The sequence below is a fragment of the Camponotus floridanus genome, unplaced genomic scaffold, assembly GCF_003227725.1.
Source record: "Camponotus floridanus strain SB8 unplaced genomic scaffold, Cflo_v7.5 scaffold104, whole genome shotgun sequence".
Taxonomy (NCBI): Eukaryota; Metazoa; Arthropoda; class Insecta; order Hymenoptera; family Formicidae; genus Camponotus; species Camponotus floridanus.
In genome coordinates this window covers 601930-674018 of record NW_020229220.1, presented here as the reverse complement: position 1 = coordinate 674018, position 72089 = coordinate 601930, and the positions used below count along the sequence as shown (strand labels likewise).

Here is a 72089-nt window from a genome sequence, read left to right as displayed (position 1 = left end):
AGAGATCTTCCCTCCCCCCCGTCGCTCCTCCCGCACTGTCGGCGCCTAATGTTGATAAATCCAGGTATTTCTATATCATACTGGGATTGTATAAAAATATAAAAAAATATAATTAATATAAATACACATTTTTTTATAAAATATTCGCAAATGTAATACTTACCTCCCAGTGGAAAGCCAGCTTAACCAGCAGGACGCACAGCAGATTTGAGAAGCTTTGCTTCCATCCGGCACAATTCTCAGCAATGTATTCTATTTTTTATGTACTCTTTTAAAATATACTTTACTCCCGACTATACTCTTGACTCTCTGAAACTTTCTGATGCGGCAACGAGGTCTCAGCACGGGACTTTATAGTAGAGATGCCACATTATCACCATGTCAAAAACGCGTAGTAAGACAAAAATATGCGCGGTCCCACACAACTCGGCGCGGTATAATATAATATAATATTATCATATCGCTACTTTGTGAGCAGACAAACGGTACGAAACTTTAGAATAGGAACGTATCATTATCGTTTTACCAAAAACGCGTCGTAAGATAAAAATAGGCATGTTCCCATGTAAATTAGCAGGATATAATATAATGTGTCAACCCCGATCAAATGGTAATTGAACGGAAACGAACGCTCATAGAACGGTCATCGAACGGTCGTCGAACGGAAACGAACGCCCGTTGAATGGAAATGAACGGTAATTGAACGGAAATGAACGGAAATAAACGACCGTCGAACGGTCATCGAACGCCCGTTGAACGATTATCGAACGAACATCGAACAGTCATCGAACGGAAACGAACGCCTGATGAACGGAAATGAACGGTCGTCGAACGGAAACGAACGGAAATGAACGGCTATCGAACAATCATCCAACGTAAATCAACATCCGTTAAACGCAAATTATATTCAATTATTTAAATGTATTACAATGTATCACAATGTAGTATCGAAATACAATATATGTGACAGTTGTGTCACATATGGAAACACGATACTGCGCACATACATAAATAGGGATGAGGAAAGAAAGGAGTGAATAAGAAAGACGATAAAAGTATATTGCATCATCAATTTATTATAAATACGGCCTCGAAGAATTATCATCATGATGTTTCAACCATCAATTATAAATCTTAAATACATTTTGTAGAGCGCAATTTTTTACATAATTTTCACAACGCATAGTATTCTTAAAACATCTAACTTATTTAAAGAAGCTACATCCTCATAGTCTGCATCCAAAGTTTCGATAATGACATCGTTTCTCGTATCATTGTCTAGTATATCGGCTAGCCATTGCCGTTTTTTCTTTAACGTACACGAGAGGTGACGCATCATCCTCCTCCGTTGCCTCCTCCCTATCGTGATTAATCGCCGTCGTGATTAAGCGTTTCGACTTCCAATATGAAACGTGTCCATCATTCCACGATAATCTATGGTGATTTTTAATCAGCCATAAAACCTGGCATCTTTCAGATTTTGTGAGCGTGTGCCATGGACATGTAAAAATGTAATGAGAAAGTACGGATTTTCTCAAAACTGCAGCTTCCTTCACGAGAAAATTTTTCCCAACGATAAATCCTTGCAGATCCACAAACGTTGGCGCAGCCAACACAACACATGATGACAAGATTCGATCGCAGACTGATGTCGATCGTCAAACATTTCAATCTTTTATATTTTTCTTCATGTGCAATTGAGGGGATATTTGCTGATCTATGTTTTGCGGACTACATTAGTCAATGGATTATATTCGACAACCCGATCGTGCAGGATAAGACAATAGGCGATAGTATTCGCCGGTATATTTTCCCTCCACTCAAATTCTATTCTCACGTCCACGGTAGCAGTTTTGACAGACTCGTTTTGTCGCGAGCAATCAATAACCGCTAGAGGACCGCAATGTAGAAACTTTGGAATAGTTAATAGCGCGGTGCTATTATCGCATTCGTAATAAGATTTGCGAAAACGAGAGTACATGTCGAATAAGACGGCGAATCTATTTTTTTCAAAATCTAAATTTAAATCATCGTAGGGATAAAATTCCGAGTTTAAACAGAGTTTAACGTGGTTCAATTTGCAGTCATCGAACAATGTAACATCTTGTGACACTGAATTCTTTTTACCAGTTTGCAATGCAAAGATCACGTATCGCGGTTTCTCTAGCTGGGAGGCCGCTTTCACGGTCCACGAATGTTTGGTCGTGTTATGTAGCAAAGGAAATTCGTACAGATCCCAAGATCGGAAACTCATGCTCATTGTATCGTCCGCTTTCCAACATTGGCAACATTGATAATTTATTAATCTCGTTCAATATTACATGAGGCATACGCCACTTGAGTAATTCAATCTCAGCTTCCGACGACAGATGTCCGAATAGACAATTATTATCGTTGCGCGAATGTATCAAAATCAATTCGTGACGAGCGTTAATTACAACGCGCTTATAATCTTCGCAAAATCCCAAAAATATGTTGAGCGGCACGCAAAAGTTGAAATAATTTTTGTCACCGTTGTACGTCAAATCCCACGCAGCATTCTTCAAGTTTAAACTTTTCTGATGTGTTAGAGACATAATTTTTGAGCGTCGATGTTATTCCAATATTTCTGTTGCGATCAATTTCTACTCCGTCGAGTTCGTATCGAAGCTCATCAAACATGAATGGGACGCAATTGTTTCCCAATACAACCTTCATTTCATCATTCGCTTTACGCACATTAAACCTTCCCTCAATGTAAAGAAAGCTTTTGCACGGTAACGTATACAAATCCTAATGTTGTATTCGTATCTCGCCGCTGTATCCAAACTTCGTATTGGCGTACGGATTGTACGTATGAGTCTCAATCTTGACGATGCGATCGTTAAAGACTGGCTCACCTTCAATATTCAAAATATCAATCATTCTTTTCGTACGATGAATCCCAATGATTTCAAAAATTCACGATTCAACGCGCTCAGCTTCTTTTTAACGGCAATCTTATTATTGTCACCCAATACTCGCCTTACCGCAATAGTATTGTCTCTCGCGTGCTCCGTTTCATTCAGCACGAGCATTCTATCTTTGTCGCCGCCGTATATGCAATCTTATGTAATTTCCTCTCCTCGAAAATCGAACAATCGACCGCTTTGATCCACAATATCGTTAAATCCGTAATGCTCTGTACGACGATCGGCAGATAAATGATCTGTGCCGGTGTTTCCGATATCTTATATCCTGGCGGTACGCTCGGTGAAAATTCATGTATCGTGTGTACACGCATGCCGTTACTGTACGCACCAGTAGTCACGTTGCATTCTATATACAAATCATATTTACGTTTATAATATTAACAGGTTCATCCGATTCATACCACTTCCGAGGTTGCAATATACGATTCGACGAGAATCCAAGTAAGGATCCTACATTGTCGGGTTTGGTAAAGTTTATTCTGTAGACACATTTGATTTCGCTCTAGCGTACCGTGATTGGCGCGGAGCACTATTGGATATTCCTTATCATCATCGTTTTCAACATCTACGGAAAGGTGTTCATCTCGCAAAATTGCGCGTTTGAGATAGTCATTTATGCAATTCGTACGATCCTTCGGGAATCGTAATTTCCTTGTCGTCGTTGTCAAAATAACATTTATTATTCGAAAAATTTACGTTCGGAATCGTATGATAAGTTTCAAAATCCGTTAATCCGAGCTCGTAATCAGCATCAGTCAAATCTATAGCAGGGAAATAGCTTACAGCGAGAACGCTGCTTCTGCCAGTCAACGTAAGTGTCAGTGACATGTCGAACGAATACTGAGTCGTGACGATGGATTGTCAGACTTTATATTAATCGTTTAAAGAAATTTTAAACACAACTGTCCATAGATACTCTGATTATAACTTTGATAATATAATTGTATTCAATTTTCACTCGTCCGAAATATCGCACAAGTTCCTTGGGCGGTCGAAGATTTCCAAAACTGTCGAAATATACGACACGGTCACACCTCTTTGCGTACGCTACCCAAGGAGTACAGGGATCATCAAAGTCATCCAAATGGGGATTGCCCGATTAGACACAGTACGATTAGACACAGCCAATCATATCGACCGATGCCTAGGGTAACCAGCACGATCAAGCACGATTAACCAATCAAAGCCAGTTGTGTCCAATTGTACTGTATCTAATCGGAGGTGTCTCATGCACATACGTTTCCCAAATTGTTCCAATTGCACGTTAGTTGTCGCACCCGTAGGCACTTTTAACGTTTTTTCGACGTTTTTTTTTCTCTTAGACGTTGTTGAGAATCCCTGTCCACGCTTGTACGGAACGAGATAAAGTCCGCGACCTTCCATAACGCGATTGTGCCGCTGCATCTCTTCCAGCTGACGTTGCGCCGCTTTGCTATCGTTTACCGCCTTTGCGATTCCCGCTGCATCGCCGGCCAAAGAACTGATAACTTCCAACAATGGTAAAAGTGGAAAATACCACCGCGTTTCGCTACTGGAAGTATTCGTTTTTTCCTCCCCTTTGTCGTCGATGGCTTTTTCATTCCCATGCCGAGTTTGTCTTTGCCTTCATTGCCGCCCAAACAGTCGTAGCGGTTGCTCTTTCACCGAGAGTCGAATCCCTCGCGGTAATGCGTTCTCGCGCTCTTGCAACTAGTATGCGATCCGCGATATGACGTTGGTCGAGGTCGTTGCTTCGCGCGTAAGCAATGTCGTGTTCGCGAAACGCTGCGTCCAATGGATTGATACCTCGATCGCCTCTAGCGAATCGTTTCTTTAATCGAGTTCCTGGCCCGCAAATCTGATAACCGGGAATATGTATTCGATGGGAAGCACGTTTATCGCACGATTTAAGAGACCGCTGCTTCTTACGATTCTCGCTGACATACATCGCAATCTTTTATCAACGGTGGCGGACCGTCGATGTGTGTTCGTTGCCACGATTGGTTGTAATGTCGCATGAACGATATTGTCGAACCTCCTAATCAGCCTTTATATATTCTGGAAGCTTGTCCCACAATCGTTCCACGTAATCACCGAAATTTTGCAGTAAAAGAATCTTTGAGATATACTGCAGTTGTTCGGCGGTAAGCCGAAGAATGTCTCTCTCATTCGACAGAAGGAGAAAACGTGTACGTATACCAGTGTTGTGAGACGGGCCGGGTTTTTTCGCGCATGCGCGGCTATGTTGACTGTTAGGTTAGTAGTTACAGGTACGTATCTAGTATCTGCAGAAGGTTAGTGCGACGTGAATGCTGAAAGTTTTGGCGGGCTTAACGTGCAATAGAGGAAAAGAGAAATTGGATAGTTGTTGGTGAATAAATATTAAAATGGATTATAATAATAATAGTAGTAATAGTAGTAGTAGTAGTATTGGAAAAGGAGTTGTTAAAAAACGTAGAATTAGAAATTTTCAACATTCTTGGCTAGATGAAGATATTTTTAAAGGATGGTTAACTCCTCATCCTGTAGAGAATAGAGCGCTTTGTACTGCATGCAATAAGGCTATCAGATGTTGCAAAACAGATTTAGTGAAACACTTACAGACGGCCAAACATATTAAAAATGTCAACTCATCGAATTTTAAAGCTACCGTTAGTGTTAATAGTGATTTATCGCATAAAGATAAAGTTAAACGCGCCGAAATTAAATTATCTGCTTTTTTTGCGGAACACAATGTAGCTTTTTATGTAGCTGATCATTTAACTCCCTTATTAAAAAATATTTGTATAGATCCCAAAGTTGTGCAAGATCTTTCACTTGGTCGAAATAAGTGTGCAAATATTGTTCAAAATATTATTGCAAAACGTGAAGTCGAGACAATTATTCAATGTTTACAAACATGTAAATTCTCTATTTTAATCGATGAGAGTACGGATATATCGGACACTAAAGTAATGTGTTTACTTGTAAAATATGTTTCGCCTTTAAATAAAAAACTTACAACTCAATTAGAATTGTTATCTTTGGACGCTACTGATTGTTCCGCGAGTAAAATTTTTGAAATATTTAAAAACTTTTTAGAAGAAAAAGAAATTCCCATTTAAAAATATTGTTGGAATGGCGTACGATAATGCATCCGTTATGATCGGATGCAATAATTCTTTTATGTCTCGTCTTAAAATAGAAGTACTGGAATTAATAACGTTAAATTGCATTTGCCATTCATCTGCGATTATAGCCAGTAAAGCTTGTGAAAAGTTACCGAATTCTTGCGAAAATTTAATTAGAGGAGTTGCCACTTATATTTCGGGTAGTGCAAAGAGATGTGCAATTTTGAACGAGTTTCAAGATTTTTTTGAAATTGAAAAAAATAAAATATTAAAATTATCGGAAACGAGGTGGCTTTGTTTGCACAAATGCATTGTCAGACTTCTCAATAATTGGGAAGTTTTGAAAAGTTATTTTATTTTAGCAACAGTAGAGGATAAATTAAAATCTGCCGAAATTATTTTAGAGTATTTAAACGATGATTCCGTTAAAGCATATTTATTATTTTTAAAATATTCATTACATTTTTTCAATAATTTCAATGCATTATTTCAATCGCGTGATATATTAATACACAAATTATACGATAGTAGTCGGGAATTGATTTTAAAAATAGCTCCAAATTTAGTAAAAATTGATATTTTAAAAGATATTAACAATTTAGATATCGATAATAAAAATATTATACAAGAAAATATATATGTAGGACCAGAATGTGAGAGTGTTTTGGATACATTGTCTTTAGAATGTTCACAACAGATTAGATCGAAATGTTTGGATTTTTACATTACTGCAGTTCGAGAAATGCTTAAACGTTTGCCTTTTAGAGATACACTTTTCCAACAATTAACTTTTTTGGATCCCAAAATTGCTTTGTATGATGAAGGTAGATTAAAAATTAAAGATTTAACTTTAATCGCGAAATGAGTATTGAAAGATATTGACATTACTGATTTAGCTTTCGAATGGAGAATTTTGCCATCGAGTTTTAATGAAGAACGGAAAAAAGAATTAGCTTGTTTAGAAATAGATGATATGTGGCAAAATATTTTAAAATCTACAAATTTCGATGGGGAAAAGATGTTTCCAAATTTAGAATCATTAGTTAACGTAGTTCTTTCTTTTCCCCACTCAAATGCCGAGGCTGAACGAATATTTTCTATTGTAACAGATGTAAAAAATAAAAAAAGAAATCGATTAGCTAATGAGTTAGTCTCTTCAATTTGTGTAGTTCGGTCCAGTTTTCAAGCAAAAAATATTAATTGTATAAATTTTGAAGTTGATTCAAATCATCTAGAACTGCATAATGCACAAAATTTATATGGACAAAAGGGCAAATCTGATGGTGCTTAATATTTTTGCTTTTTGATTTATAATTTTGCTTTTTTATTTATATTTTTTTGCATAACTTTTAATTACATTTTCATCTCTAGCCAATATTTACTAATGCATGCTACACAAATGTGATATAAATGTGATAATATATATGTGCATTAATTTTATTTATTTTTTAGATTTTATTTGTCTTTCGGAAAATGTGCAATATTTTTATTTTTAAAATTAAGGACTTTGTGCAATATTTTTATTTTTAAAATTAAGGAGTTTTATTATTTAATAAATTTAAGCTGTTTTTTAATTATAAATAATTAAATAATATAATGAAACGTTGGTATTTATTAATTTTATTAAATTTTTAGTTTTAAAATGATTACAAATATATTTTTTTTTATTATCTGTTATCTACGTGTGTAATATTTATTTATTTAATTTTAATATTAATATAAAGATTTTAATATTTATAAAATTAAATTTAATTTTGTATTAAATGTACTTTTGTTTTATGAATACTGGTAAGGTTTTTGGCAGTTTTCCTTACCCTTGCAACAAATGTTGGTATTCCATTTTTCTGCCAAATAAAATTTTTTATTTTGTTCAATATTTTGTTGTATATTTGATTTAAAGTTATTTTAACATCCTTTCACCATGTTTATAACACATCCTTTCATCTTTTATAACACATACATACACGTACGCACGCGCGCGCACACACACACACACACACACACACACACACACACACACACACTTTTTGTAATTTCAGAAAAAATAAATTGACATTTATATAGTATAAAATATATACAGCATATATACACATAATTATATATATACAGGGCGATCCCGAAAAACCTTCCGTCTTTAAAATGACGTATTCCTGACACTATTCTAAGACAATTTTTTCTTTAGCAAAATTTGATTTGAAGCGTAGTTTTTGAGTTATAAGCAGAAATAGTTAGTAAATCACGCGTCGGGTACAGAAGGCAGACAGGGGCGGCCCGGCGCGCCGCGAGCGCGGGCGCAGCTGATCGCCCGACAGGCGATTATCACTGCATGAGTCACTAACTATTTTATCTTATAACATAAAATTATGCTTTAAATAAAATTTTGGTAAAGAAGAAAATGTCTTAGAATTACATCAGGAATACGTGTTCCTTAAAATAATGTTAATTATTAAAAGTTATTCCGGATCGCCGACCGTCGAACGCTGTAATCAGCTGATTGCTACATGCGATGTGTGTATGGCGGAGTGTGCGTAAAAGAGAGAGAGAGAGAGAGAGAGAAAGAGAGAGAGAGAGAGAGAGAGAAAGAGAAAGAGAGAGAGAGAGGGAGGAAGGGTAAAAGGGACAGACATTCATACACACGCACGCACGTACGCATACACTTTTTTCTCTCTCTCTTTTACAACACTCTGTCATTTAGTCACTCATTCTCTCACTCACTCACTCACTTACTCTGCTTACTTATTGCTCACTCACCTGGTAGCAGCGTAGCGAATCTTCATGCTACGTATTGTTGTAACTGCTGCACGATTATTAGATCGCTGCACCGCTGATTGTTAGAGATGCGCGGCACATCGAAACTTTCTCACTTCGAAACACTCTTACACTCGATTGACACAGATTACGCGATAACGAGTTTACTGTTTATTACTCACTCGATTCACATCGTTTTATCGAGACTTAAAATTACTTTAAAAGAAACGCGAATGCGAGAGAACACATGACTCGACGCGAAGCGACGGACCGCGGAGACTGCGCGACCACGAGGGTTATGTGTTGCCAGAAACGCGACACGCGACATCTAACAATAAACGCCTTGCGCGTGGCGCGTGATTGACGCGAGATAAGACGAACAATCGGCTAAAACCTTCTCACCCTTACCCTTCCTCCCTCTCTCTCTCTCTTTCTCTCTCTCTCTCTCTCTCTTTTACGCACACACTCCACCATACACACATCGCATGTAGCAATCAGCTGATTACAGCGTTCGACGGTCGGCGATTCGGAATAACTTTTAATAATTAACATTATTTTAAGGAACACGTATTCCTGATGTAATTCTAAGACATTTTCTTCTTTAAAATTTTATTTAAAGCATAATTTTATGTTATAAGATAAAATAGTTAGTGACTCATGCAGTGGTAATCGCCTGTCGGGCGATCAGCTGCGCCCGCGTTCACGGCGCGCCGGGCCGCCCCTGCCTGCCTCCTGTACTCGACGCGTGATTTACTAACTATTTTTGCTTATAACTCAAAAACTACGCTTCAAATCAAATTTTGGTAAAGAAAAAATTGTCTTAGAATAGTGTCAGGAATACGTCATTTTAAAGACGGAAGGTTTTTCGGGATCGCCCTGTATATATATATATACAAGGTGACCCATTTTAACTTAGGCAGCCAAATAACTCGAAAACCAAACCCAGGAGAGAAAAATGTTTCAGACAAAAGTTGTTTGGTTTCGAGGGGGCCATAAGATGGTATCATTGGTTTGACCTTGAAGTGTCATTTGAAGGTCACGTGAAGGTCACCTCAATTTTTTTAAATGGCACCCCCTATTTTTTATTAGATATTCTTGTAGCTGACCTCGAGAGCTTTCCAAAACACTATAATAAAATATTTTTTTGTTGAGTATTTTTCGAGTTATGAGGCTTAAATAATTTCTTAATTCTACATAAATCATAAAATATCTAGTGAAATATTCATTTTTCGATTATTTTACCTTAATACTTTTATGCACAAAATAATGTGAAAAATCGATTGGTGTAAAGAAAACACATAGTTATTTTTAAGAAAAAATATGTAATTAGCAATTAACAATTACATATTTTTTCTTTGAAACAACTATGTGTTTTTTTTACACCAATTGATTTCTCTCATTATTTTGTACGTAAAAGTATTAAGGCAAGATAATCGAGAAATGAATATTTTACTAGATATATTATGGTTTATGTAAAATTAAGAAATGATTTCCAGCCTCATAACTCGAAAAGTACTCTATGAAAAAATATTTTATTATAGTGTTTTGGAAAGCTCTCGAGGTCAGCTACAAGAATATCTAATAAAAAATAGGGGGTGCCATTTAAAAAAATTGAGGTGACCTTCACGTGACCTTCAAATGACTCTTCAAGGTCAAACCAATGGTACCATCTTATGGCCCCCTCGAAACCAAACAACTTTTGTCTGAAACATTTTTCTCTCCTGGGTTTGGTTTTCGAGTTATTTGGCTGCCTAAGTTAAAATGGGTCACCCTGTATATATATATATACATATCCTAATATATCCATAAAATAATTTAAAAAATAATATTTTCTCTTAAATTATAAAAACTTTTGCAAAACTATAAACGGATGACCAACGTGGTACTATGGTACACCTTTTTATGTATAAAGGTACTTCATTGATACTACGTTCGCCGCGCATGCGTGAAAAAACCCGGCCCGTCTCACAACACTGACGTATACTCGAAATCGCTTCAACAGCCGAAATACAAATACTTGGAAAATTTACTAACACCTATAGATGAAATTGGTTATTTTACATTTTCTAATAACAGCGACACCGAGCATTCCACCGAGCGAGGCGCTTCCGAATTACATCTTTATCTTTGATGACGTGGCGTGCGACAAGCAAGATGCGATAAGAGAGTACTTTGCAATGGGTCGACACTCGAGCGTTAACTGTTTCTATTTTTGTCAAAAGTACGCCAAGATACCTAAGCATCTTATACGCGACAACGCGAACCTGCTTATCTTGTTTAAACAAGACGGCACAAACTTGAAACACATGTACAACGATCACGTGAATACCGACATGTCTTACGATGATTTCCGTGCATTGTGTCAGAAATGTTGGCAACGCAAATATGATTTCGTAATCATTCATAAAGATAGTACGTTGATCAGTGGACAATATAGAAAAGAATTTAACGATTTCGCGATACTGTAAAGCGATCAGTCGTCACATCGATCGAGCATCATGAACGGCGATCGTGAAAAGATTGCAACAGAGATTGCAAAATATCGCGCTTTGAAAACTGGTAAAATGGAGGAAGATATCATATTGGAAAGACAATTTAAGCCGATTACCGAGCCTTTAAAACAGCTTGTCGAAAATACTGTGGAATCTGATGCGCCGAAAATCGAGCCGTTGAGTTTGACGTTCGGAGAGAAGCACGAGGAAAAAATAAAAGAGTCAAAGCAAGGAATAAAGCGAGCACGGATAAATATGCCGATAAACGATTCACCGATATATTCGGCACCGACTCGAACAAAGCGAAGGAAGCAATTTTCTAATATGGCTACCGTTTCTACTCCGATAAAAGTACAACCGCGTCAAACAATACCATCCACGTCCGTCGAAGAAATTTACGAGACCACGCACGATTCGTTTGTAACATCGGTCCGACACGAATTAGAAACGACCGAAGGTCAGGAAACGTTCCGAGAGCATTTTGATCCACTGGCGCAAAAATATATAGGAGATATTATAAGTGTTGATAAAAATAGGAGTATGGGTTACGTCTACGGTGTTAAATTTCCCGAAGGAATGATGTTCGGTGATAAATATTTCGATGTGGACAAGGAAGATAATATAATTATCGATGGAATAAAATATAAGGGAACCGAAGGAATCTACGATTTGATTTTTAAAAAATTTCCCAATCATAAAAAATATACTCGAGACGATTTGCATAAATATCAAAGTATATTAAATATAACAAAATGCGCATAAACGTGACAACAAAGTTAATAATCCTATTAAAACTAATAAAGGGTACAAATACAAATATATAATTGCACCATTATTCCCCGATATAAAGATGGGAAGAGGTATAGACGCGTCGCGCACCATGACGCTAAGCGACAACATGATCGATTACGTGCATTGGAACGATCCCAACGAATTGATGGATCGTTTGCGATTGCTGGACGCCCCGCGTCGAGCCGGCAACAATGCTCACGACAATGAAATCTTGTCAATTATCGAAGAATTTCGCGAGGCCGACATTATTATAAATTAAACTATGCGCCGGCGATACGTGTCATTCGGTCAATGTTCTCGGTACCGTCGATTAATAAATTTGGATTATCGTTGGGAACGTCGAACAATTTGTACTACGATTGGAATAGATTATTGAGAAATTACGTTCGCGATAACGCTCTCTGCCAGACTACTACCGGCTTTGACGCAAGGTCGCGCAAGATTCAACGCGTAGCGCAACCGGAAACTGATACCGACGCCGTCAACAAACGATACGTGGATAAACTTATGAGAGATCGACAGGGAGAAATTGAGCAAAAAATTATCGCGCTCAAAACAAACGTGCAGGCGCTGCGATTAATGATGTATGAGATAAAGAATGTGCTGAGATATGCAACATCTGATTCGGCACAGTGAGCGAGATATACGGATATACTAATATCGCATATTAATTATGCCTCGATCAAACGTGCGAGAGAACAAAAACACCTCCGAAAAGCAGCATCTAGTTGAGGAATTACATGCTCTGGTGAGAAGAAATTTTCCACGAAAATGCGTCATTGTACGCGGATACGACGATCTGTGGCAGGCAGACGTGGTGGACATGCGTTCGTACTCTCGACTCAACAAGGGTCATAAATACATACTCACCGTTATCGATGTGTTGAGCAAGTATGCGTGGGCCGTACCGCTCAAGAGTAAGAGCGAGAACGAAATTTCCGAAACGATCGCAAAGATTATTGGAGACGATAAAAGGTTTCCGAAAAATTTTCAAACCGACAGAGGAAAAGAATTTTACAACTCAACTGTGCAGAAACTCATGAAGAAACACAACATTAATCATTACTCGACATATTCCGTTATGAAAGCCTCGATCGTGGAACGATTCAATCGTACTTTAAAAAACAATATGTGGAAAATGTTTACGTTGAATGGAAATTACAAATGGATCGACGAGCTATGTCGACTCATTGCAGAGTACAATACGCGAAAACATCGCACCATCGCACAGTGGGCCAAAATCTCGAAAAGATGGCCAAAATATGAAAGCGTTTTTTGATTTGCATGAAATTTGATATCCTGGGGTTTTTGAGGCCGCTGATTACGAATCTGAAGTCGAAATTGCAAAAAACAAAATGGCGGATTCAATATGGCGGATACATGTACTTTAAATATGTTTAATGTAATCGAAATTTGATACCTGAGGTTTTCGAGGTCGGTAATAAAGAAAAGAAATATACATATATATACAAAACATATACATATATATACATATATACAAATTATATATTTCGCGTACAATATAAACACATTTTTATTTTATAAACAAATATCCAATTCAGTATCAGAATCGCAATGAATATCAGACTCAGTGTCGGTTCCTGAAGATCCACTATCGAAACTAGTATATCTCTCATCCATATGAGAGATATACTAGCGATCGATACCGAAACTCACAGCGAGAGTGCTCGTACAGAAAATTGTCGCAAAACCAGAAGGGCAGATATGGGCAGCTAAATTTTTTTTTATTTGAAGGAGAGAAATATAAGCTAAAAGATGGTTCTAATAACATCTCGAAATGAGGTGGAATACATAACTATTTGGCTACTTGAAAATTTAATTCTTTCAAAATATATAATTTCTTACTGACTTAAATTCAACTTAAAATCTACTATCTATAACACATATAAAAAGATTTTGTTATTATCGTCTTTTGTTATACTTACCTCCAGGAATAGAATCCATTTTGCAGAATTGAATTTGCGCACTTCGTTTTCGAAATAAACGCACAAGACTATAGATATAAAATATTCGTTATTCTTAACGGTCACGTCTGTTCCGTACGAAGGGCAACTTTGAACTGACCTGAAATTTCAGGTATAGGAGATATAATTCTAGGGTTGGCAACATTTAATAGGGAATTTAGTTCTCTTTTAGAAAATGTAATAATATTCTCGAAAATTCGAAATTCTTTTTTTGACTTTTGGCCAGCTTTTCGGGACTTTGGCCCACTGTGCATCGGTATGAGACCTGTCGACGTCACTCCGACAATCGCCGAAAAACTTTTAAATACGGTGTACAGCAACATAAAAATTGCGGCTCCGGCAAAATTTAAAGTAGGCGATTCGGTACACGTGAGCAAATACAAGACCATCTTTGAAAAAGGTTTCACACCAAATTGGATGACCGAAGGTTTTAAAATTATCGAGGTGCAGAAAACTAATCCCGCGACATTCATACTCGAAGATTCGCAGGGAAATCCCGTCGCTGGAGGATTCTATGAATACGTTACAACGTGTCGCCAATCCCGACGTATATCTCGTGGAAAAAATTTTACAAAAAAAGGGTGACGAGGTTTACGTGAAATAGTTGGGAATGGATAAATCATACAACTTTTGGATACATAAAAATAATGTATTGTAAACATTTATTGAAACAAAATATGCGTATAAAATATATAAAATTTTGTTATAGTCCGAAAGACTATAACTTATTATTTCATTATAATAGAATATATAATAGAACATTCGCGAACCGCGCAAAACCGCCATCTCAGCAAACCACGCGCGAGAATGCTCGCCGGAAACGCGAAAGACGCTAACGAAGGAATTCGACTTTGAACCTCCTTCGCTTGCATTTGGACTTTGGACGCCACGAAGAACCTCCATGACCATACATGGTCATGTCGCTAGGCGATCCCCTCCAAAACACCCCCGAAACCGAGGGAATAAAAGCCGTCCATCGCGAATCCGCGACAGTCATTAATAAAAAATCATATAACGAACGTTAGTAGTGCGAAACCAAGGGCTAGCCGCTATATTGCGTGAAACATCCGACGAAGTTACTAAACACACTAAGAATAAGAACGAAGCGATTCAGGAACGAGCCACGAAGAGAGGGCTTGAAAGAAATTGATTGATATACGACTATTCAAATAATAATATATTTAATAAACAAATTGTAACTTTAAAATAAAGATTTTGCAAAAAACGCAGCTGATGATCCCGTGATCTGTCTAATTTCCCCGGCTACCCCACACCCTGTGCCGCGCCGGGCATAACATATTAGTAGCAGCGATGGGACAGCCGAGATCGAGGACCATCCTGAATCCTTAACGCCTGCAACAAAAAGAAAATACAAAATTAATAAACTGGAGAGAGCAACTGCTATATTAAAGCAGATAGACTCAACCAGCACGCAACACATACGAACAACAGTGATAAAGAAATCACGGCGAAGCAGCTGAAAGCCGAAAGGAAACACCAGCGCTCAAGGACCAACGTCGATCCACAGCCAAGGCAACGCAACGCAAACGGACAACGCAACGCAGACGGACAACGCATCGCCGACGGACGACGCATCAACACAGGACAACGACCCACCAGCAGCATCAACAATCGAGCGATACGATAAGCGACTCGATAAGTTACGACCATGCGAATCACCGTACTACTACTGTTAGTCGAACTTTATTTAAATGTCAGCACCGTCAAAACAAGTAAAATTTAAGAGTCCGCGATTTCTGAGTGTGCAAGCACGATTGGCAAATAGATTCGGAACTGTGACTCCGATACGAGTAGCAGAAGAGGCTGCTCGCGATATTCGTAGAAGCGTGCGGAAAAATTTAGAAAAACATTATTCGAGTTCTAATTCGTCCGAGGAACACGAACCGAGTAATAACGATAATTCGGTACAAGACGGACCAAGTCGCGTTACGAAGAAATTATTCACCGATATCAGTTGATATTAGTTTATTCGAGCCACGTGCGCAAGTAAATATGGACAACGAAGCCGTCGATAGAGAAATCGAGCGCATGCGAGCGCAAGAGGCCGAACTAAACGTAGCCGCGCCTATGAGGACGCAGGTCAGCCGGCCGAAGGAACGAGTAACGTATTACTCGCCGAACTCGTACACAGTTTTCGCAAAATGCAAACCGAAATGCAGTACATGCGCGAACAAATGCGAAATATACAAACCGCACAAGCAAATTTAAACGAAACGCGAGTAAATGCAAACACTATCCCACTCGACGTAACGTACAGACGCACTCAACGCGATATACGAAACCGACGTAGCGCAGCCCCGCACTATGTATCATTAAAAGAAGCGCGAACAATGATTCCCGAATTTGATGGAATGGCGCGACAGAGATTACAGGAATTCTTAAACGCCTGTTCGTACGCGGTACAAAATATTAATCCCGCGGACGAAGAATCGTTAATACAAGCAATCTTATATACTAAATTAAGAGGTAAAGCCATGCAAGATTTCGAAACGCGAGATATCCACCTATGTGAACCTGGAACCCGACTTTACAAAAATTAAAAATCAATAATGTAATTCGTTTGTACTTCGTTTGCACCTGTTTGTACCGCACTTTATTTCGTTTGTACCTCAAAGAGCAAAAAGATACAAAATGTTCAAAAAATGGCCAGAACCCTACTTTAATATATTTTAATTTCACTAACGCCATTCGATAGAGAATCGTTTGTACCCGTTTGTACCTCTTTTCATTTCGTTTGTACCTCAAAGGAACCGGAAGTACAGCACTTTCAAAATATGCTCAAGAGGTAATTTCGTCATTTTTCGAGATATCGAAAAACGGCCAACGGGGTTCGATAGAGAATCGTTTGTACCCGTTTGTACCTCTTTTCATTTCGTTTGTACCTCAAAGGAACCGGAAGTACAGCACTTTCAAAATATGCTCAAGAGGTAATTTCGTCATTTTTCGAGATATCGAAAAACGGCCAACGGGGTTCGATAGAGAATCGTTTGTACCCGTTTGTACCTCTATTCATTTCGTTTGTACCCAAAAAAACCGAATTATTCGATAATATTAAGTATACTATATATTTTATTCTTTTGAAAAATCTCTTAATAGTATATATGTATATATATATATATATATATATATATATATATATATATATATGTATACATATTTATATTTATATATATATATTTTCATGCGGATGACAACATTAAATATTCTTTTCACAGCCTTTGTATATTATATATTTAGCAAAAACTTATAAATAAAAACTGATATATTTTTTTCATAAAATATTGAATACTTTATATAATATTTTTTGATAATATTAGCTTAAAAAAGAAATATTTATTTTATTCGCAGAACTACAAAAGGAATTGTTTAAATCGATTTTAAGATATATATATAAATATATAAGATACATATATATATCTTAATAGTGTATATTGTTTGAATCGATTTTAAGATATATATATAAATATGTAAGATACATATATATATCTTAATAGTGTACACACACACATATATATATATATATATATATATATATACACTATTAAGATATATATATGTATCTTACATATTTATATATATATATATCTTAAAATCGATTCAAACAATTCCTTTTGTAGTTCTGCGAATAAAATAAATATTTCTTTTTTAAGCTAATATTATCAAAAAATATTATATAAAGTATTCAATATTTTATGAAAAAAAATATATCAGTTTTTATTTATAAGTTTTTGCTAAATATATAATATACAAAGGCTGTGAAAAGAATATTTAATGTTGTCATCCGCATGAAAAAATGAGCAGCGTCGCCCGTCACCTTCGTTGCCGACTTGAAAAGGAGACAGAAAACAGTATATCTGTCTTCTTTTATTATCCGAAGCTAGCCGAAGCGCCGAGATCAGTTCTCGCTTGCGTCATCCCCTCCACTACGATTGCGTATTTCTAGCGTATCCATCTGACATCGCTGCTCGGGTCTTCAATCTGGCAGCTCTACGAGTAGAGCTATATGAGTATCTCGGTTATTCAAACGTGTACTTGTATAGAAACAAATGTCTCTTGCAATTTCGCTTTTTATCCGATTTTTGTTTTTCGAATTCCGTATTGTATTATTCTTTTATTCTGCTTTTCTTTCTAATAACTTGTTCACTGCGTTTAACATTGTGTTTGTTTACATTAATTCTTTAGTTAATTTCTTCTAAATTTGCTCTCGTACAGCGTAGTCTGTTAATACTTATATATCTGGTATAAGCGCATTAACGACTTTCATTGTCTCTAGACAATTTCTTAATATATCAATTTCATAATTGATTCACAAAGAGTTGTCAAAAATGCCACGTACTTCAAAATTTTCCGTCGAAATTATTTTCAATACAGTGAAGGATTTAATGTTTTTCGATGATACCGGAAAACTAAAATCATTATCAGAAAGCGTTTGGAAGGATGCAATTATAAAAATGCGAAATGAAATGTCGATAAAGCACTTGTATTTGTATATCTCTCGGAATGATCACAAAATCCAAGATATGCTCAGAAAATGGTATGGCATTGAGCGAAATCCCGAAATATCAATTTCGGAAGAGAACCGCAGTTATGATTCAAATTGGTCAATGAATATGTCCCATGAATCTTTATCATCACTGAGAGTGACAATTACTATTTCAGGCGATGATTGGAATAGTATTCGGGAGCGTGATGTATTTTACAAAGATAGAAATTACAAAGTATTACGACTAGGCTGGACTGATATACTTCAGCAGCAATTATGGCGAGAACATAAATTGCCGTGCTGCTATGCCTTTAGAAATCCAAAAATTAATGAAAATCCCGGGGAACCATATTTATGGATTAAAGGTTCATGTACTGAGTGTGGTGTTGGAATTAATTTGTACGCCTTAGACAAACCAACCGAAGATGGTCTCACACTGCAGGTATCAACAAGTGACACAAAGAATATTGATCATAAAAAGAAACGCCAACTGCGAGGAGAAAACAGGAAACGAGTTGTTAAAGAACTCACTAGCCAATCGACATATGCTTGACGTAGACAAAAAGCTAATGAGCTTATGGAGTTCGGTAATAAAATTCCTGCGCATTTGTACAGTGAAAATGTTTTACGCAAGGCGAAGCAAACAGAAAGCGACCGGGAATTAGGGCTTCGTAAAAACATCGATCTCCTTGAATCAGTGCTTGAATTAAAATATCGTCCTGAATTCGTAGGCACTATTCGAGAGATTGGAAATGATAAATTCTTTGCAATGTATTGGAGTCCAGAACAGATCTTTCTTTATAAGAAATATTGCAAAGACACGTCAAAAATTGGTAGTCTAAGTATAGATGCGACGGGTTCGATTGTTCGAAAAATTACAAAACCAGATGGATCAAGTTGTACGATATATCTTTATCAAGGTGTAATTCCGTTTAACACGAAAATCTTGCCAGTTGTCCAGATGGTTTCGGAAAAGCACGATGCGAATCTCTTAACTTATTGGTTACGCGAATGGTTGCGTTCTGGCGTACCGTGTCCTACAGAAATTGTTACCGACTATGCTCTGGCGCTTTTAAATGCTGCTAGTTTGGCGTTCGAAACAATCGACCTCAATACGTATGTTAATAGATGTTTTGCGGTTGTCGAAGGAAATAGTACAGTTACAAAACCCCATTGCTGTATAAGAATTGATATCGCTCATCTCATCAAACTTGTCACCCGTTGGAAATGTTTTCTTAATACGCATGCTCGAGTGAAAGAGTTTTTTCTTCGATGCATTGGGCTTCTCGCAAAATGTACAACGTTCGAACGATTTCAAAGTTTGTTACGCGATACTTTAATAGTAGCTTTTTCAGAAACCGAAGACGTAAATTCAAATGACGGCTGCTTCAATGCTCAAAAAAGATTAATTCAAAATATTAAATCGGTAAACGAAAAGGAATTTATAGAAGAAATTAATATGATCATAGAAAAGAAGATGAATCCTGAAAATAATTCTGAAGATGATTCCACGATAGATCTAGATCTTGAAGTTTCTGAATTCAACATAACCGGAAAATTAAGCATTTTTTTACAAAAAGTCGAAAATGACTGTAAATGGAGTGCGCAAACAGGTGACCGACCAAATCCATATTGGTGCCCAAATTTCGCGAGTAATCTTTTAAGAATAAGCAAACATTTTACTCTCTGGACATGTATATTGGCACCAAATGAGACCACTGCAACTTCATCACGAAGTGAACAATATTTTCGTGAATTAAAAGATCTAATTTTAAAAGGTGACCGAAATCTTCGAGTTGACAAATTTTTAATCAGACACATACGATCGATTTCCGGCACCGAGAAGCTCTTGAATGCCACTTCTGAGTCCACTACCGAGTCCACTAAATCTCGAGTGACCATTGATGTGATTTCGAAAATTGATAACGTTTCAAAAGAAATCTTAAAATGTAACGAAATCGAGAAACTCAATAATAACACCACACATTTCGAGGAACTCATGGAAGTTAATACAGTCTTAAAATCTCATAAAATTGAGAAATCGAATGAATTTTCGATACTTGATGAGATGACGACTGAGGAAACTGAGACGATCACAAAAAGCTTTGAAGAAACTTATTCCTTTTTACATGAGGAAGAAAACTGGGGCGGAAAAAATTTGTCAAAAGTCAAATCGGAAAATCATATTGAAAATCCGCTAAAGCGAGGAAAGTATGCAATCCTTGATTCAACAGTTGGTAATGATGAATTGAAGCCTGACGTTAATCTTCCGAAAGATAAAATAAAATCATCAAAACGTGGAAAATACTTAACTCCGTGTCCAGACATTCAAAATGTTCTTGAAAAACCTAACAAGAATATTAATTTACCGTTGTTGAAAAACGGACAACTATTGGGACGAGTTCGCGTAGCGAAGAAAGATGTGATTTTTTATAACACATGCTCGTTTGATTCACTCGCGCAATCCATATTGGCAGGTTATCGAGATTGGGCCAGTTATCACGATTACATTACAGTTTCAAAAAACGAATTTTACGATTTTATAAGAACGTTCTCAACTTATGGAGCAACGACTCAAACATATAAGAAACGATCAATGCTACTGAGTAATATATTTTCCGTGAAAAATAATCAAATTGATTGCCATTTCAACATCAGTAATTTGGTTTCCCAAAAGTTATTAACCGATGAACCATCGTATCAAATTTCACAACAATGTCGTAACTGTAGTCCTAACATAATCGATAATCGCCCGATTATTGATGTAAATACGAAGCCTTTCTATGAGAAGGGTATGCACGCTCTTGAAAGTTCTGTCAATGAAAAAATGTCTGATGCATTTTATAAAAATTGTATTCGATGTGGATGTAACGATGTAGTTTCAAAAGTTTCTGGCGGAAATCATCTCTTCATCGACATCGAATGCTTGCAATGGTTAAAGCTTGCCGCAAATATGGGTTATGAAAACTGGTCAGGAGTATTCACTATTTCGCAAATTCCCTCGAGATTAGTAATTGGTGAATTGAATTATAGATTAGTTTCTGTCATAGAATATATTGGTATTTCAGACCCAAAATACGTAGGGCATTATGTGGCGTACATCCGTCGAATATCCGGGCGATGGGAAGTCCATAACGATTTGTGTGCCAATAAGAAACCAATCTTAGTGAGAGCATTATTACAAAAAAGGAAATTGGTGATGTTAATGTATATAAAGCAAACATAAGTGGCAAAGAGAGGGGACTAAACAAGCATTTCAAAATATTAAAATATAACCGGAAAACTTTTCCATTATAAATTATAGAATATTTGCATGCTTATTAATAAAAATTTTAATATTTTTTCAAATATCTTTTTAAATATTTTATTAAGAATTTTAATGCCTCTTTTTTTAAATCCTGATAATAATTTAATGAAAATACATATATATAGTTATATTAAAATAATTATATTAAAAATATAATTATATTAAAAAATAAAATATATGATTATATTTAAAAAATATGTGAGTGTATTAAAATTAAAAAAAATCAAAAAACTTAAAACTAAAAATATTTTAAAATAACAAAAAAATTAAAAAAAGATTAAAGATAAAAATTAAAGATAAAAATTAAAGATAAAAAAAGATAAAATAAAAAAAATAAAAAAAAACAAAAAAAAAAAAATAAAAACGGAACTAGAATCCTGCCACGTCCTCGCCGTTAGTTCTGGGTTACGCTAAGCGCAGAAATGTAACATAATTGCATAATAAACTCTTGTTAATAAGACTTCGAAGAATAACAACTGCGATAATAGTGCTGTGATGTGAAAATAAACTATACAAATTATGATAATGCCGAAAAATAGCTAAGTTTTCTCTATCATCAATAATTCATTTATACTTTTTAATGTGAAGAAAAATAAAAATTGTTGCAATATAACGAGTGCAAACAAAGGTAAAACCTTTGCAAATTTCAATTATTTTGGAAAAATTGCCAACATACAACTTTTAGTAACTTTTAATAAACTGTATTTATATTCTTTAAGATATAAACAAATATTTCAGTTATATAAAAGAATATAAACGATTCTCTATCCTGTTGTACATTTGCGATGTCTTGAAAAATAATTTTACCTTTACCTAAAAATAAATTTATCGTTCTAGTATTAAATACAAAAATTAAAAATATCACATTTACGAATCCTTTGAGGTACAAACAAAATGAATAGAGGTACAAACGAGTACAACCCCGTTTCGATATCTCGAAAAATGACGAAATTACCTCTTGAGCATATTTTGAAAGTGCTGTACTTCCGGTTCCTTTGAGGTACAAACGAAATGAAAAGAGGTACAAACGGGTACAAACGATTCTCTATCGAACCCCGTTGGCCGTTTTTCGATATCTCGAAAAATGACGAAATTACCTCTTGAGCATATTTTGAAAGTGCTGTACTTCCGGTTCCTTTGAGGTACAAACGAAATGAAAAGAGGTACAAACGGGTACAAACGATTCTCTATCGAACCCCGTTGGCCGTTTTACGATATCTCGAAAAATGACGAAATTACCTCTTGAGCATATTTTGAAAGTGCTGTACTTCCGGTTCCTTTGAGGTACAAACGAAATGAAAAGAGGTACAAACGGGTACAAACGATTCTCTATCGAACCCCGTTGGCCGTTTTTCGATATCTCGAGAAATGACGAAATTACCTCTTGAGCATATTTTGAAAGTGCTGTACTTCCGGTTCCTTTGAGGTACAAACGAAATGAAAAGAGGTACAAACGGGTACAAACGATTCTCTATCGAATGGCGTTAGTGAAATTAAAATATCTTAAAGTAGGGTTCTGGCCATTTTTTGAACATTTTGTATCTTTTTGCTCTTTGAGGTACAAACGAAATAAAGTGCGATACAAACAGGTACAAACGAAGTACAAACGAATTACATTATTGATTTTTAATTTTTGTAAAGTCGGGTTCCAGGTTCACATAGGTGAGATATCCAAACATTTGAAGAATTAAAAACACAACTTGAAACTTGCTACCTGGCAAAGCAAAGCACGACACACTTACAGATAGAATTTAATTCTTTAAAACAAAAGTCAAGCGAAACCGCCCATGCATTCGGCCAACGTGTCGATACGTTAGCCATGAAACAATATGAGTCCATGATGGAAGGAGAAGAACGGTCTCCTTCATTTAAACAAGTAATACAAGAAACCATTAAAAAACAAGCGCAAATAAATTTTCAAATCGGATTACGCGATGAACTAAAAATTCTTGTGCGATCACAAAGATATAATTTGCTCCAAGAAGCGATAAATGGCGCGAGCGCGGAGGAGAAGCTTATCAGCCCGTCTGTAACACGAGCATCCGGCTTTTCTTATAAAAATAAATTCGACGCTAAAACGCGACCAACTCGAGATACCAACATACAATGTTATAAATGCGGAAAATCTGGACACTACGGACGCGATAGTCGAAGCAGTAATAAATATACATTACCAAAACCGGAAAAATCCACGCGAATAAATACTTTGATTAAATTTTGCAAATATTGTAAAAAGACAGGACACACCCGCGAGGAATGCTGGAGTCTGAACGGACGTCCTAAAATAAATAGCACTAATAATAACCGTAATTCTAAGCCGGTTAATCAAATAAAACATAAAGAAAGCGTGCGTGAGCAAAAGACTCCACATAGACAGAGGAAAAAGAGCACCGACTCTCCAAGTGATAGCGAAGAAGAAGAGCAGGATGAAGCAAGAAAGAAACCACTGCGACCTGCCTTAGAATATCGCGTAACGCATGTTAAAAATATACATGCACCACAGAAGGACGAATTACTACAAATAACACTACCAATCCGCGAAGTGAAAGGCGAAAAAATCAATATGTTGTATGATTCCGGATCAACTATTTCTCTAATCAAATTAAAAAGTCTAAAAGATAACGCATTGATTTGCGAAGAAAAAATTGCACTTACCGGAATAAGTGGACATGAAATATATACATTAGGAAAAATGAACGCTACAATTAAGATTGATAACCATAAAATTAAACATGCTTTTTACATAATAAGAGACGATGTAGCGATAGAGCACGAAGGAATCTTAGGATTAGATTTCCTCACAAAGCAAACGGCAACATGCAACTACCAGACAAAACAAATAACAATAAAAGATAGCACATTGAAATTACATTCATGTAGCAAAATCGTTTTGAAACCACGTAGTAAAACAATAGTACGAGCCGCAGTGAATCACAATCGGATAGGGATAGTCCGAGCCAAAGAAGCAACACCAGGAGTCTATATCGGAAACTGTCTGGTGGACACAAAAAATTTTTCATGTCGTGTGAGCATGATAAACACAATAGATAAAGAGATCGAAATGCCCACTCCAATAATCACACTAGAAGACATGGAGGAAAATACAAAGCAAATAAACAAAATAGAAACAAGAAGGAAGATTAAAAATACTATTTCTCGTAAACAACAAATTTGACAACTACTGCGAACTCAACACTTAAATAAAGAAGAAGAACGAACACTCTTAGAAATCTGTGAAGAATACAATGATATATTCCATCTGGAAGGAGAACCACTGACATGCACCGCGCCGGTGAATGTGAAACCATACCGATTACCCGAGAAACATAAGGCGGAAGTAAATCGGCAAGTACAAGCAATGCTGCAAGATGAAATTATCAGAACGAGCACGAGTTAGTGGAACGCACCATTATTAGTAGTGCCAAAGAAAGCAGATGCATCAGGAAAACTGAAACTCCGAATAGTCATAGACTTCCGGAAATTAAATGAATTAACTATAGGCGACTCATTTCCGTTGCCTAATATTACTGATATTCTAGACTAACTGGGAAATGCAAAATATTTCAGTACATTAGATCTAGCGTCAGGATATCATCAAATCCCAATGGCTGAAAGGGACAAAAATAAAACAGCTTTCTCAACTCCCTACGGACATTACGAATTTAATCGAATGCCGTTTGGATTAAAGAATGCACCAGCGACTTTTCAAAGGCTGATGAATTCAGTATTAATGGGAATACAAGGACTTAGATGCCTGGTCTACCTTGATGACATCGTGATATACGGATCAAGTTTAGAAGAGCATAACAAGCGACTAAAAGAAGTAATGCAAAGATTGCGAAAAACTCATTTAAAATTGCAGCCGGATAAATGCGAATTTTTACGCAAGGAGGTAATATATTTGGGCCATATTATTTCCGAAAACGGAATATCTCCAGACCCATCAAAATTAACAGCCATAAAGGAATTTCCGACGCCGAAAAAGGTGAAGGATATTCAGTCCTTCATAGGATTAACCGGATATTACAGAAAATTCATCGAGAATTTTTCAAAGATCGCAAAACCACTAACAAAATTAACCAAAAAATCAGAAAAATTTATATGGACAATGGAACAGCAAGCAGCATTTGAAACATTAAAAGAGAAACTAATGACTGCACCAGTGCTAAAATATCTCGATTTTGCGGAAGAATTTATTGTGACCACCAATGCATCCGACTACGCGATCGGAGCGGTGTTATCACAAGGAGAGGTAGGCAACGACCGACCGATTGCTTACGCCAGCAGAATATTGACAAAGGCGGAGCAAAACTATAATACAACAGAAAAAGAGTTACTAGCCATCGTTTGGGCAGTAAAACATTTCAGACCGTATGTCTACGGAACAAAATTCAAAATAATAACGTATCATAAACCACTAATATGGTTATTTAATGTTAATGATCCCGGATCAAGATTGATCCGATGGAGGTTAAAATTAGAAGAAGATGAATATGAAATAATTCATAAGGCCGGACGAGCAAACGCGAACGCCGACGCATTAAGTCGCAACGCGATACCCGGTACGTCATTAGAAAAGGATGAAAAAATTCTGAAGATAAAAAAAGAAGAAGAAGAAGCAGACACTGATAATATAAAAACATACACAGAAGAAGAGAAAAAACAAATATTATCAGAATACCATGACGCACCTATAGGAGGGCATCAGGGAATTGAACGAACAATTAAAAGAATCCGATTACAACATAATTGGAGAGGATTAACTAAAGACGTAGAACAATACATCGCGAAATGTGAATCGTGTCAAAAAAATAAATTATCAAGAAAAAATAAAGTTCCTTTAATAATTACCGACACGCCTAATAAACCATTTGAAAAATGCGCGCTAGATATAGTCGGACCGCTAACTATTACTAATAACGGAAATAAATATTTATTAATCAAGACTTCCAAGACAATTTAACTAAATTTAGTAAAGCTATTCCGATCCCGAATCAAGAAGCGAATACTATCAGTAAGGAATTCGTTACAAAGATAATTCTTGAACACGGAATACCGGAAAAAATTTTGACAGACCAAGGAACTAATTTTATGAGCGAGATCTTTAAAAATATGTGCAAACTATTGAAAATAAATAAAATACAAACAACCGCGTATCACCCAGAAAGTAACGGCGCGTTAGAACGATCGCATCGAACGCTAGCAGAATATTTAAGACATTATATAAACGAGGACCAAACAAACTGGGACGAATGGATACCGTTCGCGATGTTCACATATAATACGACGCCGCACACCGCTACAGGATATACACCCTTCGAATTGATGTACGGACATCAAGCCGAAATTCCGACAGCGTTAACAAAACCGCCTAAACCGACGTATAATTATGATGACTATGCGCAAGAGCTAAAAGAAAGACTACGCGCAACAAACCAACTCGCAAAAGAACATATAAAAGAAGAAAAATGTAAAGCCAAGAAACAATATGATAAAAACACAAAAGAAACACAATTTAAAATAGGGGTAAAGTGTTAGTATACCACGAGACACTATGACGTGGAAGATCGAAAAAGCTAGAATCGTTATGGACAGGACCGTATACGATTTTAGAAAAGAACTCCGACGTAAATTATACAATAAAAAAGGGAAGGAAAACGATACGTATGCACACCAACAAATTAAAACTATTTATAGAACACTAATAAACACAAAAATAAATACACACTAATAATAAATAAATTCACTTACCCATGTGGGCGACCATGTCCACGGCCTGTGGGGGGCAATCGCTCCGGTAAGCGCAAAACGGCGAGGGTCCTCCTTCTGGGCACTACGTTTTGGTCACCCCGGCCCAGGCCATCAACCCGGCCCAAGCGCAGAATGCGCTCTACACGCCGAAGCGCCCGCATAGCGCTCAAATCTTCAAAATTCCGAGCCTCCTCCGCACGAAAAATTTTTAAAAAATCCCACTCCCACTCAAAGAACTTCCGGGCAAGAGGAACCAACTCCTCGACCACCCGCACACCCGAGTCAAAATCTACCGTGACCCGTAAGGACAACGGGCCACGTAGATACACCCGCGCACACAAGCCTGCTCAAACCGGTCGCGTGGTAAAGGCGGGCCACCGGATAAGTCTCGCATTCGAGGCAAATCAGCCTCGCAAGCATCAATGTCGGAACACGGGAATTCCTCTGACGAGGACGGATAACTTGACATTATTAATTTTTTTTTTTTTTTAATAAAAGCAAACTGTCCAACGACTAGCGAGAGACTGAAGCTCGCGAAAGGACATAATACATAGCAGAGCTAAGTTGAGAAAGATTAAAACTAATCCCACACTGATAAAATTAGCAAGCAACGAATAAATATGACACCAGCAGAGTACATATATATAATATTTAATATATATAATTACAGAACACTAATACTAGGGATCAACCCCGTTCCCACCAAGCAAGACGAAACCCGTCTTCCGTTTGAAATTGAAGAATTTAAACACAAGGAACCTACTACCAACCCAGGAATCTACTATGAAAAAATCGGACATCTATATCAAACCAAGCAAACCTGGAAATTAATCATCAAATTCGACATAACGGAATTAAATGATCGAACCTGGCAAATCAACCAATATATTAAACAAACTAACGAAATGTGCAAAGAAATAAAACCAGAAAATAGCATAAAACAAACGTGCGATAATCTAAAAAATATTGTTAATAACGACTCAAATAATCTAGATAAAATAATAACATTAATAAATACATTATATAAAGTTAAGTCAGATAAACGTAGAGGCTTAATCAATGGCGTAGGCTCTATCACAAAAATCCTATTTGGAATAATGGATGAAAATGACAGAAAATTAATAAACGAACAAATAGGATTATTAGAAAACAAACAACAAATCTTAGAACACGTCGCAAAAAACCAGATTAAAATTTTAAACTCCACCATAATACATCTAAACAAATTGGAAAATATATTAGATTATAATGGAAAACTAATTAATCACTATATTAAAGATTATACTACGCGAGAAGAGATAGACGAAAATTTTACTGTAATAATAGCGATGATAAATAATTTAATAAGAGATGCGAAAGATATTTTGGAATATCTAACATATATACATCAGGGTAAAATGCATCCATTGCTAACACCCATAACTGACATTATAAACCAACTAAAGGAAGCCGTACTTCAATTACCACGAGGATCATATTTCCCCTTTGAAATTAATCAAAATGAATGGGTAACGATAGAAAATTTTATAAAAATAAATGCGTATTGCGAAAAGTCGAAAATATATACAATATTAAAACCCCATCATTACGCAACCTATGTACGAAATTTTTAATGTCATTACGTTACCAACAACCGACTATAATAACAAATTTGCTTATATAGAAATAGAGAATAAGCTAATGATTGTAAATAAAGAAATGCGTACCTATTGAAGTTTAACGAAACAAGATCTAACTAATTGTATAGATAAATATAAACAATACATATGCGAAAGCAATCATCCGATATATCATTTAAATATAAATACGCCGTGCGAAATAAAAATATATGTATACGAAACAGATTATCGAGAATATTGTAACATAAAACACGTAACAGTAAACCATACGATATGGATTGACTTACGTCAACCACACTCCTGGCTGTACTCGACAGTATCCGAACAGCAAATCACAATAAAATGCGATAAGCACCCTGATTATAAGAAAATAATCAGAAATACAGGTCGAATCACCCTACGTGACAATTGTAAAATGACATTAACAGACATAATATTACAGACTAAAACAATTACAAATACTTCAGAAATCGAAGAATTTCAACCCGAATATAATATAACAATCTTTAAAGATAACAACTATACAAATGACAGACAAAAACTTAAAAGCATAGTAAATAATCCAACAGAACTAAAGGAACTAAATAACAAATTAGAAAAGATAAATAAAGATTTAAATAGTAACAAAAATAACTTCTTTAAACAAAAAACATTTATATATCCAATGGCTTCCAGTGGAATAACCACTATAATTATTATAATAGTAATAATATGGATAATTGTCCAATATAAAAAGAAGAAATCTAAAAAACCGACTGTTACAATAATAGACGAAACTGACAAACCATACGGAATGCCTAGACCAATGAAATGTTCGCGAGTGAGCGCGGATTACTGCGACAGCGCAAAGTTTCAAGAAAACGGCAGACGAACGACCACGACGGATTTTTAACAACTAAATAAACTGAACACGACACGTAAATTTTTTTGGTTTTTTCAGTTTTATTTTTAAACACCACACAATTAATAAAAGTTTAACAAAAATAAGAACGAGCACAATTATTTCAGGTACAGAAATAATTCCGAAGCCGAGATTGCGAAAGTCCGAGTGAGAAAGCGGTCGTTTGATAGTGCGAGAGCGGTTAAACAAAGCGGTGAAGCGGTTTTACAAAATACTGCGATCAGCGATAAGTGCGAGACTTGCCTGGTCCACGCGCGGTGCCCATTATAAAGCGAGCTGATTTTTGGGCCCGCTGCGACGTGGACCAATTAATTTGATCTTTTAGCGGTGACCTCATTGCGGCTCGTGTTGTTGGTTGTTGAGGTCTGACGTCGGATATTATTTATTTGCCATGCGCGCTATCTTTTTAGATCAGCTGATTGGCGATCAGCTGATCGTGACGCATGGGCGCGCATGCCCATGAGCGGCGTAATTTCAACGACGGTTGACAATAATATTGTTCGCGGCGATGATGAGCGTTTTTTCCGGTGGCAAAAAAAGAGAGATAACTCGAACGTTCGAGTTTTTCTAACAAATAAATATTTCGAGAAGATTCTCGACGCCCGTTAATTTTATATTTTCGAACATTTATTAGCGAAAACATGGGAATTTCGCTATGCGATTTTTAATCTGGAATGATTATTTTAAATTTTGAACATCCCGCCCGCCTCGTCAGTACGTGACGAAATTTATGACTGTGTGCGGTTACAAACAGGTGTCGCGAACTGTTCCATTGATGAGATGTGAAATGAGTAATGAATGGAATGCGAAGTGACGTAGTACGAGACACGTTGCTTAGATTATTCGAGTCTTTCGCGAGAACACGTAGTGCAGTGAAATGAGGCGTATACTGGTGAATTGTGAATGATCTCGCGAATGTGGTGAAGATAGTGTATGTTAAACAATTGCAAGTGAAGTGCAGTGATGAGTGAACGTGAGTAAATTGTGACGCGAAGTCCGAAAGAGAGTGAAGGAAAAGTTAATAACGCGGCTTGAATGTGACATAAAATGTGATTAAAAAATGTGATGGCACGCGGTACGATTATCGGAGATAATGCACAACTCAGGCCGTGATAAATATTGTAATGACCGGACAAGTTAATTATATGCAGACGAGAAAAAAAAATTCGGTGTTCTTTTCGCTCACGACTCCGGGTGTGTTGGTGCTGCGGTGTCGGCTCCAGGCAGGAGGACGATCTTCGTGAGAGGCCGGATGAGCTCCGAAGATGCGGTGCGTATGGTGACCACGCGTGTCACGCCGTCGTCCCCAGGATGCAGCCGGGTGATCCGGGCGAGTGGCCATCGGGTCGGCGGTGTTGTGTCCGACCGCACGAGGCACAGGGCGCCGACGGTAGGACTGGCTGAGTCCTTTAGCCACTTCGGTCGGGATACCAAGGAGTTGACGTACTCTCGTGACCACCTCTCCCAAAAGTGGTCGCGCATCCGTTGGAGGAGTTTCCAGCGGGGTAGAAGATTGAAGCTGCTGTCCGCCAGTGAGGGCTCAGGCACTGCCAGCAGAGGAGCTCCGATCAGGAAGTGTCCTGGTGTGAGTGCCGTTATATCGTCGTGATCGTCCGATAGTGCTTGAAAAGGACGCGAGTTGAGGCACGTCTCCACTTGAGCGAGGAACGTTGACATCTCCTCGAAGGTGAGGGTCGTATCTCCGAGGACCCTTCGCAGATGGTGTTTAGTCGACTTCACCGCCGCCTCCCAAAGTCCGCCGAAGTGAGGTGCTGCCGGTGGGTTGAATCTCCACCGGATCCCGTCGGACGCTGCAATGTGAGCGATGCGTCGGCCGTCGGATGATGATGCCTGAAACAGGAGTCGCAGCTCTCGGTCCGCTCCGACAAAATTGGTGCCGCAGTCGGAGTAGACTTCTTTGCATAGGCCCCGACGGGAAGTGAAGCGCCGGAACACAGCGAGGAATGCATCTGTGGAGTAGTCCGATGCGGTTTCCAGGTGAACGGCCTTGGTGGCGAAGCAGATGAAGACGGCGATGAATCCTTTGTGTGATTTGTGACCTCTTCCCTTTCCGGTTCGGATGAGAATCGGCCCGGCATAATCAACACCGGTTCGCAGGAATGGATGTGCCGTCGGAAGACTGCTCATCATGGGCTGTGGTACTGCGGCCTTCCATCTCACACATGTGACACACCGATGGATGGTTCTCTTGACGATGGAGCGTCCTCGGGGAATCCAGTACCGCAAGCGAAGCAGTCCTAGGGTGAACTGAACCCCGCCGTGAAGCGGGGTCTGTGGTGTGCCCTGACGAGGAGTTGCGTCATCCATGACTCTGGAGGTAAGATAATCGGATGGCGTTCGTCTTCTGAGAGCACAGCGTGCTTCAGCCGACCCACGACTCGAAGGATTCCATGGTCGTCGGGGAAGGGGGTTAATTTCGTTATTGGACTCTTGACCAACTTGTGATTTTGTTTCAGGGCAGTGATCTCCTTGGAGAAATGGAGAGCTTGCACCAAGCGGAGCCAGAGGAGCAAGGCTGCTTCTAACTCGTCGGGCGTGAGGTTGAGGTGAGCCTTCGAACTCGGTGGGTTGCCTTGCCATCGACAACACCAGGCGGTGACCCTCAGGAGGCGATGGAGATCGGAGAACCTGAGGAGCATCTCTGGTTCGGCTTTCTCCGTGGTCATCAAGTGGGAGGCGATTGCTCTCGTCTCCGGCACCTCGACGTCGTGTGTGGCGTGGTCGTGCTGTGGCCAGAACGATGGATCCTTGGTGAGCCATGGGGGTCCCGTCCACCAGAGGGAATGGTTGAGCAGGTCCCGGGACTCAATCCCCCGAGAGGCGCAGTCAGCGGGGTTGTCTCGTCCTGGGATGTGTCGCCATCATGCCTCCGGAAGTTTCGTCTGGATGTGGGACACCCTGTTGGCTACGAAGGTTTTCCACTTCGAGGCGTGTCCTTGGATCCATTGAAGCGTGACCCGGGAGTCCGACCATAGAGTGACTGGAGCAAGTCTGGAGAGACTGAAATCAAGTCTAAGGTCTTGCGGAGATGAAAAGTCAGGTTAGTGATCAGGACTGCGGCGCACAATTCCAAGCGCGGTAGAGACACGGGCTTAATGGGCGCAACTTTGCTTTTTGCAGCAAGCAGGCTGGTCGTGGTCGAGGAGGAGCTCATCACGCGGAGGTAAATGACGGCTGCGTAACCTCGCTCCGACGCGTCAGCAAACCCGTGGAGCTCGACGTGATTTGGTTGGTTATCGGCACTCAGCCATCGTTCCAACCGAAGCTGTTCCAACAGCGGAAGATCTTCAAGCAGACGTCTCCACAACGCCTCATCTGATTGAGGCAGTGGGGAGTCCTAATCTAAGTGCTTCATCCAAGCTGACTGGATGAGGATTTTGGCACGAGCGGTGACTGGAGCTAACCAGTCTAAGGGGTCGAAGATTCGAGCTGTCTCCGACAATGCCTGTCTTTTCGTCAGCGGGGCGGTCGTGCGAGGCTGGAGGCGGAACGTAAAGGAGTCGCTGCGGGGGTGCCACCGTAGACCAAGCGTCGGGTGAGCTTCGTCCTCCCAGTCGTGGTATGGCTGCTGGAGTTGATGCTCCCTTGGTATTTCCTCGAGGATGCTCTGGTGATTTGAGGCCCACTTCTTCAAGGGAAACCCGCCCGCCGTGCAGAGCCGGCGTAACTGCCTCTGTGTTTCGACTGCCTCGGACAGGGTGCTGGCGCCTGTGACGATGTCGTCGATATAGCAATCGCGCCGCAAAGCGACTGCTCCCTTGGGGTTTGCCGGCTCTTCATCGGCGGCTAATTGGCGGAGAGTCCTGATCGCCAGGAAGGGTGCACAGGCCAATTCGTATGTCACCGTGTTGAGCCGATACTCTTGGACGTCATCAGTGCTTTATCGTCTCCAAAGGATCCGCTGCAGATCTCGATCGTCCGGGTGTACGAGAATCTGCCGGTACATCTTTTCGATGTCAGCGATGAAGACAAAGCGGTGCCAACGCCAACGAAGAAAGATGTCGGCGAGAGTTGGCAAGAGATTGTCTCCGACCAGCAAAGAGTTGTTGAGGGAGTCTCCGGCAGGCGTACATTGGGATCCGTTGAAGACGACTCTCAACTTGATGGTCGTGCTGGAAGTCCGTAGCACACGGAATTGTTTTTGATAAGCGGTGTTTTGACCAAGATCATGTGTTTCAGGTCCGTGTACTCTTCCATGAAGTCGCAATAGAGCTGGTTGAAGCTGACGTCTCTGGAACGGCGTCGCTCCATTGCCGTGAGGAGTCGCTCGGCGTGTGATCAAGAGGTGGAAGAGGGCCAGCCAGCGGAAGACACACCATGTATCTTCCATCTGCGTGGCGCTCATGAATGCGAGCGAAGATCTCTTCGCATTGTTCTTCGTCTGGCGTAAGCACGACGGAAGCAGGCTGCTCCCGTTCTTGCTCCCAGAACCTTTGAATCAGAGCGTTCAAATTGTGATCGATGGTGCACTGGAGGGAGCTGAGGGAGCCATTGGACGTCACGACTCCGCAGCCTCCTGACAATATCCACCCGAACGTGGTCCTCTGCGCGATGGGTTGGTCCTTGCGACCCTTACGGAGACCATCGAGGAGAATGCCGGAGAAGGCATCGGCGTCGAGGAGAAGGTGGATGGGGTCTCGCTGAAGATACTGCGGATCCGCCAAAGTGAGGCTGTGAATGTGCGGCCATGTGGTGGAGCCCTGAATTGCTGGCCCCTGGTAGGAAGACAGCCGTGGAAGGACGTAAGCAGCTACGGTGAGAGAGGCTCCAGTCACCCTTGACTTCAGAGCGAGCGTTACCCTTCCGCGTGTGGATCCTGAGTGTGCTCCTCCGATTCCAATTATGGACATCCAGGAGCGGGTGCGCGCCAGACGGAGGCGCTGCGCTAAGTCCTCCGAGACGAGAGACACCTCGGATCTCTGGTCGAGCAGGGCTCGCACATCCTGAGGTCGTCCCAGATGGTCGGTGAGTGTGACGCGCGCGGTGGCGAGAAGAGTCGCCTTTTTGTCGTGTGAAGTGCGTGTCGTGGAAAAAGTGCTTGCTTTGTGTGGTGTTGGTGTCGTGTACGCGTCGTGCAACAGTGTGTGGTGCCGCGACTTGCACGTGAAACACGTTTTGATGGATTGACACTTTGCCATCATGTGGTTCCCGAGACAGTTAAAACAAAGTCCGCTAACGAATAACTTTCTTTCGCTCGCGGACTTGGACTTGAACTCGGGACACTGCATTAGTGTGTGTTTGCCCTTGCAAGCGGCGCATTTGGACGTGTCGGGCCCGTTCTTCACGAAGTGAGACTTCGCGGTCCGGGAGGTTTCCCCAGCACTCTTCGTGGCGATCTTGGGTTTCCCGGCGTTCAAGGTAAGAATCCTTTTACTAATAAATTCAGTGAGTGCCTCGTGAGTCGGCGGATCGGGAGAATCGCTGGTGGAAGATTCCCATTCGAGGCGTGTTCGCGAGTCGAACAATTCGATCACCAAGTGATTGAGGAGATCCATCCCATGGGAATTGATGGGTCTTCCGATGCTTTCTTGCGCGTTGACGGTGGCCGTGACGGCGTGATGGACGCGACTTAGCTCTTCGGCGGACTCGGACTTCATTTTTCCGACGGCAGTGAAGGTAGAAAAATTTGATCGCATGAGTTCCTTCTTATTTTCAAAGTGTTTTGCCAAGATCGCCCATGCGCGGTCGTAATTCTCGCTTGTAACCGTTAATGATCGGATTAATTTTTCCGCAGATCCCTTCACGCTGGAGCGAAGGTAATGGAACTGCTCAATGTTCGAGACCGACGGATTCTCTCCGACGAGGGATAAAAAGAGGTCTCGAAAAGAAGGCCAGTCTTCGTAGGCGCCCGAAAACGGCGGCAATTTTATACGCGGCAACGCAGTTTTGGGAGAAGACTCCGACTTCGGTTCGATTCTGTGTGCGACAACTGACTCGGCCCTTAACTTGTCAGCGTAGTCGCTCAACGTGCTCCGTTGAGATACGTAAGTACATTTCGCAGTATCGATGAAATCATTTTTGGCGTACTCACTCTCCAAGTATCTGTCTTTAAGAGCCGCTCGTATCAGTTCGTGTTGAGCCTCGAATTTCGCCCAGAGGTTGTCGAGGATGGTGAGGCGAGCCTGGATGGCACCGGCGGTGATGTTGGTGACTCCTATCTTGCGGAGGTTGTCCACGGAGTGAGACATTCGTCCATGGATGTCGGTTTGAGCCTCTAACAAGGCCTTCAGGTCAACACTCATTTTGATTGATCTGCTTTTCTGTTTGTTCAGGAGATTTGCAGCACTGCACAGCACTGAAAACGTCACTCACGAAACTGCGGATATTATCCGGCTCGAAAGACCAGAAATGTTCGCGAGTGAGCGCGAATTGCTGCGACAGCGCAAAGTTTCAAGAAAACGGCAGACGAACGACCACGACGGATTTTTAACAACTAAATAAACTGAACACGACACGTAAATTTTTTTGATTTTTTCAGTTTTATTTTTAAACACCAATTAATAAAAGTTTAACAAAAATAAGAACGAGCACAATTATTTCAGGTACAGAAATAATTCCGAAGCCGAGAAAGTCCGAGTGAGAAAGCGGTCGTTTGATAGTGCGAGAGCGGTTAGACAAAGCGGTGAAGCGGTTTTACAAAATACTGCGAGCAGCGATAAGTGCGAGACTTGCCTGGTCCACGCGCGGTGCCCATTATAAAGCGAGCGGATTTTTGGGCCCGCTACGACGTGGACCAATTAATTTGATCTTTTAGCGGTGACCTCATTGCGGCGCGTGTCGTTGGTTGTTGATGAGGTCTGACGTCGGATATTATTTATTTGCCATGCGCGCTATCTTTTTAGATCAGCTGATTGACGATCAGCTGATCGTAACGCATGGGCGCGCATGCCCATGAGCGGCGTAAATTTCAACAATGGTTGACAATAATATTGTTCGCGGCGATGATGAGCGTTTTTTCCGGTGGCAAAAAAAAGAGATAACTCGAACGTTCGAGTTTTTCTAACAAATAGATATTTAGAGAAGATTCTCGACGCCCGTTAATTTTAAATTTTCGAACATTTATTAGCGAAAACATGCGAATTTCGCTATGCGATTTTTAATCTGGAATGATTATTTTAAATTTTGAACACCAATATTAAAAAGAACTAAGAGCACACGATTTTAGAATAAATTTTAATTTAAGAAACGATTATAATGAATATTGTGCACGCGAAATATATTGTATTTAAAATAAGGATAGGCATATGTACATTTAGAAGATAGAAAAACTCCGTTTACAACCTCCGTTTTTCTTCTCCAACAGAGGAGGGATGTTATAGTCCGAAAGATTATAACTTATTATTTCATTATAATAGAATATACAGGGTGTCCCTAAATTCGCGCCCACGGAGTACAAGGCGTGATACTTTAGGCTAAAAGAAATAACTTTTTCCTTTAGCAAAATTGCGTGCGATAAGTAGTTTTTGAAGGAGAGCAGGTTGAAGTAAACCAATAGGCGTTCTGGTGTAAGTGGCGCTCAGGGCCGGCGCGCGCGCTTCGCTCACTTGTATCAAATTCTTGACTAGTATTTACAAGTAATGTTAAAACATTAATGCTTTGTTATAATTAGTTTACTATGAATTTATTTTTATCTTAGTTATGATTTTATTTTAATTATACATATAATTAGTTAGATTATACTTAAGACTCAAATAATAAGAATCAACTTGAATACTGAACCGTGATCTTTTTCCATATTGTATTCTTTAAAAAGTGAATAATTAACAAAACAAATATTGCTTTTATTTTTTACGTAATAAAAGATAAAAGAATGTCTGATTTCGTAGATCTATCTGAAAATAGAGACAAATGTAAATAGTAATGTGCTTTGCAAGCTAAACGCGTTTCTATTCTTCTAAATTTTTTCTTTTTTCATCATTTTCTTACATTTTGAAAAATTTTCTACAAAAATATCAATTGTGCCGCTGGCATTAGGTTTAGCTCGCAAAGCACATTACTATTTACATTTGTCTCTATTTTCAGATAGATCTACGAAATCAGACATTCTTTTATCTTTTATTACGTAAAAAATAAAAGCAATATTTGTTTTGTTAATTATTCACTTTTTAAAGAATACAATATGGAAAAAGATCACGGTTCAGTATTCAAGTTGATTCTTATTATTTGAGTCTTAAGTATAATCTAACTAATTATATGTATAATTAAAATAAAATCATAACTAAGATAAAAATAAATTCATAGTAAACTAATTATAACAAAGCATTAATGTTTTAACATTACTTGTAAATACTAGTCAAGAATTTGATACAAGTGAGCGAAGCGCGCGCGCCGGCCCTGAGCGCCACTTACACCAGAACGCCTATTGGTTTACTTCAACCTGCTCTCCTTCAAAAACTACTTATCGCACGCAATTTTGCTAAAGGAAAAAGTTATTTCTTTTAGCCTAAAGTATCACGCCTTGTACTCCGTGGGCACGAATTTAGGGACACCCTGTATAATAGAACATTCGCGAACCGCGCAAAACCGCCATTTCAGCAAACCACGCGCAAGAACGCTCGCCGGAAACGCGAAAGACGCTAACGAAGGAATTCGACTTTGAACCTCCTTCGTTTGCATTTGGACTTTGGACGCCACGAAGAACCTCCATGACCATACATGGTCATGTCGCTAGGCGATCCCCTCCAAAACACCCCCGAAACCGAGGGAATAAAAGCCGTCCACCGCGAATCCGCGACAGTCATTAATAAAAAATCATATAACGAACGTTAGTATTGCGAAACCAAGGGCTAGCCGCTATATTGCGTGAAACATCCAACGAAGTTACTAAACACACTAAGAATAAGAACGAAGCGATTCAGGAACGAGCCACGAAGAGAGGGCTCGAAAGAAATTGATTGATATACTATTCAAATAATAATATATTTAATAAACAAATTGTAACTTTAAAATAAAGATTTTGCAAAAAACGCAGCTGAGGATCCCGTGATCTGTCTAATTTCCCCGGCTACCCCACACCCTGTGCCGCGCCAGGCACAACAATTTATTAAAATATGAATATAAATATATAAATATAAAAATATATAATATAAAATGTAAAAATACAAAATATAAAAATATATACATGGTGTACAAAATATACAATAAACAAAATATACATTTATTTACAATGGTATCCGATAATGTCCCCACGATAGCGTATCGGTGGTATTGGGTACGATATACCGCTTGTCGTCATACAGACTCTGAGCAATTCTCGTCTCGCGGATCGTGTATACTTGGCGTAATTTAGATCGTATACACGACTGCTGACGCGTCATTTCAATCTCTTCGTTCAAGCACCGCGTGTAATCGTCGAACGTTATCGTTCTTACGACAACGTTGCTCTTGACGCCTTTAACTTTCTTTGTATTCTTTTTTTCATTCACTCGTAACATACATCTTTGCTCTGAGCCCGACGAATTCGATCATTATGGCACCGTTGTTTTCATCCTTCATCAAACGCGGTACCTTTTTATTTAGAAGCGGTATATTGTACACATTATCCACCGCATAATCGCTCGTGTCGAATCTAGCGATGTCGCGCGCTTCATATTCTCACACATCCGCGCACTCGATGTGATATATAAGACTTTCCGTATCGGTGTACATTACCCGGCATTTGTCGCGATACATTGGCATCATATACTCGTGATGAAATTCATACAAACATGTCTTAGATATGTCGAGGATGCACATACCCACATAAAGTGGTTTGTAGAATTTCACCTCGAGTTTACGCAATTCCACAGCGATTAAGTTTTCCGAAAAAACGCTTCTGCTGTGGAAATTTGGTTTCACGATCATCGCTTCTGCGCCGTACCGACCGTCCCACTTTGTTAATAATTTTCATCGACACGGTTGCGCACATTTTCCATCGTTTTACTAAATACAGCATTGTTCATTAATTTATATAAATGTTTTTCGAAATCATTTTTAGCCAATGTTCTGAAATGTGTATTTACTTCTATGTAATTTTGAAGGCAGGGAGATTGTGAAAACTGTAAAATTCGATGTATTTTTGTTACACGTAAGCCGTGACGCGTACACTGCTGCAGGTTGCGGTAGTATCACGTAACGCTTCTTATCGTATAACGTTGCAAGTAGCTTGAATTCCCGCTTGTCAGGTGGTTCGTCGCAAGTCGGTCAGTGTACGCATTGTTAAGATGTTGCGAGTACTCGAGGATATAGCCCGTAGGCGAATCTAGCGCGATGAATGATACATCAAAATTGGACACGTCATCGACTCATTGAAAATTGGCATAGGGCAACGGTTGACACATTGCCCATCCGTACAAATCATTTACATCAAGTACGATAATGGTTTCGATGGATCGTACGACTCCATGTACTTGTTATTAGCGTGAGCGTATCTACCCGAACATTGACTCAGACCGCCGCATATACCACGTTCGATGAACATGTCGATGTCTGTAGGCAGCTCGAACGTGATCTTTGTATGCTTGAACATGGCGTGTATCCAGGAAGAGTATAGTAATACGCGGGGTCGAGTCCGTAACTTCCGATACATTTATCTCGAAAGTTTTCGAAAATGTCGGTTAATAACAAGACATCGATTTTGAGGTACAAGTCATTATATTCGCCTAGCGTTCGAATGGAGAATCGCATCCAGACATTCTCAGCGTGCGCGTAATCTCTCTCGGATACAGTTTCGCCGGTCAAGGAACTGTAAAACGATTCGCGCGATGGTAAACACATCTTGCAACCTGTCAACGGAATCGATGTATTCGTACGGAAATACACCTTTTCGCGTTAACAAATTGAAATGTTCTGTTGATAAATTTTGAAATTCCGAATTTAAAATTTTGAGCTTGTCTTTCTCTTCTTTGTCTAAAAATGATGCTAATTTATCGAGACTCGATGCGAGAAATTTAAAGGAATTGATGAAACGTAATTTTATATGAGATTTTTATTCTTCTTCTATACAAACATCTTTTGTAAATGAAATATATTTTTCCTTGGTTATCGGTAATAATTCGATTTTCCCTTCGAATGCTGGCTATTTCCTCGATAATAAAGTGTGAGTCATAACCGGATAAATTATGAAAAACTATCGGAATAGAAAAAGATTCTTTATAATTTAGATTACAATTTGAATGTGCTGGACCTCTGTACCGCCCGGTCAGATGACAATGATCACGAACGCGTGTGATTTTTCGCATATATGACATTGAGTGGCGTTATGGAATTTTTCTCACTCTTCGGACGTTAAATTTACCATGGGGACATTTGTTTTTAAAATATTTTTTACACGTAACGCTAAATTTTTAAGGTTTGCGGCGAACCATGTTATACAATCAACGCGACGACGCGAATGATACGCTGATAACGATTCGTCGTATGAGCAATGTACATAATAAGCTAAACTAAATACCCGATGGTTTTGATATAATTTTTCTTCTTCCGTCTTGGCCAGAACGCATTCCAAGTCGGCGTAGACCACAAATGGAAGCCGCTCCTTCCGATTAGGGTTGTTGAACGATAGCCACTTGTCCTTCGGCAATCGGACAGCGCAGTCGTTCATCTTTCCGTAGTCGACCGTATGCGACTGCAACTTGTCATCTGAATAAAAATAGTGCAAGCATCTGTAAGAGAAAAATTTTAATTAAGATTTAAACAATCCATATTATAATTATATAAATTATAATTATTCAAATAATATAAAATACACTTGCCGGTCGCAGATATATCTTTGGCCATTGTGTTTGCTCAGTTGCGAGCTCACGAGCCTGTATAAATTCTTGATCCAAGCAAAATGTCCCACGCTGTTGTCGTCTTCAATGTACAGCAGATTCACATGCTTATCTCGTTTCTGGTCCGAAAGACGTATTGGGACAATGCTGTTTTTGTCTTCGATGTTGTACACATTGATTGAAATGTCATTTGCAAGTTCAAATTTCTTAATCTGATTCACAGTCACTGGAAACTCAATGTCCCGAAGATTCAGCACTGTCGCGTAATGCGGGTACGATGATTCCCGACCACTGCTCACGCGAAACACGCATTGTCCTTTGATTGCACATTAATCACCGCTCTCTTCATCATAATCTCCAGCGGTAACTTGATGTGACATCCCACGCACAAAGGATTGTACTTAATATTTACGGTCAAGTTCAGTATTCGCGACAATGCCCACCCGCTATCGCGTTAATGAAACTCTTCCAGAGACGCTAGGGTGGACTCGATAATGCGCTGTTCGTATCACTCGCGTAAATCGGATGTGCGAAATAGTTTATAGTTTCTCGTATTCACACTTTTATTCGCGCGTTTATCTCCGGCCACAAAATTCACCGTTGAATATAGTGTTCACTTTCACATTACAGTGTTTTTTTAGAGCGTCCTGCACATGTTCCAACACAATGTCTTCGACGTCATCGAGAAATTGGCGCGGTTCGATGTGATTATAGTTTATCACTGCACCAGTCGACACGCGATTCTCGAACGCTGTATCAATATCGCGCCACACAAATCCATTTTGATGCGCACTGCATCCGGCACCCGCGTGTACGAAACGTCCACGTGCCGAATTTTTCAAACCTTCGAGGCGCGCGATCTGAGCAATCAGCGATTGTCGATTTCCGATCGATAATCGCGGTCGTTTGATTCGACTTTGCTCTTCCAACGACTCGATACGTATCACATCGTTGCTCCCACACATTGTAGTCTTCCAACGAATCAAGTAAAGCGGATTGCTCTCTCAAAATTTGCTTTTCCATATTGCTAGTGCACATTTGCAAAATTTAGAGTTTCTAATGATACTCCTGATGCACTTTAGCTAATGGTGGGGTGCGCCTCTCTATCATGATTTATATACCGTCTCATGCATTGTTTTATCGTCGAACATTCTAGAATGATTTCATCTTACAAAAAATTCGCCGTACCGTGTGCAATATGACCTTGATAATTTCGCGTTTTGTCACGTACATTTGAAAAATCTAACGTGATTGCATCAGGAGCAGCCGTAAATCGGCGCTCGATTTTAGCAAATTCAGCTAAATTTTTATTCTGAGGATGACGATGTCATCGCAGCCGTATATCGGCGCGACATAATTTTGGAGAAAATTAAAATATCGCGTCAGCAATAATCCCTTCTACATCGCAATTTGAGATACTATTTGAATTGATATTAATTCTAATACGATTGCAGTATTGCATCAATCGCGCGTGTGAAAGGTTCACCGCTGAAGAAATATGAATTTCTACGTTCCGATTCGAAATGGTGAAACTCCGCCATGTAAGAAGCAAAATGCGACACGTATGTTTAAATCGTTTAAAAATTTTTCAATTTGTTTCAAATTTTCTTAAATATTGGTTTAATTATTTATATTTTTATAGTATTCAGCCTCGTCGTGCAGCTCACATACTTGAAAGAAGGTACGCTCTAACCCCGACGTCGTACAAGTATTTGGACATTGAAATAAGCGTTGGAGCTGTTTCGTGTATGGAACTGATTCTCGGCGACAATCGAAGCAATCAAATAGTGTTGCCTTTTTCAACGTGGAATTTATTGATGCGGAAGCAAGCAGACGTTGAACAATTTCTACAATCGACTGCTCACCCATTAAGGATTGGAGATTTAACGATCGAAATGTATCAATCAAAAATTGTAAAACTCACATTATGTGGTAATTCTTTGTACATGAAACCACAAACGTTATTACATTTATTTAATTTTGAAAATTGTATCGATTATATGCACAATTGGTTATGCGAGAATACGTATCTCGTAAATGAAAAATTTAAACAATTTGAAACTGTATTACAACGTAGTAATATTACTATTGTATGCGATGCTGTGAAAACGATACACGAGAGTGATGTTTTTAACAGCGACTCATTGCGAATTATTAACATGCGCTGTAAATGATATTCTTTATGATGCGTGCAATAAATAATTATTTTTATTTCATCTATGATTTTATTTCTTTCCTTCCATACGAATAAGAATAGTCGACAATTTTTCTCAACACACTCCGCTAAAGATGTAGAGAAATGCTGAGGTAGATGAGATGCGATGCTCTAGTTGGAATGAGACGCAAGATATTAAAAGATATATAATAAAGAGGAGTCTGCGGCATTAGAATATTATTTCTTTGCGTTTCGTTTTTTGCGTTTCATTAGTCTTGTGTTTCGTTGATTTCCTACTATGGCTGAAGAAGACGTTATCATCAGCAATGAAGATATGGATGATGATGATAACTGGATGGATCCAGTTGTGGCGGAAAAAATTGAGATTGAGAGAGAGAGGAGAGCGAAATGGAAGAAATTGTATGCGAAGGAAGAATTATTCGATAAGGAACCTGATTTCGATTTTCGAATTAGTGATGTTGAAGAATTACTTCAGTATGAGCGGGAACAACTTTCGAAGAAGGATCTGGAAACTTCAGTTGTTCAGTTTATAAGACATCAAGAGCTCGGCTTGAAAAAAACCCGCACAATTTCGTTGAAAAGATTTCTCAAATCTCGAAAATATTGAGCGAACTCAGTTGAAAAATGTGGTATAAGTTGATACATGTACAGGGAAAATTCTAATTACACTGCAGTAATATGTTTCGGAAATAGACTATGCAAACATCTTGAATCATGTAAAGGCATAGAAAAATTCGAAGATGTGCATGAGAATATGCTACGACATGACTTGGAAACGTTGAAGGTAAAAATATTTTTGCCAATGTGTAATAAATTTAAAATATTTACAATTATTGTTTAATTTCAGAGTTTACGAGAATATATGAATGGTCGACGAGAGGACTAGAAGTGGCCCTCTTAACCCGGCACATCGCCCCTTAGCCTTCCAGAAGCGGCCTTCCCTTAGCCTGATGCACTGTCCCCTAATTAATTTTATTATATTTTATATTTTATATTTCTTATATTTTATATTTAAAATTTTATTATTATTCTTATTATTATTCATAATTTTAAGTACACACACATACACACACACACACACACACACACAAATTTTAATAAATTTTATATATATTTTAATTAAAAAAAAATCTAATTATTTATGCGCCTCTCCTTGCGTTCCTATCCCTGCGTCTCTCTCTCGCGCTAGTTATAAGTATCGCGATATCGTTCTCTCTCTCTTGCGTTAATCATAAGTCTCGCGCTAGTTGTAAGTCTATCTCTTTCTCTCGTGATTAGAATAAGTAATCTCTCTCTCTCGCGCGCTAATTGTAAGTCTCGCGGTATCGTTCTCTCTCGCACGTGTCGTCTTCGCGCTATTGTTCTCTCTCTGCTCATGCTCGCATGCGTTGGCTTAGAATATTATCGTTCTCTCTCTTTTGATATACTCGTTGCTCACTTACCTTTGCGTCGTCCTTCTCCCACCTATGCATCGTCCTTGTCCCACGTTGATGACATCCTTGTCGCACTCGTAGCGCTATCCTTCTCACACCACCGTCTTCTTTCCGCTGATCCTCCTTTACTGCGCAGACCCTCTCGTCCATCGCTCGCGCTGCTGATCCTCCTTCATTTCGCGGACCCCTCGTCCATTGCTCGCGCCGCGGATCCCCCTTCCCCGCGCGTGACGCCACTCCCCGAGCGCTGCAGTTCCTCCTTCCCCGCGCGTGATGTCACTCACCCGTACCGCAGTTCCTCTCGCGCCTCACCCCTCCTGAGAGGACCTGCGTTAGAACTCTCATAGTCTTACTACTTACCTATTAGCATTTTTTTACTATTCAAGTTATGTGCTCGAGCTTTCATAAAATCAGCTATTGATGTTGAATAAAATTTGTAGATAAGTTTTTGGAAATTAAAAATAATGTCTTCTACATTTTTTTCTTCCTTATTATATTTCATTTTGAGGCGTTTCGTTTTTTTTCTGCAGCGTCACATTTTCTTTTGAGAGCTACTTTTCTTGGCGAAGAGTTCGTAATTTTAATTCTGTTTGAATAGCTTTATCATTTTTACATGTTTGATCTTCATTATTTAATATGTTAACAGTTTGTCACAGATGACTTCCGCGTGATTTGCCGTTGAATAATCGAAATCGGGATGAGAGTTCGGTAGGCGGTAAAATGAGCGACAGCATGTGTAAATAAAAAAAAGAATAAATGTTTATTGTGTGCTTACAGTGTGTGCGTGTGTATGCATGTCACAGTGTGCGCGCGCGCGCGCGCGTGTGTGTATGTGTGTGTGGGTCGCGTAAACGCAACAGATCTCGAGCGTGGATGTATGTATGCAACGCGTCCCAAGCGCGTATGTTGTATGACAGAAACTTCGAGTGTGCAGTATGATTGTACAGTGTATGGCGTGACGGTATAGTACAGATGCACGATGTGCGTAGTTTTTGTACAGAAAATATCTTCGCACGGTATGCGGTGCGGAGATATACAGGTAAATACATGGTAAGTCGTATTCAATTGTTTCGTGAATCGAGCTTCGTGCTCGTGTATCGCTGGTGTTTACGATTCGGCGCAGTCAATGACCGTTTGACGTAGCGCGCGTCGTGTTTTTGTCGCGCGTCTGGGCAAACGATCTAGCCCTGTTTTTACGCGGATCGTGAACGTCTAATTCTTGGAAATGCGTGAATAATTTGGCGTACGTATTATTCGCGGAAACGTACGATCAGTTCCGGTCGAGATGGAATATTTTCTGGGAATGCCGTGCCGAAGAGAACAACTCGCCCGAGGTAGCTCTCCTCTCTACATTGAGATGAATATGCACTAGCGTCAGACGGTCGGATCTTTGGACCAATTATTGAGAACTCTCGATACAACCGGAGTGCGCTCGGGTTCCCTTTTCTTACGATCAGAGAGTGGTCAGATGGAATGAAGCCTGATCAAGTATCGAGAGTGCTTGATGGAGGAAGAGTGCTCTCTACCTTCGGATCTTGAGTCTGGGCTATTTTCCAGGAGCGGTTTAAGTTTTCGGAGTCGTTTCACTATATCGTGATCGGAATCGGAAAAAGTGATTAGTTTGCTGAATGTGTCTTTTTTATACCGGCTAATTGCCCGCATCAGCGCGCGACGGTATTACCCCTTCCGAACAGATTTCGGGAAGCGGTACAGTCGGGCCCGCTCGGAGGGGTTCGAGAGTTGCGCCGAATGCGGGTTTTCGCCGGTCGGCGCCCGATCACAACGCCGGCAACGCTCGGCGGTCTTCGGCCAATTTAACAATTAGCCTAACGGCTTAAAGCCGTTCGCGTATTTGACTTAAAAAATGTGGACGCATTGCCGTGCCTATATCCGGCGGGTGTTCTGCCGGGCGGCAGCTTCCGGCGGAACGCATATATAACGATGCGTTTCAGGAGGTGCACGGGATGCATCGTTACAAGTTTTAGTTGAATTTGTGTTTATATCCACACATAAATTTAAAATTATAAATAAAAATTAAAAATCTACAAAAGAAGCTAATAAAATTCAAATTATTTTTAAAAAATCTTTTTTATTAGAAATACTCTAGCTATCAAATTAGTTGTCGGACATATAGGTGCAACACTGCACACATCTGTTTCTATATCTTTTATAGAATTTCCTGTTAAAGTTTCTATTAAAATATTTTCTTAAATTTATATGTAATATGCAATAATAATAATATATTCAATAATCAACAAACAAATATAAATGTAATAACATGCTTAATAATAGAAAATTATTTACCATTAATTTCAGTCTGCTGTTATAGTCCGAAAGACTATAACTTTATTTTATTTTACTATTATTATAAAATCGAATAGAATGTTCGCGAACCGCGTAAAATCGCTACTTCAGCGAACCACGCGGGAGTTCGCCGGAAACGCGAAAATGCCAACGAAGGAATTCGACTTTGAACCTCTTTCACTTGCATTTAGACTTGACCGCCACGAAATCCTTCCATGACCATATATCGCTAGGCGATCCCCTCCAAAACACCCCTAAAAACGAGGTATTAAAAACCGTCCACCGCGAGTCCGCAGCGGACATTGTTAATTAAAAATCAATTGATTAAGAGTGCGAATCTGGGCTAGCTACTCTTCAACGCGATAATAACACCTAAAGTCTAACGGAATGGAGGAAGAGGCGACTAAAAGAAACTCGAAACTACTGAGAAGGAGTACAAAATAAGATGTATTCAAAACTCAATCAAATTCTACAAATCTAGTTAAAATAAATGATTTGATAAATAAGAAAAAGAAATAAAGAAAGGGAGAAAGTATTGACTGGTCCCGAAGTTTTTATCGGGTTATCCCAGCAACATCCCACATCTCGTGCCGCACCCGGCACAACACTGCATAGTATTTTCTACATTAGTAATATTTAAAATTGCACTTGGAACTATATGTGGTTGAAGACGATTTTTTAAATTATTTAAAAACATATGACGAGCAAAATGTTTCGAACAAACTCTATAATTGTTATATAGGTTTTTTAGCAAAATATTCTTCTTCATATCACACGCTTGCAACCACCAATTTTGCTCTAAAATGTATATATGTATAAAATTAGAAATATGTATTTATATGTATAAAATTAGAAGTATTTATATATAAATTTAGAAATAATTAAATATTTATATGTACATATAAAAAATTCAACAATTCAAATCAACCTTTCTGGATCAGATGGAAAACGAAAAAAGCTTAAATGATGATTTGCTCCCGAGTTATTACAATCGCTCATTACACATAAAACCACCAATAATTACACGTTTCATTTTAAACACAATTTTTTAAAATATTTTTAAGAAAATTAGCGATCTTTCTTATTGATTTAAGTCTTGAAGTTTACATTTTACTGTTTTATAAACATAATCATATAATTAATATAACCTATTATTTGTTGTTTAATATGCCATGTTGTTGGTAGTAATGCAACGCATGCGAGTAGTGATACTAAGGGGGTTCTAACCCAGGACCTCTCAGGGGGGGTGAGGCGCGAGGGGAACCGCGGCGCGCGGCGGGTGACGTCACCCGCGGGGAAGGGGGAACCGCGGCGCGACCGATGGACGAGGGGGTCTGCGAGGTGAAGGGGGATCCGCGGCGCGACCGATGGACGAGGGGGTCCGCCAGGTGAAGGGGGATCCGCGGCGCGACCGATGGGCGAGGGGGTCCGCGCGGTGAAGCGGCGCGAGTGATGGACGAGGGGGTCCGCGCGGTGAAGGGGGAACCGCGGCGCGACCGATGGACGAGGGGGTCCGCGCAGTGAAGGGGGATCAGCGGCGTGAGAGATGGACGGTGGTGTGAGAAGGACAGCGCTACGTATGGGAAAAGGATAGTGCAAAGTGTGTAAAGAGGACAGTGCTACGAGTGCGACAAGGATGGCGTTAACGTGAGACAAGGATGACGTATAGGCGGGAGAAGGACGACGCAAAGGTAAGTGAGCAACGAGTATATGAAAGAGAGAGAACGATAGCACCAAGACGACATGTACAAGAGAGAGAACGATAATATCGCGAGACTTGCAATTAGCGCGCGAAAGAGAGAACGATAGCGCGAAGACAACGCGTGCGAGAAAGAGACATCACGATACTTATAACTAGTGCGCGAGAGAGAGATAGCGCAAGGGACGGAACTCAAGGAGAGACGCGTAAATAATCACATTTTTTTTATTGAAACAACATTTATTTTAAAATCTGTTATAAATTTTTTTCTGTGTCATAGCGCGAGAGATTACTTATTCTAAGCATGAGAGAAAGAGATAGACTTATAACTAGCGCGTGCGAGAGAGATTACTAATTCTAATCGTGAAAGATAGACTTAAGATTAACGCACGAGAGAGAACGATATCGCGATAACTAGCGCAAGAGAGACGCAGGGACGGGGACGCATGGAGAGGCGCGTAAATAATTATATTTTTTAAAAATTAAAATATAAAATTTATTAAAATGTGTGTGTTTTTATACATTTTGTGTGTGTGTGTGTGTGTGTGTATGTGCTTAAATTATAATTAATAATATAATATAATAATAATATAATAATAATATAATAAAATAATTTGGTGGTGCGGGGGGGGGGTGGAGGGGCCAGGGGAGCCAGGTGAGGGGGCCGCTCCTGTAACAGAAAAAAATTATATATATATGAAAGAAATTTCGTGTGTATTGCATACACAACCCAAATTTCTTTTAGTTTTCTTATTGGTTAATTACTCTGCGCAAATCTGCGCAGAGGGAATGCGCGGTATTTTTGAATCTGCGTGTTGTCGCCAAGCAACAGATATTAACAAGAAATATTGATCTCCGATTCGCGAGTGTGTGGCGGTTGTTCGCGGACCGTGAGTCCGATAAGACGTATATTTTAATGTACCAGATCTTAATTAAATAAAATCATTAAAAGTGATTCATTGTGTGCCAGTGTGTTGTAATATTAAAATAAATCTATCAATCTGCTGATAGATTCTATTGCCTTAAAAATATCCTGACATCGATATATTGAGTCGAACTTCCAGCTGAAGTTCTCTTACATATACAGGGTCTACCAAAAGTGTGGAAACCCCTAAATATCTCGGAAAATATACGTTTTACAGAAAAGTGTTTCCAACAAAAGTTGTAGGGTTTAAGAAGATCTATATACTGATTCTATCAGTTTGACCTTGGATGGCGTCGTCAAGGTCAGGTCAAGGTCACATTGACTTTTTTAAATGACACCCCCTACATTTGATTGCATATTCTTATAGCTTAATTCAAGAGCTTTCCAAAACACTATAATAATGTTCATTTTTATTAAGTACTTTGCGAGTTATGAGGGTTGAATGATAGAGTAGCGCCGGTATTAACATTATCCAAGGTGTACTACATGGAGGTTACTCGCTCGGATTTGCATCTGTTGTGTGTGTGATCCAGCTAACTAAGGCAAGATCGATTCCTCAACATATCCTCATATTTCGCTGAAGTCAAATTGCCAAAAAATTGCTCCATAAAACGTGTATGAAACGTCTCGTTAGTTCCTTCATTTACCGCTATGTGACGCACTACATGCAGTCTAACTCGCATTTAAAATTCAACTAAGAATGTATAAAGCTATCAAAGAACGAGCACCTTCTAACTTCAGCTTTGAGCAAGCAGAAATTAATTGTTATCGTCCAAATACAACGTACGATTAATTAAAATTAAACGTTTTAAAAATGGCTGGCGACTTGTCGGAACGTGAAAGAATCACTATCCTCATGATGCGTGGATGGGGTGATAACGAAAGATCGTTCTCTGATGTCGTTCGATTATTTAATGACACGTATCCGAACCGTCGAATTAATAAGTCCACTGTGTTAAAAACAATAGAACGTTTTAGACAAACTGGTAGCGTAAGAAATCGCTCTAAGTCAGGAAGACCATTGTCTGCAACCAACGAAGAAAAACAACTTGATGTTCTGCAGACATTTATTGAAGATCCCAATTCTAGTGTTCAGAGAGTCGCTCAAACTCACGATATTGCTCCCATGTCGGTTTGGAGAATTTTAAAGAAGAACAAGTTCCATCCATATAAATTGCAATACGTTCAAGAATTGCAAAACGGAGATGAGGAGCGTCGTATACATTTCTGTGAAAGAATGATGGCACTAATAGATGTCCGGCCCATCTTCCCTTATCAAATTGTTTTCACAGACGAGGCAACTTTTACCTTAACGGGAGAAGTTAATAATCAAAATTTTCGTTTCTGGTCAGATGAGAATCCGAATTGGGTGCGGGAAACTCACACACAACATCCACAAAAAATAAATGTATGGTGCGGAATAATAGATGGCTATTTAATAGGGCCGTTTTTTTTTGAAGAATATTTGAACGCTCAAAGGTATGAGAGATTACTTGTTGATCAAATAATTCCAGCCATACAGAATACTTTTCCAAATAATTTCCAAGAAATATGGTTTCAGCATGATGGAGCTCCTGCTCATTTTGGTGCAGGACCACGTCGTATTTTAAATGAGACTTTTCCGCTACGGTGGATAGGAAGAAGGAACGGAAATGAGGGAGGAGAGGATTGGCCACCTCGGTCACCAGATCTAACTCCTCTTGATTATTATCTATGGGGATATCTGAAGAGTAAGGTTTACAGAACAAAACCTAAAACCATTCACGAATTGATACAGCGAATAAGGGATGAAATGGCTTTGATACCTTTTGAAACGAATCGTAAAGTCATTTCTACATTCTACCAAAGATTAGCATATTGTCAGGAAGTAAATGGCAGCCACTTTCAGCATTTACTTTAACACATTGAAACACATTTGCAATCGTTTGGTGCAACCTAACCTGATCTCTGTATACACGCACCGCACGCACGCACACGCACACATTTCGAACAATTATTATGATAAATGAGCATCCACAAATTTATTTACTGTTTACTATGTCGATTGCTTTCCAGGTCTTTAAATACTCGATTGTAATTTGGTTGGGTCTTTGCTTTTGCTGACTGGATCCACGACCGATCTTGCCTTAGTTAGTTGGATCACACACACAACAGATGCAAATCCGAGCGAGTAACCTCCATGTAGTACACCTTGGATAATGTTAATACCGGCGCTACTCTATCATTCAACCCTCATAACTCGCAAAGTACTTAATAAAAATGAACATTATTATAGTGTTTTGGAAAGCTCTTGAATTAAGCTATAAGAATATGCAATCAAATGTAGGGGGTGTCATTTAAAAAAGTCAATGTGACCTTGACCTGACCTTGACGACGCCATCCAAGGTCAAACTGATAGAATCAGTATATAGATCTTCTTAAACCCTACAACTTTTGTTGGAAACACTTTTCTGTAAAACGTATATTTTCCGAGATATTTAGGGGTTTCCACACTTTTGGTAGACCCTGTATATATATATATATGTAAGAGAACTTCAGCTGGAAGTTCGACTCAATATATCGATGTCAGGATATTTTTAAGGCAATAGAATCTATCAGCAGATTGATAGATTTATTTTAATATTACAACACACTGGCACACAATGAATCACTTTTAATGATTTTATTTAATTAAGATCTGGTACATTAAAATATACGTCTTATCGGACTCACGGTCCGCGAACAACCGCCACACACTCGCGAATCGGAGATCAATATTTCTTGTTAATATCTGTTGCTTGGCGACAACACGCAGATTCAAAAATACCGCGCATTCCCTCTGCGCAGATTTGCGCAGAGTAATTAACCAATAAGAAAACTAAAAGAAATTTGGGTTGTGTATGCAATACACACGAAATTTCTTTCATATATATATAATTTTTTTCTGTTACAGGAGCGGCCCCCTCACCTGGCTCCCCTGGCCCCTCCACCCCCCCCCCCGCACCACCAAATTATTTTATTATATTATTATTATATTATTATTATATTATATTATTAATTATAATTTAAGCACATACACACACACACACACACACACAAAATGTATAAAAACACACACATTTTAATAAATTTTATATTTTAATTTTTAAAAAATATAATTATTTACGCGCCTCTCCATGCGTCCCCGTCCCTGCGTCTCTCTTGCGCTAGTTATCGCGATATCGTTCTCTCTCGTGCGTTAATCTTAAGTCTATCTTTCACGATTAGAATTAGTAATCTCTCTCGCACGCGCTAGTTATAAGTCTATCTCTTTCTCTCATGCTTAGAATAAGTAATCTCTCGCGCTATGACACAGAAAAAAATTTATAACAGATTTTAAAATAAATGTTGTTTCAATAAAAAAAATGTGATTATTTACGCGTCTCTCCTTGAGTTCCGTCCCTTGCGCTATCTCTCTCTCGCGCACTAGTTATAAGTATCGTGATGTCTCTTTCTCGCACGCGTTGTCTTCGCGCTATCGTTCTCTCTTTCGCGCGCTAATTGCAAGTCTCGCGATATTATCGTTCTCTCTCTTGTACATGTCGTCTTGGTGCTATCGTTCTCTCTCTTTCATATACTCGTTGCTCACTTACCTTTGCGTCGTCCTTCTCCCGCCTATACGTCATCCTTGTCTCACGTTAACGCCATCCTTGTCGCACTCGTAGCACTGTCCTCTTTACACACTTTGCACTATCCTTTTCCCATACGTAGCGCTGTCCTTCTCACACCACCGTCCATCTCTCACGCCGCTGATCCCCCTTCACTGCGCGGACCCCCTCGTCCATCGGTCGCGCCGCGGTTCCCCCTTCACCGCGCGGACCCCCTCGTCCATCACTCGCGCCGCTTCACCGCGCGGACCCCCTCGCCCATCGGTCGCGCCGCGGATCCCCCTTCACCTGGCGGACCCCCTCGTCCATCGGTCGCGCCGCGGATCCCCCTTCACCTCGCAGACCCCCTCGTCCATCGGTCGCGCCGCGGTTCCCCCTTCCCCGCGGGTGACGTCACCCGCCGCGCGCCGCGGTTCCTCCTTCCCCGCGTGTGACGTCACTCCCCCCCCGCACCTCGGTTCCCCTCGCGCCTCACCCCTCCTGAGAGGTCCTGGGTTAGAACCCCCTTAGTATCACTACTCATGCGCTATAGCATTTCTCCGATACTATTTTCATCAAGTGATCCTACTGTTATATATACACAGGTTATACATACAGAGTGTCAGGAATATTTTTGCAAACCCGAAGTGTGAAGGTAGATTGGCTCAAATTAAGAAGGAAGGTACTATTATTTTGCGATATTCGCAATAATTGAAAGAGAGAAATTAATTAAAGAACATCGGCCAATGCGCGTGGCTAGAAGTGTGTGGCGGTGAAGGCGATCTTGTAACATAATAGCGGTGCGCGGTGAAACAGTGATTGAAGAGGAGAAGTGCCTTTGCCGCGCGTCTATATACTCATCGCTCCTCCTTCTCCCCCACGCACTTCTAGCCAGACGCATTGGCCAATCTTCTTTAATTTTTCGTTAATTATTACAAATATCGCAAAATAGTATAATACCTTCTGTTATAGTCCGAGAGACTATAACTTATTATTTCATTGATAATATTAATAGAATATTCGCGAACCGCTAACTCAGCGAACCACGCGTAAGGACGTTCACCGAGAACGCGAGAAACGCTAACGAAGGGATTCAACTTTGAACCTCCTTCGCTTGCACTTGGACTTTGGACGCCACGAAATAACCTCCGTGACCATACATGGTCATGTCGCTAGGCGATCCCCTCCAAAACACCCCCAAAATCGAGGGAATAAAAACCGTCCACCGCGAATCCGCGACGGACAGTCGTTAATAATAATTCAATTAATAATAGTGCACGACCGAGGGCTAACCGCTGTAATACTGTGCCAAATACTGTGCAACGAATCACCGACGAAATTGCTAAATACTCTAAAAGATAAAGAACGAGGCGATTCAAGGAAGAACAACGTGAAGGCTTGAAAGAAACCTATTAAAAATAAGTTACGAGACTATATTTGTAGAGAAAATATACATAATAAAAAATTGCAGAAAAAACAAATTTAAGGAATTAATTGGAGACCTCCGGCTACCCCACATCCCGTGCCGCGCCTGGCACAACATCTTGGTGGCAGCAATGGGATAGCCGAGGATCCTGGATCCTTAATGCCTGCAACAAAAGAAAATACAAAATTAATAAACTGGAGAGAGCAACTGCTATATTAAAGCAGATAGACTCAACCAGCACGCAACACTTACGGACGACAGTGATAAAGAAATCACGACCAAGTAGCAGAAAGCCGAAAAGAAACACCAGCGCTTAAGGACCAACGTCGATCCACGGCCAAGGCAACGCAACGCAGACGGACAACGCATCGCCGACGGACAACGCACCAACGCAGGACAACGACCCACCAGCAGCGTCAGCAGTCGAGCGATCTGATAAGCAACCCGATAAATTGCGACCATGCGAATCACCGTACTACTACTGTAATGCGGGATCTACAATGCGAGTCTTAAGAGTCTTAAGAGTCGCAAGAGCCGTCGTAGCACGGTCGTAGCACAGTCATAGCATGGTCGTATTCGTAGTCGTTCGAATTGGTTCAATTCCTATTCCAACGACTACGACCACACCATATGTTGCTGCGACTGACCAATGAGAAAAGAATATTGTTAGGATTAGGTTAGATTAGGATTAGGACATTACACACTGTACGCATTTCATTTCAACTAGCGAGAAAATAGCCCAAAGAGAGAGAAGAAGAAAGGAAAAAGATTATAAATTAACATTTTCATAATCATAGTTTGTGTGTTTTAAATATGGATTATAACGAATATGAATATTTGGAGTCGGAAAATGAAGAGGAAAACGAAGAGGAAATCGAAGAAAATTCAAACCAAATAGCAACCACCGTCTTGGAAGATAATAAAATTCAAGATGACTTGGATTTAATTGCGCTTGTTGAAGGCAACCCTAAACTTTATGCTAAAGGAAAAATTGGATATAAAAATGTACAAGAAAAAGAAATGACATGGATGTCTATTGGCAAAGCCCTAAAACATCCGCTAAGTGGTAAGTGCTAGTTGTTTATGTATAGGTTATACGTAAAATCATGTGTCAATGTCTGTAAACACATTCTATGATTTTTCTACAGGACCAGATGCAAAGCAGAGATGGGATACGCTGCGAAATCTCTATAGTCGCGCAAGGCGACAAATATCGACATTAACAGAACAACAAGGGCGGTCAGGTTCAAGGAGAGATAATGTGTCATATGAAAACTTATTAACACCACAAAGCATGGCTATTCATCGTTTTATGAGTCATCTGTATATTCCACGAAAGTAAATACTGATATTTTGACATTTATTTAATACTTCGATTTATTTAATTAACTTTATTTATTTCATTCACATTAAATTCCTTATTTATACTTGTACAACTGTTTTTTTATTAATTCAGGAAAATTATATTGCAGGACATTCTCCAATTATACCAAATTCACGTGTCCTTCATCTGCTTCTGGAAAAAGTTTTCTTCCCAGGCCTCTCTCCAAATCGTCAATGAGAAAACATCCACGACTACATATTTCAGATTCAGAAGAATCGATAACATTAAATTCGCCAGGGTCTTCCGTTTGTAAAGAAAACGTTCCTGCCAACAGTTTTAAAAGTGAGTGATCAAATTATTTTTTTTTTCAGAGAAAATTCAATTTCTGATTATGAAAAAATGCACTTCTTATATCTGTAAAAAGTTTCAGAGAATAAGTTTAATAAGAGTATTGGTGGTGATGAAATAAGTGATTGCTCACTCACAGTACCTAAATCGGATATTAAAAAAAGAAAGAAAATTAATGTTGATAATATAGATTCTGTAATTAAAGAATCATCTCAAACAATAGCTGCAGCTTGCTCAGCTTTGCCAACATTCCTGAATGCAACTTCCAAAGCAGACACAGAAGAAGATAAATATTTTATGTCATTCTTGTTACATGGATTAAAATGTGTGCCTGAACAACAAAAAATAAGATGCGTGATCAAAATGTTAGAGGTATTAGAATCATTTCAACAATATTGAATAACAAGACTATGTAATCAAACAGAAAAATTAATCACAGCTACTAGTTTATTCGCTAAAATAAGTTTTCATAAATCTTTATAAGTTTTCATTCATTTCTTTTTTTGAAAAAAACGTGGTACAAATATATTTTGTTATTGTTTTGGAGTTTTATATAAAATATTAAGTGTTAAGTTACAAAATTGCAATTTCAAATTGCAATTTTACTAAAAGATTATTTCTGAAAAGTATTTTTCTCATATTGACTGTGATTTTATTTCTTTACTAATTATATTTTACATTATTTTAAATAGTTTATAGTATGTCACAATATTTTAATTTTAATAGTGATTAACATTGGATACGTTCAGTAGAGAAAGCAGCTTTGCAACTGTGGTAAAATTCGTAAATCTTGGCGTGTGCTCTTAATTTTAACTGAATTAAGAGTATTCGCCAATCAGAATTTTACAACAGTTGCAAAGCTGCTTTTTCTGCTGAACGCAGCCATTAATAAAAGTCATTGGACATGTACGTCGAAACGGCTAACATATTTGATGAGCGATTGAATGTGATTGATTGGATCTACAAAAAAGAACCAATTACATTCAATCACTCAGCGAGCTGCTTTGCCATCTAAAACATATCTCATTTTCTATTGTCTCAGTATACAAAACATGTATAATTTGCCAAATATGTGGATACAAATAAACTGAGTATTCATAATTTAGTATTTAGTCAACGACTTCTTCGAAAGCGAATCAAAATTTTTCACAAATGTGACAAGAGTATAATTTAATTAAGCAAAGTAGCTCAATATATAACTAGTGTTAAGATGTTCTTCAGATATAGTATAAATATTTAATATTTGAGACAAAACAAAGAGTTTGATTTTGCAATATTAAATCTGTAAGTTAAAGAATATATTTTGTTTTATGCAATAACGTTACGTAAGAAAGCATGTGTTTCTATAGAAAAAAGTGAAGATTAAATAAAACCATATTTTACGTAAATTAGTATTTTATTTCTAAACTTCCTTGCTAACTCACATACATGTTTATACATATTGCATTGCTATGAAGAGATATTAATGTTGTAACCCCTCAATGCACAGTCAAATTGCCAGTCAACTGCCCCAATGTTTGTCATAAAATATTTTCTCAGTATGTCTCGTTGAACACTTGCAGTGTAAGCAGTTCGGTTTGAGCCAACTTGACTAATACGTACAATATGTGATCCTAATTCTTCATTGCGCCATTGCCCTGGAGTAATTATACCATTAACTTCCTGATCCACAAAATGTAGCGGACAATATTTGCGTTCATTAAAGGACATAATGTAGTTGTGCAAAACAACAAGAGCAAGCACAATTTTATGAGCAGTTTCTTCCTTGCATTGAATTGATCTTCTTAAAATTCTCCATCTAGAAGTAAGAATCCCGAAAGCATTTTCAATTGTTCGTCTTGCTCTGGACAAGCGATAATTAAAAATTCGCTGTGAATCACTGGTGAGCGATTTTCTTGGATATGGTCTCATGAGGTACGTTTTGAGAGGGAACGCTTCGTCTCCCACTAAAGTACAGGGCAGCAAAGTTGTTGTACCAGGCAATAATTTTGGAGCTGGGATGTCTACTGTACCAGATTCCAAACTTCGACCAAGATTACTGTTCGCCCATACTCCACCATCGCTATTAGAACCTGCAAAACACAATTTCAATTAACTGTTGTATTCAGTACATAAGAAGAGATTCATATTATAAATATATATTACCATAGTCATCGACATCAACCCAGATAAATTTATAATTGGCATCACAAATTGCCATCAATATAAAGCTAAAAAATCCTTTGTAGTTATAATTTAAAGAATGACTGTTCGGTGGAGCTTGAATAGTGATGTGTTTCCCGTCTAGTGCGCCTATACAATTAGGAAAATTCCACTTGTTCCAAAATCCATCAATTATCATTTCCCATATCTCTTTCGAAGGTTTGGGTAAATATTGCTCATGAAGAGCTTGCCAAATTGCATCGCAAGTTTCATATATAATTTTATATATAGTTGATTTGTCAATTCGGAAATCCCATGCTTTTGACTTGGCACTGTCACCATGAGCAAGGAATCTAGAACAATAAAAAAGGATACTATTTAATAATATAAGCTAAATTATCTAAAAAAGAAAACGATAACATTTCATTTACTTACAAGAGAGTAACAGCTACTCGTTCATTTACTGAAATAGATTCTCGTAAACTTCTTTTTGTGAGCAGAGGTCTGACAAGATTACATAAATGATCATATTGAGAAGGTATCATTCGTGTCATATTAAAAAATTCTTCATGATCTGTTTCATATGCTTCTTTAAATTGTTTATTGAAATATCCCAAATCGTTTCGAGTTCAGTTGATAGGTCTTATCCACCATCTCCTTTTATAGCGTCTCTTTCTTAAATATATTGATGTCACATGCAAATGTGCACCAGATAATAATAATATAGTAAAAATTACACGCAATTGCAAGCAATTCATATTTAAAAACTTTATGGACAGCCTCTCACTATCAGAACGCCTATGGACCTATGGATAACCTCTCACTAGCAGAACGTTGTTTTCTGGGGTGCGTTCCAATACCCTACCTTGGTTACTAAAAAGCTATAATTTACGTTACGTATATTATAGATTTTAGTAACCAAGGTAGGGTATTGGAACGCACCTCTGATTGGTTGTTAGCGATTTGCGAAAAGCTATTGTAGACAAGCATCATGACATTGCGACTCTGCGACTCTACGACTGTTCGACTCTGCGACTCTACGACTCTGCATTGTAGACCCCGCTTAAGTCGAACTCTATTTAAATGTCAGCGCCGTCAAAACAAGTAAAATTTAAGAGTCCGCGATTTCTGAGCGTACCAGCGCGATTAGCAAATAGATTCGGAACTGTAACTCCGATACGAGTAGCAGAAGAGGCTGCTCGCGATATTCGTAGAAGCGTACAGAAAAATTTAGAAGAGCATTATTCGAGTTCTGATTCATCCGAGGAACACGAACCGAGTAATAACGATTCCTAAAAAATTACCCTTTTAAAAAAAAGGTAAAAAAGGTGCTAAGTCCGCGTAAAAAACAGTACTACTGTAAAAAAATCTGTCTCCAAAATAGTGTTATTTTAAAACTGTAAAAAAACTATTGTAAAAAACATATCTTCAAAATAGGATTATTTTAATCTACAAAATAGTTATTTTAATCTGTACAAAATAGTGTTATTTAAACCGGAAAAAATTGTTCTACAAATTATTTTAATTTTGTGTAAAATTGTATATTCTACAAAAATAATGATATCATTGCGCTAAGTGAAAATCATCATTGCGCTAAGTGAAAATAAAAACTTATAAAAATATTTTAACCAAAAAAAGTTATACAAAATAGTTGTTTTAATTTTCTACATTATATCCTAGAAAAATAATAATATCCAAAAATTACGCTAATTGAAAATAAAAACTTAAAATATTTTAAAGGTTAAATGAAATTGTGTAGTCGACCAAACTAGCCAGAAATATAATTTATTCAATACGACGTTTCGACCATATGGTTGTGGTTCTTATCAAGTATACACTGAAATAGATATATAAGTTGCAAAAAATTATTATTATTTACATCTAATTTTCGGTTTGAACCGTAATACGCACAATTAATTTAGTTTCAACGTGAGATATTTTAAATATACATACAAAATTAGCCGAAGTAGTAGTAATCAGAGTGTTGGCATAGATAATAATCTTGTGCAAGCACAAGTCACATTTGCAAAACTTTATTTTGAAAATTCAATTTTAAGAACAATGAGTCCGTGTGGGACCTCGTCAGAGACTAAACGCGATCATAAGTAAAACGGAATTACATGACCTTTATTATTTTGTCATAAATGTTGTTTAAATTTTCTGTGTCTTTCTGTAAATTGATTAGGTTATCACATCTCTTTATGAAAAACATCTCAGCAATTTCTCTTTTACGAACATACTTTTCGTTGTGTAGGATGTTCGGTTTTAACCAATCAAAATCATGACCAGATTCTAATCTATGCTTGCTAATTACTGAATGATTAGTTTCATGTAATTTTATGTTGTTACAGTGTTCTTTTATTCGCGTACGTAAATGTCTTTTTGTTTGTCCGATATATGCTAAATTGCAATCTTTGCAATTTAACTTGTATACAACGCCTGTTTTGTCAATATCGTGTAAGCGATCTTTACCCCGTGTAATTAAATTATTTAGTTTTTTGGTTATCTTATACACGACCCTAAAGCCTCTATTACGTAAGAGACGGTATAAATTTAGTTAAAATATTTTAACTAAAAAATTGTACAAAATAATTGTTTTAATTTCCTACAAATAATATTAAAAAGTTGCGCTGAATAAAACTGAATAAAAATTTTCACTATAAAATATACAGATTTCTTTTTTATTTTCAATATTAAAAGAAAAATAATATTAAATGAATTGTAATATATCTATCATAAAAAATCGTTGAAAATATGAACAATCATATACATTGCAATAATCATATGCATATATCCTGAAAAGTTTAATTAAAAGAAAAAGAATACAAAATACAAAATTAAAAATTATTAAAAAAATTAAAAATTAGAAATTAATAAAAAAAAATAAAATTTAAAATATTTATAAAAATTAAAAATTAATATATTATATAAAAATTGTAGTTAAAAAACTTAGCGCTGCTAATTTCATTAGCATATTTTTCAGCATAGCAGCGCTAAGTTTTTTAACTACAATTTTTTTATATGTATTAATTTTTAATTTTTATATAAATTTTTATTTTTTTTTATTAATTTTTAATTTTTAATTTTTTTAATAATTTTGTATTTTGTATTCTTTTTTTTTTAATTAAACTTTTCAGGATATATGCATATGATTATTGCAATGTATATGATTGTTCATATTTTCAACGATTTTTTATAATAGATATATTACAATTCATTTAATATTATTTCTCTTTTAATATTGAAAATAAAAAAGAAATCTGTATATTTTATAGTGAAAATTTTTATTCAGTTGGTGCAACTTTTTAATATTATTTGTAGGAAATTAAAACAATTATTTTGTACAATTTTTTAGTTAAAATATTTTAAGTTTTTATTTTCAATTAGCGTAATTTTTGGATATCATTATTTTTGTAGGATATAATGTAGAAAATATTATGTAGAAAATTAAAACAACTATTTTGTATAACTTTTTTTGGTTAAAATATTTTTATAAGTTTTTATTTTCACTTAGCGCAATTTTTTTGATATCATTATTTTTGTAGAATATACAATTTTACACAAAATTAAAATAATTTGTAAAACAATTTTTTCCGGTTTAAATAACACTATTTTGTACAGATTAAAATAACTATTTTGTAGATTAAAATAATCCTATTTTGAAGATATGTTTTTTACAATAGTTTTTTACAGTTTTAAAATAACACTATTTTGGAGACAGGTTTTTTACAGTAGTACTGTTTTTTACGCGGACTTAGCACCTTTTTTTACCTTTTTTTTAAAAGGGTAATTTTTTTAGGGATATCACTCTTTTTTGTACTATATGTTAAACATCTTTAAATAAATGAGCAAAGAACCCGCCACCACCCCCGTCATATTTCATTAAAATTCAACAATCCTCTTTGCTTACTATATAAATATTCAGAAACTTCTTTGCTATTCTTATTGCAAAAATAACGGATAACTACAAATCAATATGTCACTAGAAATCTACATTTATTATTCACAATTAATACTTATTCATAAATAATGCAGAATATGAAGCAGTCTTCACTAAATTATTGTTGATACATTACAACATTCTTTTATATGGGACTGATCGAAATACAATTATTAAATAATTAAATATTAATCACTATGTGGTGTATTAATCACAATCATTAAGTTAGATATTACATAAATATATTTTTAATAAAGAATTTTTTAACTGCTTCTTTATTTTAAAACTTTCGATATATATTATTTACTAGCCATCTTCTGTAAAAAAAAGTAAGTAAACATTTTTAGCACCTCTAGGCCACTGCCTTTTTTTAACTTGAGCATCATTAGCTTCGATCCAAATATTAGATGTTCCTTCTCTGCACGTACTTATATAATAACCTTCATCGATACTTGAGCCATGATCAAATATAGCATTCATTACTTTATACAACTGTCCATCTATTAATACTTTAGTTGTTGGAATAGCACTCAAATTAAAGTTGTGTTGCTTTAATTAATTTATTATCCTGTGATAAAAATATTAAACAAATCACAACTATCTCTTTTGTCAATATTATTTCATTTTTTAATATTATATTATTTTCAGTACAATATTCACACGATTCATTATGTGACCAATGTGAAAACGTAATATTTAACAAATCATTAAGATTATAACTTTTTTTTTCAAGTTATTAATAGGAATAGAAATAATAATATTATTATCAACAATAGTTTTTATATTATCACAAGTTTTACACTAATCTACGTCTAATAGAAGTTATTTGATGCCTCACCAAACTTTTTATACAATCATATTTTTCGCAAAGAGCCATAAAAAAATCAGATGCATTTCGTTTTACGGGACTTGAAAAATATTCTCCTAAACATTGTCGTATCGCGTATGTATTTAGATTACATATTCCATTTTCATATCGATGCATTAACACACGTAAAACATCTGATTTATCACAATTGGACAATTGCTGCCTAATGGCACTTAAATTCAATAAACACTGTAATACTGCATTTGCATAGCATGAAACTTTATCTGTATTTTGGAAACCATGCATGACCCAAGCAGTACTTTGTCAAACATTTTGATCTAAACTTGATTTTTGAACAGAAGCAACTACTTTTGGTAACGCCCATAAAACATCTTTCACTTTGTAATACTGTTCCTTTGCGTACATGGCAATAATTTCTGCTTTTGGTTTGTGTATCTGTTTTAGACGATTATATTCAATAATTGCATCTTCGCTAGCTATTACCGATGAAGGATCGAAGTTAATTAAATATAATCCTTCTAAAGATGTTACTCGCGATAATGCAACGTAAGTTTGTCCACAATTAAATACAGAGTTACCAATGTCCATAATAACACTTTGCAAACTCAATCCTTGGCTTTTATGAATAGTGATGCCGTAACTCAAAGATAATGGAAATTGTTTTCTGACAACGTACGCTCTATCCACTACCTCTAATTTAACACTTACTCTTTCAATTAAATATTCTAAACTTGATGGTAAAAGAAGTTTGATCTTTTCTAAGTAATCATTATCTTGTACAACTGAAGTCACTTTAGCAATTGTACCGTTTACAAGACCCAAACTAGCATCAATATTACGCCGTATCATAACTTTCGCTCCAATTTTAATTATGATTTTTTTCGAAAGCCCAGCTGTTCTAGAACTATCATCATCATTATTTGATAATGCTTTTAATACTTTCTTTTTTACATATGAAATACAGTCAATCGTGTCTTCAGCAATTAATATTATTTCTTTAGAAACAATGCGACTTAACATTGCATCATTGAGAACATCACACATATGACAAGTGGGTAGTAAACAAACGGTGTCTGATGACAAATTGTTAATGAAAGTACATAACTCATTTAATTTAGATTCGAAGGAATCAACTTTAAAAGAAATTTTTTTATTTTCGAGAATCTTATAATCAAATTTTGTTAATAAACCGATACGAATTCTCGATGTAACTCGCGGTAAGAGTTATCTCCTTGCTGACGCATATTAATTGTCAATTCATCATAGTCAAATAATGTAGTCCATAAATTAACCGCATTTAAGGAATTAAGATATTTAGCAATTTTTTCATTTGATAAATGTTTAAAAATAAGATCATCTCGTACAGGAGGTAGTTGAAGCAAGTCTCCAAATAAAAGAATATGCTTTCGACCAAACCAACCATCATCGCAATCACTAGTGTCAAATATTTCAGACAATCGAAGATGTATATACATTAAAGTCAAATTAGATATCATTGACACTTCATCAATTATAAAAAGAATAACATCTCTAAGATCTGCTCGTAAAACTTTCAATACATGATCAGATAGTTGTTTATATTTAGGAATATGACCATGTTCAACGGGTAATTGAAGCAATCTATGAACTGTCAAACCATCTATATTAAATGCTGCTATACCAGTAGGTGCTGCTACAGCAGTATCTTTGTTGAGATTTTGTTTTATCCAGCATTTAATAGTCTTGATTAAGAAACTTTTTCCAGTACCACCTTCTCCGCTAACATATAATCGTAATACTGATTCATCTGACTCTACAGTATTGATAACTTTATGAAATACACGTTTTTGATCCGCATTTAATTTTGCTATCATTTCAGATACATCAATTTCTCGAACTGCTTTATCACCAAGATCTTTAAAATCTTGCATTGCTTCACCAGCCTCTATATTTTGAACACCTATCGGATTTTCAGGATCATCCTGAGACTGTTGTTTTTGTAAATTGTCGTCTAGGCATTGCTGAACTAACTGTTTTGCGGTTTCAAATACTTTTTGCAATTCTTCTAATTTTTCATGATATCGCAACGCTTCTACAAGATGCAGTTTTTCTTTGTGAAACGATTCGGCATAAGTATCGTTTCCGTTTCTAAGATCTTCTAATTTTCGCCATGGTTTAAACATAAGTAATAACGAAAAGAAATAATTTTCTGGTTGTGTATTAACATTAACTTTATAATGATCAATAAGATATCCACGCTGTCGTCGCTTAAGATATTTACCATGATCTATTTTATAATACTCAACATACTTATTTTTTGGTTTGATCTTCGAGATATCATACCACTGTGCAAATTCATAAAGAGATATATTTTCTAGTTCAATTTGGTCTATGTGGATAAAGATCATCTACTAAAGATGGATAAAATATATCTATAGATTCAGGATCAAGAGCTTCAATTTCCTTGCAGTTTTTTATTCTTTTACGTCGTATTTGGTTAACATCTAACCATTTGATAGTTGTATTTCGATCAGTTCCATACAAAGGAATACTTAACAATATATCAGCAGCTTCTAGAGCTCCACATTCTCTATTATTTATAAATCGCAAACCCATATTCCAAAGACGACTTGCTAATGATTTGTTCTTAATATTTTCAATATTAAGAACAGAATCACATAGACAACTCACATTTTCCCGCTTTATTTATATATTTAGTAATGTACCAAGTAAGAAGCGATGATTTTTCACCAATAAATTGTATATCCATATTACCTTCCCATGCAGTAAGAAGAACAGGATTATAATCATTAATATTAACTTCATTATCCGTTCGAGGAAGATCATAAAGCCTACTTTTATGTTTCAATTGTTTTCTACCTGCTATCGAAGTTGTCACATCTCTCATATTGAAAGTTTCAGTAATGGGACGAGGAAATCCAAAACGACACCGACGAATAACTTTACGTCCTACTTTTTTAGAGCGAAGACAATAATCGTTATGTTTATGTCGCTGATGCGTATCAACACGTTTATACAATAATGATGAAATATTTTCATCTGGCATTTTTCAGCTTATATATTGTAAAATAAATTTGGAGACTTCTTGAATAGTAGATTCACCAAAAATCGGTGCATTTTTAATCCAAATTAATAAGTGGAAATGTTGTATACCTCTACCTTGGTATTCTCGTCGCCAAAAATAGTGCGTTACTTCTCAATTGGATGATCTTTGGAGCTAATGAAATCAAGCATTGCCCGAAATTTATTATTGAGAAACCTGGACGTTGATACAGGATCTTTAACAACAAGTACGCTAACGGATAAAGAAGAATCATGCCATCCATTTACTTCACGAATATATTCACCTAAATCTTCCCATAACCATTCACTCGGATTTAGTGTTAAAAACCATGTCGCAGGTCCGTAATGCTGCGTCATACACCTTAAATTACTTCTCGGTTTACGCCAATATTGTTCCGTATTTCGAAGTGTGGAAAATATTGTTGTTAGATCAGATTCCAATTGTTCTTTTGACATTGCTTCTAAATACTCTGCAGCCGTATAACGAACTTGAGGATTAGTTACGTTCAATTTATAATAAAATCCACGGTTTAACTGACGCATATTCGCATTATTCAACAAATAAAATAAGTATTGTTGATTTAATCTGTACTGTGGATGTTTAGATGTCAAACGACATTTAATAAATTCATGATCATGAAGTTTAACTTCCCTAATCTCATGTTGTCCATTAATAAAAAGGTATAAATCTGGAAAACACATTAAATCTAAATCTTTTTCACGATTATCCAAAGGCGCATTCTGAATTTTTATCATTTTATCATTTTTTATCATTTTTTATCATTTGATACAAGTCTGTCGAAGTTTTATTTGCTTTCTTTTCATATAAAGGATAAATAGTATATTGTTCATAATAGCCGTCATTTTCATCAGTAACTTGAGTTAACATTGCCTTCTGCTGATCGTCTAATGTAATTTCTACATCATTTTTCGTCTCTTCTACCAGATTATTTAATGACTCATTATCAGATTCGTTACCTAATGTCGCTTCTGTCTCTTCCATTTGAAACTCTGAACTTTTTAATTGTTCTAAAATGTTTAATTCATTATGCAATCATTTGGCAATATAATTTGAGAGTATAAAGCATTGTTACGCTTTAACCACGTTAAAGCGTCAAATATTTTTTTAACATCAACCATCTCTTCCCAAATAATCTTTGATTTGGTCGGAATATCTCTAACTAAAATATATAATTCGTTATTAATATTTATTGGGTCAGTATTCAAACATAATTTATTCAACGTCTCCTGTAACGGAAGTGGTAAATGAAATGTTGTACCTTTAACTTTTTGTACCATTTGCCTTTGAGGTAACTTTTTATTAATAACAGTTCCCATTTTGACGACAGTTTGAAACGCTTTAGCTCTCTGTATAATCATTTTTTCAAATGTATTAAGAGATGATATTACTTTGGGCACATCATTTGTAAGGAGATTATTCAAAATGCAATACGCAGGCATTAAGCCTTTACGAAATTTCCCTGCACAATAAGTACATATATATTGCGCATTATTTTCTTGTTGTTGTATAAGTGTCATTAAATCTCTCCAACTTTGAATATTTATTTGTTCTCAAAGAATATTGACTTCAGAAACATTTCTCTTATAACACAATTTTTCGCATGATACGCAAGCATGCCGTGGTGTGTCTGTTGACCACTTAACCAAGGCCTTAAACGCTTGATGATATTTAGAAATAATATCATCATCGCTCAGAATTGTATCTACCTGTTGATGTTTGTACATATCTACTTTTTCTTGTGCAGAAGTTACAATTTCATTTAATGTGTTTAAATCAGCATGAGTTAATGCTTCATCCAGATTATCCATCTTTCGATAAAAATCTGTAAGCTGATAAATTAAACGCTTAATATATCTTACTCGTGGAAAATGAGGCGATAATAGTTGAATTGGAAGAAACATTCCTTCGCAAAGTGTGAAATCAATATGGCAGCTACGAGTATGACCCAATTTTTCATTTGAAATTTTCATAGTACATTTATGAATATTTTCTATCAATTTGGGTATACATACATCAATACATTCAATATCAATACATTCTTTAATCAATCAATACATTCTTTAAAGTACATGTATTTATAGTTTCGAGAAATTTCTGATAACGATTAATTAAAAATGGATCGTCAGTTTTACATGAAGTATTGCACGACCACGATTTTTTTGCTTCTATTTCTCTCAACGGTAATATATTTACTACTTGTCCTTCTGCATTCATTGCCGAAGGTTCCAATGCAGTTTTTATTAACGGTAGATTTGCTACTTTCTCTTCTGCATTCATTACCAAAGTTTCCTTTGAAGTTACATGACGATATGTAGAATCAATAAAATAGTTTTCAGATGAGGCTGTATGGCTAGATTCATCACATAACGCATCTAATTTTTCTTCAATTGTAGAACATTTTGTGATTTGAGTCAAACTTGCTTCTGTTTTCTTTTTAATCAAAGCTAACATTTTGTAGATATTACGAATATGACTTCTTCTAACATGCATACACCAACGTACGATTTTTTCGTACGGCTTTTAATCGTTTTTCGATATGGTCTTTAATACTAAGTTTCTTAACGATATTTTGTATAAATGTTTCTAAAGAATGACAAAGTTTTATGGTATTTTTCGACTAAAACTTTTCATATTTTTTAATAACTTTTTTCCAACGTCGTGATTTTTTATTGCAAGTATAGATTTTTTACTTTTCTGATAATATCGTCTGTTGCGAAGCCATTTGCGATCAGGATCTAATTCTTTTTGTCTATCTCGTTCTTGCTGAGCGTTTATGGAATAGCGTTTACGTTTTTGTGCACGTTGTTTTACAATATTCTGTTTATATAAATCCCGTTTCTTAGCGCGTTTATTTTCTATATCCTTATTATATCGATACCGTTGCTTAGCGCGATTATGTTCTATATTCTGTTTATATCGATTTCTTTTCTTAGCACGTCTATCTTCTAAATTTCTTTGATATCTATATTGTTGTTTAGCGCGATTGTTTTCTAAATCTTGTTCGCATCGATGTCGTTTTTTAGCTCGATTATTTTCTAAATCTTTTGTACAATGTATCTGCTTGTTAATAAGTAAACTTTCTAAGTCTTACACACCTTGTTCTTTTTTATTAATAACTTCTAATTGGACAGTATCTTCACATCGAGAATGTTTCTTAGTACATTTACTTTCAGAATTTTTGTTTGTATAAGTTTGTTCGTAAATTTTGATTTTATTTGTTTTATTGTTACTGCATAAATCATTACTATTATAAACAATAATTTTGTAATTGGTATGATTTTTAATATAATGTTTATTTTGAAAATATTTATCAATTTTTTCAATATCATTTGTTTTTTCAATATTATTTGTTTGTATAAATTCTTCAATATTATTTGTTTCTTCAATATTATTTGATGTTTTTGTAAATTCTTCAATATTATTTGTTTCTTTAATATTATTTGTTATTTGTATAAATTCTTTTTATTTTTGTCTGTTAATATTAATAATTGATTATTACTTATTTTTTTCTGAAATCGACTATTATAAACTTTTTTCAAACGATTCAATTTTTGTTGCTTTGTTTCATGTTGACGTATCGTACTTACACGCTTCAGCTTCTCTCGCTTTAACCACTGTTAATGGAAGTATTTTTTGAGGAGCATATCGTGAATCTTGTGGAAAATGCTCGATTACATTAGATTCAAAAATTTTCATCAAATGCGAACGCATTAAACTATGATCATATTTCACTTTTTCGGGTTTGATATTGAATAATAACGAAATTGCAAAAGCTATTGCAAAAACACCGCAATCGTTACCATTTGGTTGATGTTGTACAGTTGGAAACTTAACAGGGTACTTTTTAAAGTCATATGTTGGGAATAATCTTTTTAAGAATTGTTCGTGATGCTTATGTAGATTCTTAGAATTTAATGAATCATAAATAAATATGTTCTTTTTGTTATAATAACTGCACACCCAATGTCCATCACATGGACCTGATGAACTATGTAATATTTGTATATGTTTTTTATCTACTGGCATAGGTTGAATCCTATCAAGATATTGCACTCGCCAGGTTTCGACAGGTCTATAGTTTGAACAATTTTGTAAAAGATAACCAAAATGATTCATATGTATGTCAGTTAACCAATCACCTTCAATAATTATATCTTTTTCTCTACATGGTAGAATATGCTTCTTTGTGTTTACAAACATTCTATATATTTATTATAAGTATGCAACAGCTGCCCTTCACAGTCGTGCAGTTGCTCTATATATATTTTACAAGCGCACAGCAGCCGTTTTTTACAGGCGCACAGCAGCTCTATATCGGCGCACAGCAACCGGTTCTTACAGGCGCACAGCAGCTCTGTACTGGCGCACAGCAGCCGGATTTTACAAGCGCACAACAGCTCTGTATCGGCGCACAGCAGCCGGTTTTTACAGGCGCACAGCAGCTCTGTATCGGCGCACAGCAGCCGTATTTTACAGGCGCATAGCAGCTCTGTATCGGCGCACAGCAGCCTTTGTGATAAAAAAAATTAACTTACCTGTATCCGCTTGAAAAGCCGCTAATTCTTGATGCCGTCAATTCTGGAGCTAATGTGCAAAAAATTAAAACTACTTGTTTCACATTAATATAATTTATAAGAGAAATGGATACCTTTAAATGCGATAAATTGTTTGCAATAAATTATTTGATAAATAGAATTTAGTACTAGTTTCTACATAGATAACTTAACGATGTAAAATGATTTATTTATTAAGATATATATTTTTTATTATGTCAAAAGAGAATTTCAAGTTCAACGATATGTTTTAAACAGGGTGTTTTATTTTAATCTTATCAGGCAAATATCTTCAAAAATATGAAACATACGGAAAAACGTTTCAGATAAAAGTTTTGTGACTTCGAGAAGGACATAAGATGCTATTTGTTTGACCTTGGATAGTCGTTT

At 37.3% G+C, this 72089-nt stretch overlaps 3 protein-coding genes across 3 annotated transcripts; 1 reads left to right on the top strand and 2 right to left on the bottom strand.

Moving 5' to 3' along the window:
• Positions 1-33497: 33497 nt before the first annotated feature.
• On the bottom strand, positions 33498-36402 carry LOC109610264. The gene is made up of 3 exons (XM_025411092.1): positions 34477-36402; positions 34145-34391; positions 33498-34021 (listed from the first exon to the last, which is right to left on the bottom strand). Exons 1-3 carry the CDS (start codon positions 36400-36402, stop codon positions 33498-33500), a joined length of 2697 nt encoding a protein of 898 aa, XP_025266877.1.
• A 19509-nt stretch (positions 36403-55911) lies between these two features.
• Positions 55912-57549, top strand: LOC105250568. The gene is made up of 4 exons (XM_025411088.1): positions 55912-56544; positions 56627-56816; positions 56951-57144; positions 57227-57549. Exons 1-4 carry the CDS (start codon positions 56292-56294, stop codon positions 57547-57549), a joined length of 960 nt encoding a protein of 319 aa, XP_025266873.1. The 5' UTR covers positions 55912-56291.
• Positions 57550-58538: 989 nt separating this feature from the next.
• LOC112638789 (protein ALP1-like) lies at positions 58539-59758 on the bottom strand. Its single transcript, XM_025411038.1, has 3 exons — positions 59728-59758; positions 59296-59645; positions 58539-59222 (listed from the first exon to the last, which is right to left on the bottom strand). Exons 2-3 carry the CDS (start codon positions 59489-59491, stop codon positions 58600-58602), a joined length of 819 nt encoding a protein of 272 aa, XP_025266823.1. The 5' UTR covers positions 59492-59645; positions 59728-59758; the 3' UTR covers positions 58539-58599.
• Between the last annotated feature and the right edge of the window lie 12331 nt (positions 59759-72089).

Coding starts and splice junctions, on each gene's coding strand:
- LOC109610264 (XM_025411092.1), bottom strand. CDS start 36,402: ATGAGTGTTGACCTGAAGGCCTTGTTAGAGGCTCAAACCGACATCCAT. Junction 34,392..34,476: donor ACGCAGATGGAAGATACATG/GTGTGTCTTCCG, acceptor ACGCCGTTCCAG/AGACGTCAGCTTCAACCAGC. Junction 34,022..34,144: donor CGACATCTTTCTTCGTTGGC/GTTGGCACCGCT, acceptor ATGACGTCCAAG/AGTATCGGCTCAACACGGTG.
- LOC105250568 (XM_025411088.1), top strand. CDS start 56,292: ATGGATTATAACGAATATGAATATTTGGAGTCGGAAAATGAAGAGGAA. Junction 56,817..56,950: donor CATCTGTATATTCCACGAAA/GTAAATACTGAT, acceptor ATTATATTGCAG/GACATTCTCCAATTATACCA. Junction 57,145..57,226: donor TCCTGCCAACAGTTTTAAAA/GTGAGTGATCAA, acceptor ATCTGTAAAAAG/TTTCAGAGAATAAGTTTAAT.
- LOC112638789 (XM_025411038.1), bottom strand. CDS start 59,491: ATGATAATTGATGGATTTTGGAACAAGTGGAATTTTCCTAATTGTATA. Junction 59,223..59,295: donor GGTTGATGTCGATGACTATG/GTAATATATATT, acceptor TGTGTTTTGCAG/GTTCTAATAGCGATGGTGGA.